The following is a 72,089-nucleotide window of genomic DNA, read 5'->3' as shown; positions in this document are numbered from 1 at the left end:
CTTAACTTTTAAGCTTGTTTTTGTTTCTATAGCTACATTGAAAGATTTTAAAGTGCTCAAATATATCACGCTTTTCCTTCATGAAATATATCCATAGAAAATACAGTCATCAATAAATGTGACAAAGTATTTGTTGCCACTAAGAGATATATTTTATATATGTACAACATCAAGTATATTTTTGCTCACTTTGTCATGCGAAAAGGGTTGTCTTGCATGCTTACCAAACTGACATGTTTCACACACTTTATGAATTTCTACAACTCTTAAAGAAGGTAACCATGTAACCAATTCTTTGGACTGTATTAATTTCAATCTTTGTATATTTGTATGTTCTATACGTTTATGCCATATTTTAACGTCTGCAACTACTTTTTCTTTAGCATATATAGCATTATTCATTGTAGGAATTTCAATATCTAAAGTGAATATGCAGCCAACTCTACTTTCTTTTGTGACCAACTTGCGCTTGTCATTAAAGTTATCTACAAAATAACCATTTGCATTAAAATCGAACTTGCAACCCTTGCTCTATGATTTGGTTAACAAATGTTAAATTCTTTGTGATTGATGGCACATGTAATACATCTGTCAGACTCCTTGCTTGGCTGTTATGCAAGGACAAGGGAATCTTTTCAATGTGTAAAATTGGATGGTTTGAATCATCACATGTCTGCACATAAGCTGGATTTTGTAAGTCTTGTATCTCTCCAAACCATTCAGTATGATTGGTCATATGATAATATATATTTGAATCAACATACCATACATTATCATGTGCCCCCTTTTATGTAATAATATTCATCATATATTGCATAATAAATAGATGCTTATTTTTATCTTTATTTTGTTATGAAGACAATGCATAGTTTCCTTGCTATAATTTACCATTGTGGATATCATCATTCTTAGCATAACAATGGGTTGTAATATGACCTATTTTGTGACAATAATGGTAAATAGTAGAGCAGAATTTTCAGAATCTCTGTTATATAATCCATCTCTTCCTTTAGAGCTCCATTTACCTTTAAAATTTCTCTTGAAATCTGCATTTCACCAAATTGTTGATTTAATCTATTTTGCTGGTCATTACTAGCACGTCTCATACCACGGCCTCTTGAAGAGGATCTACCATGTTTCCTTTTCAAACTTGAGAAAAATGCTTGAATCAATTCACTATTTCGTTCAGATGGGTCACCATGTATATTAATCTCTTCGGTAATCATGAGAGACTAACTCATTAAATTTTGGAAATGGCTTTTGTGTGTGTGTGTATATATATATATATATATATATATATATATATATGTATATATATGTATATATATATATGTATATATATGTATATATATGTATATATATATATGTATATATATGTATATATATATATGTATATATATGTATATATATATATATATAAGTGACGAATGATTTTCAAGCCTTCTCATTATTAATACTACCCAAAGTAGATGAAACTAAATCATCATCATCAGGTATTGTATCAATTGCTACTAAAGCATCTGCAAATGCTCCTCACCTTCAAAACATACTCATTGATAGATATTTTTCATTTCTTTGGAGATAGCTAATACATCACCTTTTTATCTTTTGCATTTCATTTTTTCTGCCTTTAATTGATCTCTTAGTTGAAGGGATACTCAACTCTGGTTTCTTTTCTTTACTTGAAACAAACTCATAAAGGCATTTTCAAATGAGGAAGTTTATTACATGAAACTTCCATGAAGGGTAGTTGTTCTTGTCGAGCTTCTCAATGATAGGATTTTCAATGTTTTTTGCCATAATCATAAAAATGATATAAAATAGTAAGTCTTTTGCAACCTTTCATAACAAGTGCACAACAATACACTAAGAAACCTTTTTCAACAATACATATAATCTGCAACCTATTTGCAGTTAAATCTTATGTTTGCTTCCTTCCAAACACCTTAAAAATTTTAGATTTGAAATTTGCAACCTGTGTCCACTTTCGGTTGACATAGCCAAAGTTGCAACATACCTTGAAACTATTATCGGCAATCTTGCGGCTCTAAAACGGGCCTCGAAATGGCCTCAGATGTCCAAAAAAATAACAATCTCACAATGCGTCGCTCGCGCACCAAATCTCACAGTAATATGAGATTTTCACTCTACCTTGCTTTCGGTGCCTCCACAAGCACTATCCAAGAGAAAGAGTGGATAAATGGGAAAGCTTCTTACCCGTTGCTTTCTTGCTCAAACCTTGCTTATTCTCCTTCACTTCAGCCTTTAAAACTAGCCTCTCTCAGTGTGGCGCGGCTTTGATACCATGTTAAAAATCGTGTAGTGGGGGGACTTGCTTGAGCTGCAACGCCAAACACACATTGTACACATAAGAGAAAGCTAACTTAAGAACACAAGAAGAGAGATGGAGACCAAATAGATAAGATACAACATAAAGGAAAGTGGCCTAGTAAGTCAAATAGTACATAATTGACTATACTAATCGATTGACACTATATCTATGTCAGATGTAAGTAGGTGTAACAAACTAAATTAATAAGTGATAAGTCAGTGGCCATGTGAGGATCATAATGACCACCGACATGCTAAGTGTAGACGTACGGACCCATCTAGCTATGCGGTCCATCATTAATGTCCGCACATGTTGAGCTTTCCATCTCAATAGTGAATCTATATCTTTACATTAAGTCCACAAACTAAATATATCAAAAGAGTTACTCCATCATTCACTAATGTGGACAAGACCTTGGTTGAAGTGGAGAGTCACATCACTAATCACTTTAATGGACTCTCATTGCTCCTTGAGATTATGTCTTACTTGTGTTTATTTATGGTGTAACCTATTGACCTAGATGCCCTCACCAAGCTCAATTATAAGCCAAATTTCTATGACAACTAGGTATCAAACATAGTCATCGAACATAAACAAAACCATTCTTGATGTATATATCAATAAAATTATCATTCTTAACTTAATCAAAACTCAAAAAAGAAAAACATATACACACTATAATCGAGTTTCCAAGCTTAGAAGCTTACATTTTTTTCTGTAAGGGGAGGAGAGCTGAAAGCTATTCTCCAAATCTAGCAACTTCTCCACATAAGATAAATTGACCATCAACAAGATCCACATTAAAATTTTTTGTGATAAAGATAACTAGGTCAAAGAGGAGGTAATTCTAATGAATGTTTATCTTTTTGCATATGGCACTTAGCAAGCCCCTCTAACGCTACATGCACTCTTTCTGGTATTGATTAAATATCCTCTCAATGAAGATAAGCTAGTGTTCACCACAGAGTAGAGGCATGACTTGGAAGTAAGTATACATAAGATAAATTGACCATCAACAAGATCCACATTAAAATTTTTTGTGATAAAGATAATTAGGTCAAAGAGGAGGTAATTCTAATGAATGTTTATCTTTTTTCATATGGCACTTAGCAAGCCCCTCTAACGCTACATGCACCCTTTCTGGTATTGATTAAATATCCTCTCAATGAAGATAAGCTAGTGTTCACCACGCAGTAGAGGCATGACTTTGACTTGGAAGTAAGTAAATAGGGAGTGGGACTCCTCTGGTTCCAAATTTCAATGAATCTTTTAAAATAGGTGAACATGTACCATACCACTAGAGAGCTCATAGCTAGTTGTGGCATAGCCAACTACGTCCAAGCCACATCAACCAATGTTCACTTCATGACATGCTCAACTCTCATACAAAATTATAATCTAGATACCAATACTAGAAAATTTTCCTATGTCTTGAAGTTTGACCGTCAATTTGTGGAAAGAGAAGAAAACTTCAAACCTATCCCCATGCCAATGGAAGAAACACTAGCGGCGATAAAGGGTTGGAACAAGGAGATACAATAGAATGCAAAAAACATCCCAGGTTGCATAGAGATGGGATGATTTAGCGATAAATAGTAAAGGAGTCTTGTTGAAGCCTACCATCGATGAAGAAATCAAGGTGACAATGCATGTATTCCATCACCTTTTCACCTATAACACATCGTCACTATGTCAATATACTAACTCATTTTATAGTTATCAATGTGGGAATTCCTCTACAAAAAATTATCCCATTCCAATATGTGCCCTTGTCTTAGCCACTAAAGGATCACATTATAGAACACAACACTTAGGAAAGTAAAATAGGCAGAGAGAAGAGAGAGAATCCAAATTGCATTGATAGCCCGTTAGATTAGAAAGAAGAAGCAAAGCGAAGAAATAGAATTGTGCTCATGCATTAGGGGATTTGATGAGGGAGAAACAAAAGAGTACTATATGATTATCATAGTAGTTAAAAAGAGGTCGACTAAGGAATAAAAAAAAGATGGAAGCTAGGATAAAACAAAGCCAAAAAGAGTATGAGTGAGCAATAAGGGCCTCATCAAAGAAATAATGCTAAAAAAGAATTAGTTCATCTCATAGAGAGTGGCTAAGATTCTACTTTGATTCAATAACACTTGTGAATGACACATTAGGAAGCATAAGGATACAAATCAATGAGCTCACAAGGGCAAAAGAGACCATGACTATGAACTAGGAAAACATGTTGTGCCCTAAGAAATCATCAAAGAGTACACATTAACCTCCCATAAGAGGGCAAGGCACACTAGGTAGAGTAGGAGCTCTAGAGTAGTTGTGTGACGAACTTATGAGAGACAAAGTTGAAGCAATAGCAACCTAATAAAAACTCCCATAGGAGGGCAAGACACACTAGGTAGAGTAGGAGCTCTAGAGTAGTTGTGTGATGAACTTATGAGAGACAAAGTTGAAGCAATAGCAACCTAATAAAAACTCCCATAGGAGGGCAAGACACAATAGGTAGAGTAGGATCTCTAGAGTAGTAGTGTGACAAACTTATGAGAGACAAAGCTGAAGCAATAGAAACCTAATAAGAACTTTAGAAATGATTGGATGAGACCCAAGAAGCATATAAGAAATTTCATGTGGCGCCCAACCACTAGGTGTAGGAGCTCCAAACACAACTTAGGGAAAAAAAATTTTGAGCTTTAGGAAAAGGCTTTTGCACTTCAAGAAAGAGATGCAACACTCAATGTTAATAAGGAGGAAGAGATGAACAAGTTGTGCAAATATCTGCTCAAGAAAAACTATCAATTGCTAGAGGTCTTAGCCCAGGAAAAGGCCAAAACAAACTTGCATGAAAGACAACCCATTGATAAAGGTGCACAAAGTAGTGACATTCTTGAGATGTAAAGGATATGATGATTGAGACTGGAGTGAACAAGCATCAGATGTAACAAAGAAAGTGGTGGGAAAAGAGTAGGAGCTTACCTATCTCATTTAATGTACTATGTATATATACAACTACTAGCAATGAAATCAACAACTACAGTTCACTCTACTCTCTATATTGTCTCTATCTCTCATTGTGCACAATGTCTTCTCATCTACTTATCCTCTAGTTCTTACTTTCCCCCAAGATACCTGTGAACTTTGAGTGAGGTCTGAAAATTCTCTCCATCATTCAATTAAATGTGGCAGGTGCATTAGTCAAACCAAATGGCATGACTAAGAACTTGTATAGTCCAAACATTATACGAAAAGCTATCTTATGAACATCTTCAGGTGCTATTCGTATTTGGTGATAGATGCTCTTGAGATCAATGAGACTAAAGATACTAGCCCAATTCATGATGTACCTTTATTTTTCTAGAATGGAAGGTGCATCATATAACCCTTTTCACATCTCTCTCTTTCTAAATTCTACCTTTATTCTGTATCCTTGAGCTAGGAAATAACTTGTGACCATCCATATTACTTTGATACCTAGGCCTAGTGGACCTAGCCTTCTGACCTTGGAATATTGACCTTGAAGAGTGTCTAAGGCTAGATGGCCTATTGTTCTTCTAACTTTGCTATGCAATACATGAAGATTTTACATCAATACCTTGAAATTTTATGTTACTAGAATACCATAGCTTGGAAATACAAGGTTAGTTGGTATAGGCTATGTGAGTGACAATTGCTAATCTAGATAGGACACAACTTAGTGATGTGGAGTATCATGTCAAGTGTGACAAGAGTATTCAACTAGTAGGATCCTAATTTAGAGATAGGGACTATGAGATGATAAATAATGTTGTAAATGGTGAGGGGTTTTTTGCATTGCTATTTTCGTATGATTGAACAAAGATGTTCATTATTGTGAACCCTACAAATGGTGAAGGGTTGTTTTAATTGTTATTTTCATATGATTGTACAAAGAGAGGTGTGATGCCAATTGTATGTACATTCTTGTAATATCCAAGCTGATTCTTGCAAGGTACTTTGTTTAGTTATACATGCTTCTTATTTTCATAGCAAAAGCCTTAGACATAGGACTAATTACTAGATACTTGTAGAAAAAGAGAGATTCTATACATGCCAATTACTGGTAAGACTTGAGTTACTGTAGCCTAGTCCAAGTTTAGTGACAATAAAAGAACACTCTTATATATATGTAAGGAGATGTACTAGGAGTACATATTAGATATATATGAGGTGCTATATGCATTTGCCATCGAGTTAACCTTGTAAAATTTGGTAGGTATTAGAAGGCCCGAGCTCCATTAAGACACTTGACTAAGGCTTTCCATAGCTTTTGGTAGGATGTGAATGCTAGCAAGGGTGTAGAGAAATAACCAGAAATAGAGTAATCCTCCATAAGAGTAGGCAACAATGTTGGGGAAAAGGCCAATGGTTAATAACTAGGTGGGCACCCCTTGTATAAGTACACAATGTGCAGTCATATATAAGTGAAGATAAAAAAGAATAAAGATGCAATTCATTTGTACCTACTAAACTCTCTCTCTCTCTCTCTCTCTCTCTCTCTCTCTCTCTCTCTCTCTCTCTCTCTCTCTCTCTCTCAAGAGCTCTGACCTCACATCCCACTATTGGTTTCCTCTCAAATTAGAGCTATGCTTGTTGGACATGTATTTTGGAGGCTGTTTTGCTTGAGATAAACAAGTGGAAAATTGCATGAAAATTTTATGAAATATAACTCTACATTGAAAATTGCTTGGGTATTTCTTTTACTATTGATTGGCCATTGTAGCGAGCACTAGATTTTGTAGTATGTTAGTATTCTTGGTCTCATAGTTAACAATATATTGGTTGCTTGTTGTTTAATACACATTGCAGTGACTATGGTTTCCTCTTTAACTTCAAAAAATGCATTGTCCAATATTGAAAATCTTGGTAGTACAAACTTTTTGTATTGGAAAGGGCATATTTATAATGTATTGGTTCGAATTGGAGGAGCTTAAGGGGGTGGATCCGAGTGTAGTGACCCATAATATACCCATGACACCAAACGCAACACCGGTCAAGCAGCGACCATACTCGATAAATCCAAAACATGCTCATGCGGTCAAAGAAGAGATTGACAAGATGATAAAAGCAGGATTCATTTACGAAATCGAGCACACGGACTGGGTGTCACCCATAGTCATAGTGATGAAGAAGAACAGAAAGTCAAAGGCCAATATGAGTAGCTTTCCATACGAATGATTCAGAAAGAGCAGGGACATTACTATGTATTTGTTGATGGACACATTTCAAGCATGTATATGGAGGTTCAAAAGCCTTGAGTCTATGAGAGAAACCCACGTGCCTATGATCCTGGAGGGTGTGCTTGGTGTGGTGCCAAGGTTGTGTGGATGACTCTGATTTTGATTTATAATCCATGTGGATGCTTGCTTCTATGAATGATCAGAGAAAAACTAGCTATTTAGGTGTTTGATATGGGTGGTTGCATAGTTGGCAGATCTTGAGGATGTGTAGATTCGGAGGGGGTGGATGTCATGTGGATTAGCATCCTCCATGTTAAAGCTCTAGATGTAGCTATGTTTTGGCAATTTTAAGATGATGTGGTGGATGTCGTAACACCACGTGTTCAAACTTGAAAAACTTGGGTTGTGAAGTTTAAGTATGGTGGCATCACTCTTGTGTCTTTTGCAAGATCTTTCCATTTGCTTGTGCTAGACTTCCATTAGCTAAATAAGCGAAGATAGAAAGTGATATGATGTGGGGTATGAGGAGATAAGAGAAAATATGATGATTATCTGGTGAAGGGGTAGCTGCATGATAGGATGTGATAAGAAGAAGATGTTCTTGGAAAGAAGAAAGAGACTCACACTAATCTCAAAGTGCTTGAATGTCTTGCACACTAATATTAGCGATAGGAAGGCTAAGGAAAAGTGTAAATCTCATATGTTCTGTAAACCTTCATGGGAAGGAACCAAAAAGGAGTTAAACAAAAAGCCTGGAGCTTTTTGGGCATGCATGGAAAGAGCCGCCATATGAGAGGAGAAAAAGATGGAGCTTTTGGCTATAATGGGGGGGAATAGAGATAATGAATGGCTAAAAAATATTGTAAAATTGATTTATAATAAAGTCACTTAAACAAGAAGGATTTCGCTTCAAAGAACTTATGCCCAATATCTCTATGCTCTCTATTAATCATTGTAAAAAATTCTCCTCCACTCGTCAAGCCATGCAACCTTTTCCTAATGCCTCATACCGAAATGGTCCTGGGCGATTTCACGTCCAACGGCCCATCTGCTAGAAGTGCCATGAGACTCGAGATTGTTGCTCTCACAAAAGGGGTAAAGGAAAGTCACCCCCTTTTAAGGAGAAAGCTTACTGTGTGGAGGAGGATTCCCTGGATGAAGAGGAGAAAGACTCAGATTACTCTGAGAATTATGATGAAAAGGACGAGGAGGTTCTTCTTGCCTACATGGCCTTGATCTATCCATTCAGCCGCCATCCTATATCTTGTCAGAGCCTCAATGTTATCTTCTAGGGTATGTTAGCCTAAAGCACCTAGAAATGAGTTATTTTAAGGTTAATATTGAACTTTTTGCGATGGGAGCCATGGATCAATTAGATTGTATTGCATGTGAGGTTCTCTGCTAAAACTAAGGAGTTGTGTGATTGACCAAGAGTGAGAGTTCTCCTGAAAGTGAAATGTCGAGAGAGAAGTCGAGTTACATGCCATTTGCCTAGAGTTATTTGTTGTGTGTTGAGATAGTTCACAAGATCGGGCAAGGTGTATGCTCCAATGTTTTCCTAGCTTAGTGGACTGGTAGTTGAATCAATCTAGTAGCATACTTGCAATACACTAGTAGTTGATAGTTGTGGTAGTGGGAGACAAAAGACAATAATATGTAAGAGACAATGCAATTACATGTCAAACTCAATGTGCAACCACAATCAATTGAAGAAAAATCAAAGCATTTACAAAACCAATGCCAAAACAAAGAAAACAGACATGAGGTGCTCATGCAATGAGTATTACTAACATGCTTTCAATAAAAATCCTTTTTGTTGGGCAAGTCATGTGTACTATTTATCCAAACCTCCTTAATGATGACACTTTTTATACATGACTATTGCTTGCACAAATGTAGTGGCAACATTGTCTCCTTGTGTTGCAATCAAGATCTAGCTGGATAGAGGCTCCTTTGATGGATACGAAGAAGTAATGATAGAACTATTATGTTTTATTTCTTCATATGGCTTGCATAATTCATCAATATCATAATACTTGTCTATCTCAAAAACAATTTGTTCAAGCTTTTTGATTTCTTCATTGCCTTGAGAGTGTTTGTGCAATCCACCTACCAAAAGAATTTCCCCAACACTAGAAATCTTGGGTCAATCACATTGAATTTGTAAGCCTCTCAATCCTGGAAGAGAGAGAGAGAGAGAGAGAGAGAGAGAGAGAGAGAGAGAGAGAGAGAGAGAGAGAGAGAGAGAGAGAGAGAGAGAGAGAGAGAGAGAGAGAGAGAGAGAGAGAGAGAGAGAGAGAGAGAGAGAGAGAGAGAGAGAGAGAGAGAGAGAGAGAGAGATCATTGAGTGCTAGCTCATGGAGTGTAATAGCCACAACAAACATCATGGGTAATCACTTGGCTAAAGGTACAATAGATTGATGTTTTCAGTTTATTTCAATCTAAATATACTTTTCCTTTCTAGACTAAGGTTAAGCATGAAGGTACCAACTTGCTAGCAATGTCCAAGAGATACATATCAACTCTACCTATTCATGCATATATCCTTTGATCTTCTAGCACCATCACCTCTCTTATGAGCCAATTTAGTTTGTTTACCAAAAAGATCATTTTCACAAAACCTAAGAACCAAAGAGTTCAAACATGCAAGATAATCAAAACAACACAAAGCTTTCATTCTAATAATTACCATGTGCCCCCAAATGATGATGCCATTAAAAAATGTATCTTGTTTACTGACAACTACAATATGGTCTTTAATTTTAGAAGTATTCAAAGGATATAAATTACCAAAATCATATCCTTCAGAAACAATGAGAGACTCTTTTCAAAATTTCCATGTATGATCTCCAAAGATCACACTCTCTAGTACCAAAGATCAATCTCGAACCATGGTCATCAAGCTATCTAGTACTAATAACATTCTTAGTCAAGTCTAGAACAAACCGTACATTCTGCAAGATAAAAGAAGATTGACTCAGCAGTGACAAATACCCCCTATACCAACAATGCCACATACACAATTACTACCAAGATGGATGCATCCTCATCTCCCAATACCATAAAAATGAATCACTCTCTATGAGAGTGACATGGATTGATACTCTTGAGTCCAAATCTAATTTTGAGACATGCCACAATCCATGGCAACCAAGAATGCATCATCAAAAGAGGAAAACATATGACACATCTCTATCATCACTATCACATGTATTAACCTCTTCCATATTTACCTTAGACTTCTCTTCCCTTTTGCAATAATCCTCATTATTATTTTATCCATTTTTCTTATTCTTTCACTTTTAGCAATCCTTCTTTATATGCTCCTTCTTATTACAAAAGAAGCATTACATATTCTTCTTGCTACAAGACTTACTTCTTGACTTGCCTCTAGCATGAGAGTTTCCCTTAGCATTTGGCCTTCCTCTCACAATGAATATCCTTCTTGCTACGAGACTTACTCCTTAAGTTTCCTCTCTCATGAAAATTCCCATTGGCATTTGACCTTCCTCTCACAATGAGTGCACTAAAGTTCTTTGAACATGCATTATTCTTTTTATTCACCTCATTGGTAAACAAACTACTCTCAATATTAGTGCTCATAAGAGCACTTACATATATTGATTCTTGAATTGCTAATAACTATTCTAAAAGTATACTAGTTCTCAGGTAAGGTGACCAATAAGAAATTTGATCTTCTGTATTGTCAACTCATTCAAAATGGTATTAAAATCATTGAGATTGTTTGGCATAGAAGTGCCCTTCTCCATGCAGAGATCAATGAGTTTTTACGATCAATAAACTTGAACTTTCTTTCTCATACAAGTCACATAGCTTCTTCCATACACCAAATGCACCACCTTCCATGTCATTAATAATAAAATAGATGGATTTAGAGGGCATTAGCATGATGGTAGAGCATGCAAGCTCATCCATCTTATCTTACGCATCTCATTTCATGTCCTTTGGATTTACATATTACAAATAATTGGCCCCATTCATGTGCTAGGTTCACCTCCTTGACCTTGGCTGGTCCCTCGATGGGTTCACTCGTTTGCCCTTGTTGGCGTTTGGCACCCATCAGGATTACTACCCTGTCACTCTTGTTGAACTTCGTAAATCTCCTCGGGAGATCCTGCGGCTTTCTTTGCTCCTCCATTTGTGTGTCCCTAGGTTGTTTTGCCCTATCTTCAACCGTCTGTGCCTCAGGTGGACGGGTAAGTCCCCCTTGGTGCGTCTGGTCGAGGTATCTCCGGGTCACTATCTGAGCTCACTTTCGACTCGGAACCGAACTCATCGTTTTTTCTAGAAGAGGTTGTTTCTCTTGGTGATCATAGCTCAGAGGGTGACTCTGTTCTAAGCACTGGTGTCGTACCTAGTCAGGTTAAGCCTGCTCGTTCGAAATCTATGGCTCCTGTGTGTTCCAACCATGCACGGTCACATTCCATGTACATGACCCCTCGTTCCATCCTAAAGGCACCCTTTTTCTGTGGCCTGGAGTCCACTCGTATCTGTTCTATTTCTCGTCCCTTAGTGTTGTATTCCGCTGTGTCTATTTTGTCCTTACTTTCGTCACTGAAGGAATGACAGTCTTCGTACTCGTCCGTGGAATCATCTTCGTCTGACTACTCATCGTCCGCTAGGTTTTGGCACAACTCTTGTCTTTGGTCAGAGACAAGGGCCTGTACGTGAGATTTAAGTCATGCACCCTGGTCCATTGCCACCTAGGTCCATCTAGCAGATCTTGGAGTGGCTTGAAGTTTGCTGCTAGATTACCAGCTAGCGTGCCAGTCAAATACTCCAAAATCTCTTGGAGTTCCTTCTTGTTAATTGGCACTTGGAATGTGACAAGCTTAGGTCGCCCACAAAGGGTTCTTGCCATCATGCAGATTGGTGTGGAGGGCGTGCCTGTTGTCTTGCCAAGTGTCTGGATGGCTTGTTTGTATGCCTCATGATCTGAGAATGGCACGTCGATCATAGCAAGGACATGCATCTAGTCTCGCTCATCCTCCAGGAATGGGATATACTTGGTCAAGGGCCCATAGGTCTTCTTGACTTGAGTGTTACCCTTAAGCATTGCGGAGATAGCATTCAAGTCAACTAGTGAGGTTTTCCACGTGTCCATCTCTATCCTCACAGCTTCCATTCTATTGCCCAGGAAGATTAAGCCGTTACCCCAATCCTCGATGAATTTGGCATTGCGCATCCAAGGTCGGCCTAATAGGATGTCGTAGTCCACTCCCTTCATGATTATAAATTCGACTGAGAACTGGACACCTACGATCTTCACAGGCCAATTTTTAAGTACCCCGAATGTTTTCACTTTCATACCGTTTGCTAGTGTGACATTGAACCTGGCGATCTCCACACGCGGGTTTCCCCACATCTAAAGCATTTTGTGGCTCAGTACACTAACCTCTGCTCTTGTGTCTACAATCCCCTTTCGATTTGTGTCGCCCAGGGCTAAGATAGGTAGGACCGCATGCGTCTCGGTGCCTTCCGAGAAAGCATTAACGTGCAAGGACTTAGGCATACTCATGCCATCTGTCCCATTGGGGATGTTCGGTGTCGAGAATCTTGATGGGGAGGCCACATCTATCCCATTGCGTGTCATGACCCGAGCATAGACAAATCAAGGCGGCATATCGTTGCCAGGTCCGAGCAACCTTGATGCAGCCTCGATCGGGAAGAAGAGTCATAGACGGAGAAAGAAGAAACTCGAAGCTTAGATCACGCTAAAAACCAGGACTGCCATCACTCTGCCTGCTGGAAAGAAGGTTACTGACACGGAGGCAGAAACCTTAGCCCTTAAGATGACCGAAAAGGGAAGTGCTAGGGTAGGGGAGTACCCGCATCCTAAGCGCCAACTAGAGGCTATTGAGAAAGTGAAGAAATGGGTAAGAGAGGCCCAAGTTTGTTATACCTACCTACAAACAGCTAGCATAGTTATAGCACGAGTCAATTAGTATAGTCAATTATACATTGTTTGACTTAGTAGGCTACTTTCCTTTATGTCGTATATTATATATGCTTTGTGTATATTGTATTGTGTTTTTTTAGAAGAATAAGAAACAAGCAAGAAAATGTTTTGGCCTCCATCTCTCTTCTTGTATTCTTGAGTGAGCTTCCTCTTGTGTGTATGGTGCATGTTTGGTGCAACACCTCAAGCAAGTCTCCCCCACCATGCAATTTGTGGTAGAACATGGTAACCAGGGCACTTGAACAGCATGCGAAAAGAGATGGATAATTAAAAGCTCTATACTACCATTTAAGCAAAGCTTTTGGACATCTGAGCTTAGCTAAAGCTCATTATAGTAAACAAGGACTGTTATGACAAGTTTGAGATGAATTTAGCAATAAATTACAATAGCCTAGTCATCCATCTTTGGTAGGGATTTGGAAAGAATGATCAAAATCTTGAATTTAGGAAAAAGAAACACTAAAAGAAAAAAACCAAACACATCTAAAATCGGGTTGAACATCTATGGACTGTTATAAAAGGGCAAGAGCACCCACTACACAGATCTTGGGAAAAATACTTTAGAGTAGATTAAAGAGAGTTTGGTCAAGCTAAGAGATTAACCACAGTTGAGTTACCTCTTGCCCAAAGAGGTAACTCATTGTAACATGAATTATCTAGGTACTTGATTTTTTCTCATTATATACTATTCTTACATAATACGAAGAGTTTATTAGCATCACTTTGGTCACTTCCTTCCTATCTTGTCCAACTAATCCCCAATGGATCGTAGCTAAACACATTACTCCTCAACATTTTTTGGTGAATCCAATGTGAAAAGCTATAGAATTTCAACAAGATAGGGGATATTGAGCATGAAGCAGAACCTATTAGGAATAGAAAGTGCATCTACAATATTGCAAACATCCATATGACACATGAAATCCATGACTGCATGCAAATGTATGAAAGCATAAAGCATGATGAAGCTATTTCAAGAGCGCTTCAAGCAATCATTACTAAAATGAAGAGGTTTGACAGAAAAAATATTTCAAAATTCCTTCAAGTTTATAAAGAGAAGCTAGAATTTGTGAATGTAGTAGTCAATGAGATGTCATACTACTTTGGCAAAGTAGTTACTTATGAACTATGGAATCAAATCTAGACTTTATATGGAGCCCATGGTAGGATATGGACAAACTTCAAGAAGGCCTTAAAAGACAAATTTCTCCTAGAAGATTTAGAGCGTAACAAAGGGCTCTTTCTTGGAATGGGTTATGAAGAGCAAAAAGGTTTTATCTATTGTGAGCTATAAGGGGAACCTGAGCAAAACTATGATAAGCTTAGTGCAAGCAAGCAGTTGCTTCTGCTTGTTGAGAAAGTTTTATTCTTCCTACAAGCTGCAAATCCTCCACTCAAGGAAAAACTTGAGGAGTTCCTAGAATACAATTCAATGAAAAATGGATTGAAGGCTAATTGGGCTGATGTCCAAGAAGCTGCCTTGAAGCTTGTGAAGAGGCAATGTAGACGTGAGCAATTGATGATGGCATAGCCTATGGTTCCTCCTTTGCAATTAGTAAATCCTATCCCAATGTAGGCAGCTAATTTCATCATGACCCTATGTTGGGAATCTCTAATAACTACCTCGATGCTCCCTTTCTTATTGGGACCCCTAGGTACTCCATCAAAATACAATGTATAGGTCCATAAAAGGGTTTACACTACAACTAGACATTCGTAACTATTTGTAACTATGATAATTGAAGTTTTATATATTTAGAGGGTGAACCAAAGACTCCATCCCACTTTCTTCATTGAAACCTATAGGGATACTTGTCAGCATACTCAAGCAATGATGGCAAAAAACCTTAATTTTCCAAACAAACATATTCTCTTCTTCCTCAATCACCTTATATCCTTTGCTTCACTAAACAAGTCTTTTCTGACAATATCTTTGTTCCAAGTATGGATGCTCTAAATAGGGGATTAACTGCCCCATCAACCGGTTTAACTTCTCTTGTAGGTTTCAAATCATCACAACATAAACCTACAAGGCCATTCATCTCATTAGTATACTTGTAGATAATAAGACATAATCTTGTTAAGATTAATCTTATTCTTAAATTCTACCTCTTATAAATTTGCTAATAATGTGATGACTTATTTTTACTATTCTAACTATTCTGCAGGGACCATCCCACTTAGGCTCTAATTTTTTAGAAAAAAGGCTCCCTATGTGTATCATGGTGTAGGATGAGTTGTCCTTTTTTAAAGCAATACTTCTTTGTTTTCATGTCATGAAGCTGTTTCATATGACACTTGACTACCTCTTGATGTAATAAACTTTGAATTTTAAGGTCATTGAGATGTGCTAAGTTTATAAAGCGTTCAAAAAGTGCAGCTTCATCCCCCAGAGAATGGTTGATCACGAATCTTATTGTAGGTTTACTCAATCTCAAGGGATAATACACATTCCTCTCCATAGACTAATTTGAACAAGGTGTGGGTAGTAACTCGTTTAAAGGTCGTGTTATACGCCCATACAGCCAAGTATAATTTCCTATCTCAATCTCATTTCTTTTCTAAAATGACCTTTAATAGGATTCCCACAATATATTATTGGCACTTTCAACTTTCCCATTCGCATGTGGATTGTAAGGTGTCATTTTATTATGCTTAATCTGCCAGGTCTCAATCAACCTTATTCAAGAAATGAGTTCCATGGCCTGACACCAACTCTTTTGGCAAACCAAACCGAGAGACTTTATGTTCAAGAAGGAAGCTAGTAATCTCTGGCATCATCCTTCCTCATCGCTCATGCTTCTTACCATTTCGTAAAATAGTCAATCATTACTATGATATCTCTTCTATGTAGAGAACAATGGGATGATTGGACCTATAAAGGCAATGCCCTACTTCTCAAATGGTAATAAAGCCACAATAGGAGTCAGTAAGCATTTCCAATTCACTTTACTATCATGTCTTTGGCACATATGGCATCTTTTTACTTATGCAAATGCGTCTTGGAATATGAATGGCCACCAATAATTGACTCGTAAGGGTCAAAGGACCCTCCATAAACGAAGTCATGACACTCTTCCAAGATGAATGGAACTTCAGTAGGCATAATGCATCAATGATAAATATCATCGACCCCTTCCTGATATAGAGTTCCTATAATTAAGGCAAACTTTAAGGTGGCTTGCTGTTTTTTTTTCTTAGCCTTAAACAAAGAGGCTCCAGTCTCTCTTGTGGATGGATAATGCGTTATTATAGCATACCAAGATGGAATGGAGGCCATATCTATTTTAAACAGACCCTCAAGGTCACTAACTTTAGCCAATACTTCTTTTAGTTCCTCGAAGTCTACAAGATATTCTATGATACCTTGCAATCTTGATGGCTTACTCTTAATCTCGCAATCAAATTCTTGTAAAGTGATTAACCACTTTGCTAAGCGATCGAAGAGCTATAACTTGTTCAATAATAACCTTAGCCCTTCTACCTTTGTATAAAATATTACCTTCTCGTATAAAATATAATGCCTAAATTTCTTCGTGGCAAAGATCATCCCAAGGCACAATTATATATATATATATAAAACTAATTTTAGACACATCTAATTTGCGATTGGTGAATGCAATCGAGTGCTACCATTTCTCATCCCATATTCGAGCTAAGCAGCAATTTATACCATACATTCTAGCTATCAAAAACACATAGAACACCTTACCTCTTTTAGGTGCTTTAGCCAATTTCTACTTCACATCCTCGAAGGACATTTTGCACATATCACTCCAAACAAACAAATAGTTGAAGAATAGTAGATTTGTCAATTGGCAACATCCTCTTAGCTAGTGCATTAATGAATCGTCAATAATATTTGACTCATGATAGGAAACTACACACCTTCCTTGGGATTTTGCAGTGGACTCATAGTAACAATGACTTTAATATTTTTTAGATCATTGGTAATTTTAGTTGAACTAATGGCATGGCCCAATAGTAATTCGTAGGGCACTTCAAAGGTATATTTCCTTGGATTTAAAGCAATGCAAAACTCCTGCAATTCTCAAAACATTTTCTAAAAATTATTAATTGTTTATCCCTAGTGGTTGATACCCCCATATCATCAATGAAAACTTTCAACTCTTATGGGAAAATGTCATCGAAGATTTTGTCAACCATGTGTTACCAAGAACCCGGTACATTACATAATCCAAAAGGCCATGACATGATATGCAAAGGTTCCAAACATGGTTACGAATGTCCTCTTTAACTTGTCTTCTACCAATCAAGTAATGATAGCCAAACTTAAGTTAGTTGGCCAGGCTCGATTATGGTGGAAGCAATGGTGCAAAGAAAAAGATAAAATTTAAAAGAGAGAGAGGGAGAGAAGAAAAAAAGGAAAATTAGGAGAAAGGGGAGAAGAAGAAAAGGGGACGGAGAGAGAGAGTGTGAATATAAACTTAAAGAGAGAATTATATATAAGGAAAAGATAAAATTTAAAAAAAGAGAGAGAATAAAAAATAGAGGAGTAAGAGAGAAGGAAAAGAGAGGAGAGAGAGAGAGAGAGAAAGAAAGAGAAGAAAAGGAGAGAGAGAGAGAGAGAGAGAGAGAGAGAGAGAGAGAGAGAGAGAGAGAGAGAGAGAGAGAGAGAGAGAGAGAAGAAAAATTTTAAAAAGAGAATGAAGAGAGAGAGAGAAGAAGAAGAAAAAAGAAAAAAAGAGGAGAGGGAGAGAAGGAAAAGAGAGGAGAGAGGGGGGAGAATAAAAGGAGAGAGAGAGAGAGAGAGAAAGCAGGGAGAGAAAAAAAGGAGAGAGAGAGAGAGAACAAGGAGAGAAAAAAAATAAAGTAAATTAGAAGGCAAAGAAAGAGAGAGAGAGAGAGAGAGAGAGAGAGAGAGAATTAGACATAGAGAATTTGGGGAGAAGAGAGAGAGAGAGAGAGAGAAAAGAGGAGAGAGAAAGATGAGAAATGGATCGTTGAGCGCGCGCGGAATGCTAGTGTAGGTCTAAGGAGACATAATGCTTTCAAAGAAGTGGTATAACAAGTTTTCTTTTTAATACCTAGTAAGTAAAAACTTAATAGGTTTTTTCCCTTATAATTTAGAGGTCCTTTTTTTTTTTGAACATTGGGATGGCAACTTCTTCTATCAAGTCGAAATCTGAAAAGATTAAATTTCAACCTCGTATTGGGATGGCAACTTCTCTCTATAATTCTCTCTTAGTTAGACTAAACTTTTCAATTTAAACTTTTTTAATTAAAATTTTTAGAAGTTTTTTTTTAAATTTAAAAATTTTTGAACATAGTTTTTCACACACTTTGAGAAGGAGATAGAATAAAAGTGAGAGAGATAAGAAGAAGAAGAAAAAGGATAAAAAGAAGAAGACTGAGAGAGAAGGGGGAGAAAGAGGAAAGGGAATAGTCTTTTTTTAATTAAACATTTTTCTTCTCCCCCTCCCCCCTCTCTCTCATGCGTAGGGCCTCTCTCTCTCTCTCTCTCTCTACTATATTCTTTTAGCTATAGGTTCGAAAAGCCCCAAACCTCCAAAGGGCTTCCTGAACCTACCTCATTTTCCAAACCTCCTTTCTTTAATCAAAACCCCCTCCCCTCCTCTCTTTCTTACGTGTAATATCTCATTTTCTCTTCCCCTTCCCTTTTTTCATTAAAGCCTTCCCTCCTCACCTCCCCTTTTTAAATTTAAACCCCCTTCCCTTTTTAATTCAATTCCTCCCCCCTCCCCCCTCTCTCTCATGTGTAGGGCCTAGGTTTCTCTCTCTCTCTCTCTCTCTCTCTCTCTCTCTCTCTCTCTCTCTCTCTCTCTCCTTTAATTAAATCAAACTTCTTTTTAAATCAAAAGTTTCTCTCTCTCTCTCTCTCAATTAAATTAAACTTTTTAAATTAAAAATTTTAAAAGCTTTTTTATTTAATTTTTCAAACATAGTTTTTCACACACTTTGAGAAGGAGATATAATAAAAGAGAGAGAGAGAGAGAGAGAGATAATAATAATAATAATAATAATAATAAGACAGAGAGAGAAGGGGGAGAAATAGGAAAGAGAATAGTCTTTTTTTAATTAAACATTTTTCTTCTCCCCCTCCCTCCTCTCTCTCATGCGTAGGGTCTAGGTTTTCTCTCTCTCTCTCTCTCTGATTAAAATTTTTAATGTAAACTTTTTGTTTAATTAAAATAAATAAATAAATATATATACAAATAGCAAAAAAGAAAGAAGAGGAGAGGGAGGGAGAGAGAGAGGGGGGAACAGAGAGAAAGAGAATTATAGAGAGAGGAAATATAAAATTTAAGAGAGAGAAGAAAAGAAAAAAGGAAAAGAGATGAGAGAGGGGGAGAGAGACACAGAGAAGAAAATGAGAGAGAAAATAATAAGAGAGAATTTGAACACAGTGAGAGAATTATAGAGGGATGAAAGATAAAATTTGAAAGAAAGAAAGAGAATTATAGAGAGAGAAAATATTTAACTTGTCTTCTACCAATCTTTGAACACACTTTAGGAAATTGACATCCATAGTGATTTGTCAATATTATTTACTAATCATGTCGTTCTAATGTTTCATCATGTTCTTAACTTCCTCAATAATATTTGATGCAGGGAATTTGTAACTAGTGGCATTAAGAGTCACCTCCATATTAGGTTTTGCAATCTGTAAAGGGGTTAGCAGCTACACAGACCCTTGATTTATGGTGGGACCTTGCTCACTGCTCAGAGACATCATGGCTCTTGGTTGGCTCTAATGTGGATAATTGAAGCAACCGTTGATTTAAAGTCCCTTAACTTTGATCCATGATATTATTAGGTGGTGCAAGTACTAAGTTATATCTTGTTAGTACTGCATTTGGCACCATCCTAGTCATTCAGAAGGCTTGCCCTCTTGCTACATAGGCAGTCGAAATTCTTGACTTGACTCTCTCTGTTGCTGTTATAGCTGCATTTAGATAATTTTAGTGCAATTTTACTTGACTATAGTTGGATTGTGAAATCCAACCCTCTTAAGAAGAATTGCAACTGAGTAGTAGAGGGGGTAAAGACTTCGCATAGCTTCTAGACATACACTTTTACACTCTCATTGAATTCTTTCCAAGTCTCATTTAAGACATGTAGCCAATATTGGCTCCCCTATTCAGGGGAGAATTCCCTACAAAACAGTGTATTATGCTTACATAGTAGGAATTGTCGTAAGTCAATAGTATCATTAGGCTACATTTCCCTTCAAAGTCATGGTAAAGAATATCAAATGATGTGCTTCCTCATCGACTTGACAGTTAAACATGAGTTTTTGGAATTCTTTGATATGTTATTCTGTATCTGTTGGACTTCCACTAAAGATAGGCAACGGATATCCTAAAGCAAGTAGAGTCATCGTGTCTGCTAAAATTTGTATTTCTTGAGGGGATATTAAGGGTGGTTGTGCCATCCCTAAGGATATAGAAATAGGAATAAGGACAACTATGGTGCTGCTAATGGCACCACTAGATGGTTGTGTTGATCCATCACTTCGACTGGTCCTAGAAGGAGTTGACCGATCAGCTTTGGGTGTTAAAGGTAAACTATCACTTTTGCATATACTAGGACTGCTCTTACTATGAGGGGCTATAAGCTGCCTAACTTTAAGGGATATTGGACTAGTATGGTCCAAGGAGTATTTGTGAGAAATTTTTACATGTTTTCATAGATGTTCTTCACATTTCTCTCATTGAATTCGAGAAATCTCTAGCATGTGCTCATGTTCTTGCCTTAATAGCTCTTTCTCCACTTCTTTTGAGCAAAGAGTAATACACTCAAGAATCCAGTCTTAGAATCTTATAGGAATCCTAAAGACTCCCGAAAAATACACCACTTGTCAAGACCTAAAACAAGCCTAATACCAGCTATGACGACTCTAGCCAAGGCTCCTAAACATGCCAAATGACCCCGCACAACCTCATGGCCAAGAGTGTCCGGGTACTATAAATGATTCTTCTAACTATAACATTTGTACATATAAATTTGGATTGTAGTCCAACTAATTACCCCTCCTAACTCCAAGCAAAGGAATTTTCCACACATAGCTGACTATCTCATCTCAAATCACATACATAAAGGGCACCCCCTAGCTAACTCTTATGGCCCCTATATATACGACTCTCCTACACCTTAGGGATTGGCCCTAGGTTTATCATTCCATGAAACTTTTCATAACCTCACATAATCCTTTCCCCAAGAATAAATATGCTAACCTATGGCTAAGGATCATCTTTCACTTCACATGGATCAATGGGTTTTTCGAATCAATTGCTATGCATCCAAGAAGTTTATTTCAATACCATGCTTTTATGCTCTTTCCATGTAAGGTGGAATGCTCTAAAGTGTATAAACAAAATAAAAATAGTATCATGTTCCATGTGCATAACCATATCTTTCATGCTTTTCACCCGGTAGGTATTATAATGATGTAGAAGGTAGCACCGAGAAAACCCATGCTACTATCTGTCTTACACTAAAAAAATCAACCTATATGCATATGAAAAAGATAAAAAAACCAACACATTTAATCTCACTTTTCCATTCTCACCATCCCCTATCTACAAATTTTACAAGCATTGTCATATTCTCCAATATATATTGAAATGGGAAAAATCGCATAGGAATACACCTTAACACACAATATGAGGCCACGCTAAAGCAATCTTCATGCCATGGAACCTATACAAATGTTGCACAAACATATATTTATTATTCCATAACATTGAAATCCATTTTAATTATTATTATAGAAAGTACTCCAATCAAGTTTTTTTAAAATCTAATTTTTACTCAACAAGAATGTTTTATATGCACATACACCATTCATTTCTTGCCATTTTAAAATAAAATCAAACTTTCTACAAGATACTCCATAAATTTGCTTTATTTTTTATTATTTTAGGATCTCTTAGCATTCTGACGCTTCACACATGTGCTAACAACCACCTTCACACTCATTCACTCCATTGCTTACATCATATCACATTGTGACACCCCTTTTCCCTCTCCCTCTCACTCCGTATGAATACCCACTATGAAGATACATGAGGAGAGAGAAAGAGTAGATTTCAATTTTCTACATAGTATGTCATTTTACGCAATTTAAGCAACGATCGAAAGTGAAGAAATTTAGGAATCCATGGCCAAGAGTGCTCCTTGCCAATTGAAAATCAGGATTTCATGGGAAGTGAGGGAGAACTAAAAACAATGCTCCCCTTTTTCCCCTAATTGTGATGAAATTTCAAGCTTTTTAGCTTCTAAAGCACTAATTAACAAATATTTGATTCATCTCTTGCACGTTCACATTGCCAACAAGGTGGTTTTGTTAAAATTAGAGGGGCAAATGAGCTCAGATTATTCGAGATTTGAAGGTACAATCACGTTCTTGACATTGTTTCTGTTACTGACTTAGCCTCTTGGATGCTATTTTTGGCCTCTTGATCAAGTAGCTACTTTGTAACACTAAAGTTGTGTCTCTTTAAATGGGCAGTCTAACGAACTCCAATTGATAAACAAACATTTCCAACTCATTTTGGACCACCCACTTTTACTTAGAAAACTCTAGGACCTCTTCATTTTTATCGCAAATGCTTCATATTCTACTTCAATTTTGGTGCCTACTCACATCTCTCATATGGCTATCACTTGAAAGAAGGGTTGGTATGGAAGCATTCCAAGAAGAGAGGAGGAATGCCCTTGAGAGTTGTTAGAGATAGGTCTACCCAACTATAGATTATGAAGGAGTTTCATGAGAGCTTATGGGCTGGACACAAAGGTAGGTAGGCAACATAGGAGAAGATTAAAGACTGGTACTAGTGAAAAGGCATGTACAAGGATATTTCTCAATTTGTTGAGACATGTAAAGGCTCCCAGATGTATTCCACAATACCACACATCGGGACGAGCCGCATCGTACATATCCACTATGTATGCACTACAAGTGGGTAGTTAATCTGGTTATTATGCCAGTGGGTCTTTGGCAAATGTGATATATTATCTTAGCTAAGAAAGACCTTATGAATCAAGTTAAAGGGAGAGCATTAAGAGCTAAAGCTACCAATGTCATATGCAAGTTTCTACTTGAGGAGATTTTCTGCAGCTATGGATGCATTAGAAACATTACTACAAATCAAGGTGAGTTAGATGCTAACGAGGCTAGTAAATTCTTCTCTAAACATGGTATCAAGCTGGCCTTGACTTCTGCATACAATTTGAAAGGTAATGGTAAGAGTGAGAGAGGACATCCACCCATAGTGAAGGCATTAGCAAAAGCTTGTGGTGGAAAGATCGGAGAATGGCCAAGGATATTACCTTTTCCATTGTGGACTAATCGTACAACTCACAATGTCACTACAATATACATATATGCAGAGCTTATATATGTTCAGAAACTAGTAATGCCTACAGAGACTTGGACTTGACTTGGAGTGTTTTGCCTTGGCAGGAGGATTTATCGAGAGAGAAGCTCTTAGCTCTTTGTATTTGACAACTAGAGAGAAGACCAAAGGATGTACAAAAGGCATTTGAAAGATTGAAGACAACTAGATTGAGAAATAAAGACAGGTTGGATAGTAGTCATAGACTATGGCCTAGAGGTATGGAAGAAGGAGAATGGGTGTTGGTGTATGATAGCAACTTGGAAAATCAACCTAGTACCATCCGTAAGATGGTGAAGAGATGGTTTGGATCCTATGTGGTGAAGTGCATTAACGATAATGCAACCTTTTTTTAGCACAGAGCTTGATAAGCATTCTTGAAGGTGCCCATTGCAACTAAGAGGATAAAGATTTTCAAGAGAAGAGATGAAGAAGCCTATGTAGTTGAATAATTTCTAGAGCATGAGCAATAAGAGGATAGTGATGCAACAAAAGAATGAGAGAGCAATAAGGATGCAAAGGATAGATTTGATGCAGAAGAGGAAGAATTTGAGTTGTTAGTAGATCTCGAAGGAGATGAGGATGGGTAAATTTTGGCATGTCTAGAGTATGTGCAAGTTCAAAGGGGATGGATGTCATGGCGCTTTGTGTCCACCTATGAAGAACCCCAAAGGAACATTATGTAGTGTGATTTTAGCATATATGCCCTTCAACATCTTGTTTGTATTTAATTCCCCATGTGTTTTCATGTAAACCTGTAGTTTAGGCATTTCCCTTCTTGTACAATGCGGTTGAATTATTCCCCATTCCTATAAAGGGAGAAGCCCTTAGTGGAAGCATGCGAGCAAAAGCAAGAGCTATAGTGAAAGAAGCAAGAGAGAAAGAGCAAGAGACACAGGATGTTAGAAGAGGCCAGAATAGCATTTCATTCATGGAGCTTTGTTCTAAGGCTCTATAACTCATGTATGAAATGATTTGTTCTCACTAATGCTCCTCTTGACATAAAATGTCATATATAGCTTGTTCATGCTGTGCCTTTGTTGAAAGCAAAAGGTCTTGCTCCACTAGCAATGATTCTTTGCCCTCTCTTGTAGAGTAGTTATCTTTGAATTCGAGCACATTGGTGAAACTTTTCCTATCTCTCCTTTAGCAAGAGATGTCTAAGACTTTAATGCAACAATAGCAATTATAGATGCAAGTCCATTCGTCCTTCTCCAATTAGAAATTTTGTGGCCAAGTTTGCCTAACAAAAGCCTAATATTCTTCAATACCTTACCTTCAAATTGGACCTAAGAAATTGTATGCTCTTGTAGTTTCTTCCTTACCAAAGGCATTCACCCAATATTCTTCAAGACATTACCTTTGAATTGGACCTAGGAAATTGTAAACTCTTTTTGTTTTTCCCTTGCTAAAGGTATTCACCAGTAAATAATGCATTTGGAAAATTTTGTGGGTATTTTCCCATTCCTAGAGGTGCCACGGTATACTTTCTTATAAAGTAATCAACATTCATCCACATATCATTATTTAAGTATATTGAGAAACAATCTTGGGCTATGTTTATACCCTACATTGAAGATTGTCAACCAATCACTATCTTCAATTAAAGATAGATCATAGGGGAGCTTGCCATTCATGCTCAAACCATACTCAACATGCAATTCCTCTATAGAGAGGCAAAACCTTGTAAAATGAGGGTACTCAAGATCTTGCTTTGCAAATGAATATAATTCTACATATTTCTTAGGGCCTTATGTTGGGATTGGTTGGGAGGGAGAGAAAAAGAGCTCTAGAGCTTTGTTGAATGGATAGAAGAATGAACACAAAATACCACTTTTAAATCGCCCCACATACATAGACACACATGCATGCATACATGTGTGTGCGCATGTGCGTGCGCGCGCACGCACGCACGCACACACACACACACACACACGAAGAGAGAGTTGCATGAGAGAGAGAGAGAGAGAGCTTACTTGAAGGAAACAACAACAAATAGATTGGCATGATCAGGAAAGTAGAATAGATAAAGAGTAACTTGTGCTCCAAACTAGAAGGAAAGAGATGGAGACAAGTGGTATTTTTGCTAGTCATGACTTGAACAACTATTTCTTTGGAAAGATTGAGGCTCAAAATTAAAATTTATGTATAATAATATTTTATTTCTCTCTTTTTTACCAATTCATCTTTGTTTTGGACCATGCATAGCACTTTTCCAAAAACCACCAAAATAGTAGAGTTTTGGTATCACCTAACCATGCTTTCACCTAGCAACCCACACCCTTCCTAATTCTATTATTAAAGCTCTTCTTTCCTAGCAAGTAGCAATTGAGCTTAAAGGGGGGGAGGGACTTGTGTTACTTTGCATGGAGTGACGAGCTCACATGTAAGCATACGTAGAACATGATTACATTGCTAAATATACTAATAGGATCTAACTTAGGCTTGTGTGCTAACAACGATAGACTATCACTTATATAGATCATATCTAGAAGCATGCATGTTATGCCAAGTAGATGTGGTGGTACAATCCATTTAGATATGAGCAACACCAAAAAATTATGGTCCTTCACCCAATCTTTTCCAATCAATCATAGGTGTGGATCCATGTGACATGTCCTAGGGTTGGATTGTTATAGTCTAGTGCCCAAATACGAGAGTGCCTTCACCTACTATATGATCTCTAAGTATTGTCGAATAAGTTTCCTTTCTAGCTAACTGCATGCACTAAAATTTTGTTGATACCCATTCAATCCACTTGCATCATAATTGCTATCATGTGCTCGACCCCTTCATTCCATAAGAATGTTGGTTATAGGTTTTTCTTGACCAATAAGATGGTCTCCCCTTTCCCATATGTTGCAAGGTTACATAAGGCTATCTAAACATTCATCGTCATGGTGAAAGACTTCCTAGCTAATCTTAACTTATTGGAGTACCACCACTTCTCTACATTTTTTGACTAAGTAAAAGCAAAATGCCTTCATGCTTTTGCACACATCCCCCTAATGTACCACATCACCAACTTCAACTTCCTTGTGACAGCACCTATTACAAAGTGTCTCTCTTCATCCTCCTCATCAAGCATTGTGAATATTATTTGTTCAACAAGTAGTTTGTGGGCAAGTTTCTTGAGTGAGACATTTTGTTGAGCATTTTTGTTGCCCTTATCTTCCTTAGCATTTTTCTTATCAACCTTGGCTCTCTTTGCCAAGCTCTTAATTCACCTTGCCCCTAATAACTTGCACCTACATATCCTTCTACAACTAATATTTTATGGGCTATCCAAAACAAGAGATACTATTAACCCCACTATCCATCTTAGCACCCTTCCTTGAACTAGGTGTCACTTCTTCTTTGGGTTCTCTGACTAGAATTTTTTCACCTTCTCAACCTTTGGATCACCGCCTTCATCTTTCTTTTGACCCTCTTAGGACAGTCATGGGAAAGTGTCTAGTCCCCTTACATATGCAACATCTTGCATATTCACTTGATCATTACTGACAACGCTCATGTAGTTGACCTCCTTGAATACTTGATGCACTCTACTTATCACCTTATATGTACTACTTTTGAAATGAAGTTGACGATTGGCAAGGTATTGTTTTCTTTACTTGGATTAGCATTTCCTTCTTTACTTTGAAGTGCCATTGAATTGGGGCATGTATATTTTTAGTATTGGCCTATGCATATCTCATTGTTTTGACCAAGTTTCTCATGGGGTTTATGATATGAGCCAGGACACAACTAGGTCTTGAGACTTGGATGAGTCCCAAAAGTAAAGTCAAACGGAGGCAAGGAAGCACTACTTGACCTATGGAAGCTCTTGGCCCCACTAAATAGATTTTTTTTCAAGACTTCACCAAGTCCTTGTAGTCCCTCCATTTTTAGAGCGACTGCAAGGACACCCGTAAGTTCCACTAGATGGTAGCTTGTGAATATCTCTCTCTCTCTCTCTCACACACACACACACACACACATCCACTTTTATAACGTTTATTATTTTTTAAAATTATTTTTTGCATAAGTATACTTTTGCAACATGGTGCAAGCTTTCCACGATTGGTCCCCTCCAAGCCAAGTTTACAAACTTAGGTGTGGTGATGCTCTATGTATACCCTCTATATCACATGCGTTCAATGCGTATTTATAAATACCCTTTATTTGTAAATTTCTCCTGAATAAAATACACCTCTTTTCTATGTAGAGAATAAGAAGAAGAGATTCCTAAGAATCAGATGGCGAACTAAGTTTTGTTTGTCATACCTTTGAAAATACTTTTCTTAAATTGGTATTGTAATTCTTTTTATTGCTTGAAAAACTTTGACATGCCTTTGAAAATACTTCTTTTAAATATCACGATTGTAACTTTATATGGTTCGAAAATCCTTATGTTTGTTTTATTGAAAGAAAAAGGGTTTATATGGTTTGAAAATTCTTTTTAAATATTAGAGTTTGACTTGGAGAGGTCACTCATAAAATAAATTTTCAAAAATTATTTTTATATAGAAAAGGGTGCCATATAAAGGGGTTATTTACAACCAGTTGGTAGAATTGCGACAGGTGCATTACAACGGGTTGTGATATGGATTCTTCCCAGCTGTTTGCGCACATCCGGTGTGGCACCTGCCATCCTTGGGGATGGTGTCCGGGTGAAATCCCTTAATAATCTATATCCAGTCAGCCAGAAAACACATTAACAAAGAAAGGCACGAAGGATATGCCGAGTCCTGACTCCTGACGCTGCTAGCTAGCTTTTCCAAATTTCCCCAGATTGTATAGGCTGAGGGCTCTAGACCCATCCAGATTCCAGACTCTGGACACTGGACTGAGGCTGCGGGGTTTTTGAGTCTTCCAAGAAGAAAAAGCCAACCTGGTTGGCAAATTTTGTGAATAGCAGGAATGCACTAATAAAGTAAGTGTATTGATGCCCAAACCGGCGGATGATGTGATCGACGGCCCTACTTGGACGTTTGTGATGAGTGAGTACAGCAGCCAGCAGCAGGCCCCGGTGCAGAAGATTCAAGAGAGCCTCACATTTACTGCGGCCGGGTCGGTGGGTGAAGAATGCATATATTTTTCCACGCTCCACCACTCATGAACAGGCCTTATTACTTTCTTCTATTTTTTTTTCTCCTTTCGCCTTTTCACGAACCCCAAAAAAGAGCTTTTGCTTTTTCATGCCTTTTTCTCTTCGCGAGCTTTTTGCGGACGATGCCTGCTTATGTTCGATTCTCTTTGTTTGCGACTACACTAGAAATTGTTTACCCCCCTTCCGGCTATTTACTACTGTAAATTTATATAATTGTCAGTTTCTGGCTCTTTAAAAAAGAGCGAATCGCGATACCTTGCGTTCTGTTATACCGGCTCCCTCCCTTGGGGGGAAGGCGTGAGTTGCTCTCTCTCGAGAGTCGAGTCTCTCTCTCTCTCGCACCCACGCACACATATTAGACGAACTGTAAGTTTCTTGTGAACAGTGAGAACTCTGAGAAGGGTACAAGCGCATTAAAACTGAAAGGGAAAGAAAGCCTGCTATGTCGACAGCTGGGCAGAAAGAGAAGCCGGGGTTGTGAGTTGGAACTTGTAGAGCAGAGCAGACTCCACAGAGAGAGAGAGAGAGAGAGAGAGAGAGAGAGAGAGAGAGAACAAGGAGAAAAGGAAAGGAGAAATGACTGCTCGCCAATGAGGAATCGGCATCATGGAACGACAGGGAGAGAAAGCCACTTCGCAGCTTCCCATTCCCTGAGGGCTGTGCTTCTCTCTGATTGGCTCCGAAGAACTTGGCTTGCAAACATGCAGCAAGGAGAGCTCTCTCTCTCTCTCTCTCTCCAAAACTAGAGTGATAATGATGAGGTTAATTTGAGAGAGAAAAAGAGCTGCAAGGAAGAAAGATGAAAGTGCAGTGCGACGTTTGCCAGTCCGCCCCGGCCTCTCTCGTCTGCTGCGCCGATGAAGCTGCCCTTTGCGCCGCCTGCGACGCTCGCGTCCACGCCGCCAACAAGCTCGCCAGCAAGCATCAGCGTGTGCCTTTCGTCCCTCATCATCGGGCCGCTGCAACAGTAAACATCCACGTGGCCACCTCTGACTGCAACGACAATCGTCATTCTCATGCAGACGGCACTTCACCGTCCCCCACCTTATGCGATGTCTGCCAGGTGTGTCTCTCTCTCTCTCTCTCTCTCCGTTCATCTGGCTATAGAGTCTGTCTCTTTGTGCTACCCTCGATGAGCTCGCTGTGATTTTGTGTAACCCTACCTCACTCCTCTTCAACTTCCAAGATCCCCCACCTTGTGCGATGATGCTTGCACGCTTCTTTGGGTTAACCTACGTTCCTTAACCACGCAACCAAGAACACACTAAGGGCCAAGCCACGCGCGACTCCCAATGGGCAAGCGTAGTATCCCCATGCAAGCTTGAAGTTTTTTGGAGCACGTAGCTAATGCACCTTCTTGGAGGCACCAGTAGGTGAGAGAAAGCCACATAGAGAAAGTTAATGGAGTACCCCTGGTACTTTGCCAACCAGGCCGAGTCTGCAATTGCTAGAGTGGAAGCTAAAATCTCCCATCCACTGATGCAATGAGCTTCAACTTCATTGGCTCCTACAGGTCAAATCAACCTACACATATCATAACTCTAACTCTTCTTTACGTTAACATCCATTACCGCAAACACTGCTCCCTTTTTTAAGCTAGAGTGCAAAACATTTATCATGTGAACCATGTCAACAAAATATACAACTTCCAAAGGAAATAACATAAGTCTTCAAATCATATACATAGCTCCCAAGGAGAATACTATCCTCAAAACTAAAAGAGCTGCCAACAAGGCCAACCATCAAAACTATCATACACAACAACTCGCTTGCACCACTCTCATGAGAATTTTAGTTGATGATCTAAAGGTGTTTAGTTTGAGACACTTCATCAATGCTTTTGAATGCACCAAACATTGAAACAAAGTAGAAAAGGCACTATAGCCAGAGTTAGCCTTGCCAAAAAGCACTTCATTCTTGATTGTTTAGGTTTCTCTTAAGATTGAAGCTCCAATAACATGGCCAAACTTTTAGCTCTTCACTGTTGAACTTATCTTGGTCACTGAATAGGGCTTGCTTAACACCAAAATTGCAAGCTAATTAATTAGCAATCTCCATAGCCTTGTGCACTTTGGACCACACTGGTTTTGACATCAGAGCACATCCAAAAACAAGTGCACGGCATCCTCTTTCCTTCGCTTCCATATAGGCACAAAGGTGAGACCATCTCTCGACCATCTTAAACTGCAACTTCAATTTCACATGCATCTTCTTCATCAAGATTCTCCATAGTAGTAAATCTTATCTTAGCAAGGAGGTGTAGATCACCATTTCCTCATTGCCCTCCTTTTCCATCAAAGGAAAGTTTCTCTCCAAGAAGATAGAGACATTCAATGTCCATTCAAATTCATCCTCAATTAAGTTTGATTATGCTTTGAACTTGGCCAATGGTTTGACCTTGTGATTAGCCCAAAAGGACAATTTAAGGATTTGCATCACAGATGATCAAGGAGGTAGGCCAACTATCTTGCACATTCTCAAGGACAGAAAACATCCAATGATCCACCAGCATTAACTTACTTCTTGACATCATTGTCTAGCTGGTAGGGTTTCTCTATCACAATCACTTTGTGGATGGCATAAAAACCTAGGTATTAGAGTAGGGTCATGTGTGGACTTGCCAAACCTATTAGAAGTCAAATAAGTTAAGAGTTTGTCCAATGTGGCATGCCCTTTTTCTTTCTTAGTTACTAAGATTATAGCCACCTTTACTTTGAAAGTCAAGTAGAGACTGTGTGTGCGGCACAACCCTTACATATACTGGCATTTCTATTGAATTTTTTAGGGTGAGATATTGTAAAACACAACCTAGATGGAGAAAGTTAGCACTATGAGGTCGCAATTCTAGCGAGGTGTTCTAAAATTCTATGACATGTTTGTGGTGAAGAGGAAGGACTGCATTGCTGTAGAGAATAGAAGACATTACTCACAGATAGAGACGATGCTCAGAATAATGTTTTTAATTATGATGGTAGAGAGAGGTATACATTGAGCACAGCATGCATGTGAAGAGACACATGCAACCGTTCAGAGTAGGACAGTTTATACGGGACATGTATACACACTTGACCATTAATTCTAACACCCCCTTAATGGGAAAAGTGTGAAGAAGTGTTATTATGCATTGACAAACCAGATGCACCCCATTTCCCTTCAAGAGGATCATGATGCTTCACTCCCTAAAACTATATACTATAAATTTTTACAAACATGAGATAGAATACAAGTTTTAAATGCTAGTTGGTTTATTTTAGATTCTGACAACTGGATGGAATATTTGCACGTAATGCAAGTTTTAAATGCTGGTCACTCATGGATTGATGATTTGCAGGAGAAAGCGAGCTTCTTGTTCCTGTGTGTGGAGGACCGATCTGTTTTGTGCAGGGACTGCGATGTGTCCATACATTCGGCCAATGCATTGGTTAGCAAACACACCAGGCTACTGCTCACGGGCATCCGGGTTGCGTTAGAAGCAATCACTTGCACGTCATCCCATCAATCAGATGCGGCCTTGATGCCGTCCCCTCGGTCAGATCAGACCCGCAAGGCCGCAGCAGCTACTTCTAATCCTCGCGGCGATGATCGTCATCCTCATGACCACACCCCCGAACATCATCATCCTTCCAGCAATAATGCATCAGCTTTGATAGAAAATATGCCATCAATACTCAAGACCAACGCAAGACAGGTGCAGAATAATACTATCAAGCCCTCAGTAAAATCCGTTTTTTGGCGCAGGCCTTGTGATCGCAATACTAATCAGATGCTTACGACCCCCACTATCAATGGCAAGCTTAAATTACCGATGACTGTTGCATCAGACGCAGCTACCTGCAACATTAAGTCGAGTTTATATCCTAGACCTACTGTTAAGAGACCTTGCAACAATATCCTCCCATGGCAACGACAATCTAAGAAGCTTGAGGACGGCCTTAATCTGACACCAATTACACAGGCAAAATCGTCGCCATCGCTCCTAAGGTTCAAACCTCCTGGACTGTCCATTCAGCGCCTGTCTTTGGGCAGCGTATCATTCGTAGCTCCAGTTCTAACTACAGTTGCAGCCGCAGCTGCGATGGCGGCAGAAGCTGCATCAATGACAGATGATAACCATGATGACGATCATGTAGAGCATAACCATCATCGATATGATGAGCATCTGTTACTGTCCAACGATGATGACATACATCATGTTGACCAGAATTGTCAGAGCACTACTAGCGGTGAGACCATCACAGACCTTCTGAGCCAAGGTATAATGCCAGCTGCTAACAGTAATTCTTGGAAAATGGACGATTTTCTTGAAGATGATTGGGACATTGATGATATTATGGGGGCAAGATCATTGAGGGAGGCTGCCTGATGAGCAATAGTATCAGAGATTTATCGCATTTAGGTTTCAACATTGCACCGGAAATAAACCTGCAGGCCATGAGTCCCGCAGCTTGAAGTGCTAGGAGGTCCTCCAAAGGCACCCCAACTACCACAGAAGATAGGTTTCGACGTGGGGGCCCTCTCCTAAAATTGACATCGTGTCCGCTGATGGCGAATGCTTCAATGTTTCAACTTGTCTCTCAAAAGCTGTTTGATCATGTATACCATGCCTCGCCTCAGTTGCAAATCCTATACAAAAGAAACATCGGAAATAACAAGTGAAGTGAAAGCTTTATGATCAATCGTTGAATTTGGAAGTGGAAGAATGCAATCATGGTGGTATGTCTAACAATGAGAGAGAGAGAGAGAGAGAGAGAGAGAGAGAGAGAGAGCAAACGTGAATGAATTGCACAATGTGTGGACTTGTGGGTTGTCTTATGGCATCTTGGAGCTTCCCAAGCTTAGCTTGAGGCTTGCCATTTCTTGGATGAGGTCCCTTGGCTTGTGTAATAGAGGTTGGCTGCTCATTACAAATGGTGGACTTCTCCCTGTGTATGATGCTGGTTGAATAACCCCAACATTTCTTTCATTCAACAAGTCATTAACCCTAATGTCTTTGTTGAATATTTCAACCAGCATGTTTCTTTATAGACTTGAATTATTGGCTAGGGCCTTGTAAAATTCATCGTTTTTAATCTTGTTTATAAACATTGTGGATGCAACTCTTGCATCCTCACAGTCATTCAATATCGAAACTTATGAGCAGTTTGAACCATCACGTAATGATGAAGTTCTTAAGCTTCAATGTTTAATGATCTCTTCTACTCATTTCTTAAATTGAAATATTAAATTAGATCTAAAGGGATTTTGAAGGTCTCTTAGATTTCTTTTCTTAAAAAATTTCTATATTTTCTCTAGTTGGACTTGAATATACTTAGCAATCCAAGCATATTCGAGTATATAATAATGTAGAATAAAGTGTTTGTATGTATATGAGTAATTTTAATAATAACTTTAAAATACTGAAATAAAGAAACTAAGGTAAGAGTTTTAATTTGAAACGTTAGGGTTAAAAAAGAACCTTTATTTAAAACCCTAGATATATAAAAGTGATAACTCCAAACTCATTTTCACTTTCATTCTCTACTTCCTTATACTTGTGCTTTCATTCCTTCTCTCTTTGAGTGCCATGGCTACCACTCTCGCCTTCGCTGCATGGATTAGCTCCACACACTATGCACACATAGGAGACTATATATTCTCTAGATTTTGCATGAGCTTGAGTCCAAAGAGCTTGCTTTCCATCGTAGACCCTAGCTCTAGTATAGTGGCATCGTTTTGTGATGCGGAAAACCCTCTCACTTTCTCTATTTTGAACCCTACTCTTAGGTTCTATAACCCATCATTGAGGTAATGTAAAACCTTAAAGTTTTCAGCTTCAAATTGTTGATGTCTTTGAACCATGCTATATTCAAGTTCTTTGAAATTAAACTCAAGAAGCTTCAATATTTCGATGACTCTAACACATCATGCAATGTAAGTAGTTAAATATTCCATAGGTTTATTGGTAGCTATCACTATCCTCATGGCAACTGCCCCTATTCTACTAGTAGCTGCCTCTATCCTTGTAGTAGCTACACCTATCCTCGTGTTAGCTATCTCTATCTTGCAGGTAGCTACCTCTACCCTAAATGTTACCTTCTAGTAGCTACCTCTATTCTACTAGTAGCTAGAGAGTATTACATGTAATGAGGTCATTGTTCTAGATAGTACTGATGCACAAACATTATCATCTTTAATGCTATTCAATGATCAAAATCTTGAAAAAGTATCAAGCCAAGTATGCCCTATAAGTTTTCCATTAAGCTTTAAAGTATAACTATCTTTTATCCATGACGATGAGAGGACTTGAAGTGGTAGTTACTAGTGTGAGACTGGTAGCTAACGGTTCTTGACTTGGTAGCTAGGCCGTAACTATTAGTCTCGGTGGTAGCTCCTAGTCTAGGGATCCACAATTGCCGATTTTTGGTGCTCGCTATCAACTCATCCTCCCATGGCCAAAGAATCCCACTCCACCCCATTTTTTTGGGGTGTCTTCCTCACCATGACATGATGCCCTCTCCTCCATGTAGTGATGGCATACACCTAACCATGACATGATGTCCCTTGCCCCCTTCCTGACCATGACACGATAACCTCTCCATGCAGTGATGGGATGTCCTCTCCTCCATGTAGTGACGTGATGCACTCTCTGCCCCCTTCAAAAAATTTGGCCCTTCTTCTTCTAAATCCAAAAAAACCCACTCCCCTCGAACCACCACACCGTTGTGCGATGTGTTACCAGACTTAGTCTAGGGTCCCACATTCCCATTTTCTGGTCCTAGACTAATAGCTACCAATCTAGGGTCCCATAGTTTCCATTACCAGACTAATAGTTAGTTGTTCGTAGCTATTAGTCCTAGACTAGTAGCAACTACTAGACTAGGGGGTTTGACAATTGCCATTTTTTGAGACTAGTAGATACCACCCTACCACTACTAACTAGTGGATTGTTGGTAGCTACCAACCCCAACCTAGTAGATATACCAATTTAGGGAGCTCCTCGACTTACTTCGCTATCAATCTAGGGTTCCCATAGCTACCATTTTCTTGGATTAATACCCACTAGTCTACCATTACCATAATGATAGCTATTAGGGCCAAAGAGAGTTTGTCATATGTGGAAGAATATGGTATTTTTTGTCTCCTCTTTTAAATTGGAGATAGTAGAGTCCATTCTATGATTCTCTTCTTCTTTTTAGACAAAATCTCCAAATTTTGACATGTCCCAAGGTCCTTATTTACTTACAAAATCTAACAAAAGACGTGACAAAGATGGGAAAAGTACTAATGACTTTTTTGAAAGCTGGAAGATCTTTCAACATTTTTTTTGTGCTCAATATATTTTCATTAGCCTTCTTCATGTTCCTTTTTAGTTATTCATCTTTCTCTAGGAGTTCATTCTTTTCATGGCGTCCACAAGGTGCCCTTCTGGTTTAGTAAACTCTTACACTCGGGGAAAGACAAAAATTGGGAGCCCAAAAACTTTAGCATACACTATTGCATTATCATACTACCATTTTACAAGGGATCTCACAAGATGAAAAGAAGAAAAAAAGAGGATATAAAACATCACTTGAAGGGTGGTATCATTGTCTTCAAAATTATGCCTAAAGAGTGGTTTATCAGAGTGCAATATGTTTACATGGCCAAGGATATGCACGTGCCTTGAAATGGATGTGTTTCCTAGCAAACACATTATAAGTCTTTAGTTTATATATATATACATATAATATTTTTATCATTTAAGCAAGTACTAATAATGGATTCTTGATTGTAGATATGCTTTTGTCAACAAGTATTGAGTGAAAACCTATGAAAAGCCTTAGTGAAACTTTCCATGTGATTCATAAGGTATTCCCAAACATTATTTATGTTGATCACATTATGGGTTTCTTAGTGAAGGTAGGATTTTTATATATTATATATAGTATATGGTTCCCTCTAGAACATATGGACATATTGAAAATTTTCCATAGCCAGGTCTTTCATCTCTAAAATGGGAGATTCCTGATAAAGCAACAATGCAAAGTTTTAAATTCAAAATATCTTAGGATATTTAAAAGTCTGTAATGGCCAAAAGGATTTCAAGAAGAATAGGCCACTCATGGTTTGTGTCCTTACATATCTTTGTGGCTTACTTCGAAATAGCACATTTACAAAGGAAAAACGTGTCTTGGCTAAGTAGACGTTTTTTGGAAGAGGATTTAGACAACATTATAGAAAGACTTGGAAAATTTGGAGAGTATGACCACAAGGGCGATATCATGAGGTATATTGCATGTCCTAATCCTTGGCATTGTCTTACAACATCTCTCGACAAACTCTTACTTTGGGCTTTGATTACAAGAGATACAAACTTAGATTGGGTATTTGGGCTCCCTTGGATTTTGATATAGATTGCATGCCTTTCAAACTGAAGGTGCAAGTTATACCACATCAAGAAGCAAAGGAGGTAAATGTTACTTCCAATTGGAGTCTAAAGGATGTAAGGGATACTTGGAGTTGCTAGACAATACATCCCTTGGATATAAGTTCAAAGTCAATTATACAACAATTGGGAAAAGAGCCAAACACTCTTTCTCTTATATGAGTTATTCACCTCCCTCACAATTGTAAGTATCCAACCATAAATATAAAAACTTTGCAAGATCCCATCTTATTGTGAGTGACATTGTTCAAAAGATATTGTTTAATACAAATTTATAAGCCATTGTGAAGCAAGTTTTATGACTTAATTTCATTTTATATAGGATAGAATTAGCATTTCATTACATCACGAGTTAAAAATTTGTAGTGTAAATATACAAGGAGACAAAATAATAAGGCATCCTCCCAAGTTTTTATTTGGTTCTCTATTTCTCTTATCTTTGGTACCTTCTCATTCTTTGGCACTGTAGCTTCTTCGTCACTTATCTCATAGGGAGAGGCCTTTTTCTTTGGACACTAGAAGAATTTGACTTTGACATGTACTCTCTTCTCTTTAGGCTTAAGAGGAGATTGATCAAACTTCATAGAAGAAAGTGCTGGCATTCCTTTCTTTTTGGAGTTCATGATAGTGATCTTTATAGTTAACTTACCCTTCCCATTTCCCTTGCCCTTTTTTATTGCCACTACCTTAGCCTTTTAAGGATTTTGTGGAGTAGAGAAGTCGGGATCCACTAGTGTGATTATCCTATCCAAAATCAACCCAATGCATCGCTCCCTTATCCAACACCATATATGAATTAGGATAATCTCAAAATTATAGGAATAAATGTAATAAGTTAGTGGATTGATAAGGGTCCCTAAAAAAATGAACAATATCAAGGAGACTTGCATTCACTCCATCTATCTTCGGTAACTTCAAATCTATTACCATGCAAACATTTAAAATCACTCTCCATCCACAAGTATATACATTACTTTACAATGGTACTTCTTGTTTGAGAAAGTTTTAAGGTTTTTAAGAATCAATGATATCCTCATATGTGGTGTCTAAGAAGGTAGTCATAATTTTGTCAACACTGCAAATGGAAACTTGTAACTTAAAAAAACAAACAACTCAAATAAGCCATTGACAAAAAGCAAGCAACTTTCCATTTAATGTACATTTTTGCTTGGCCATGAACACCACTTAGAGTATAGAGAGGACTCCACCAAGCTCAAAGGGTTGATCATGAGTGAATGGAGGTGTTGTTACCTGGCTTTGAGTAGCAAGAGAAGGCATAGTCTTTGCATTGGATTACTTTAACTACATAGCTGTAGATTGAACAAAGCCATGTGTGAGAGGGATCTCAAGAGAAACAACCTTTGGAACTTCTGATGGCCCAATCTCCATTGTTCTTCCTATCTATACAGATGTACTTGGGCTGATTTGGGCTTTGCACTCCCTAAGTATACACCTCTTTGTGTCAAGTCTTGCCAGTGTTGTGTACACTTTGCCCTATTAAATAGAGGCTGTGCCGGCTTACTAATGGATTCATTTGACATGCTTGGGTGTTTGCACGGTGTCCGTATGACTGTCGCATGTTGATTTATTCTCGCTTGATGCTGGATATGCTTTGACAGTCAGTGGTGGGTGGCTGACTTGGTGCATTGATTTTGCCTACAATTTGCTCTCATTATACCTTGTTGTAATTTATTACAACAAGCAGTTATTCATGGACTCACTTGGAATTTTCATGTTGAATCATCCTGATTTTATGTACTTTTGATTGTACTTGGTGGGCATATCATTAGCTATTAGTTCGTGGTCATTTTGCCTTGGTTTTGTTGGTATTTTGGTTGTTTACAAACAGAAAATAGCAAGCAGTTTTGAACTGTCTGCACCATTTTGGACTACGAAATGGCATCTTCTTCCACTGACAGTGCTGGCAGGTATTGTTGCAGAAATCTCAGATAAAGCCACTAAGGATGCATGGCGAGTAGTCTAGAACTATGACTGATGACGAATGGGATGAGCTTGATGACTTATGCAAGTCCACCCTCATCTTGTCTCTCACTGAACAAGTGCATTACAATGTGGTTGAGGAAGCATAGAGTGCTTGGCAACTTTGGAATAAAATTAAGAACCTCTATGACAAGAAAAGTCTAGCAAGTTAGATGTATTGGATGAAGCAGCTTATGGACCTACACATGAAGGAGAATATGAAAATGTCTACTCATTTGAGCTAGTTCAATGCTATTCTCAAGAACTTGACTTCGCAGGGCATTCCCTTCAATGATGAGGTTACTCCATTGTTTTTGCTTGGGACTCTAAGTAAGTCATGGGATGTATTTTGCACTACTGTATGTGCTCCTGCTACTATTTTGAACTTGCCTGATGTAGAGAGTGCTCTTCTGCAGTAAGAGATTAATCATAAGAACTTGGATGCCTCTCATGTGTCAAATGCTTTGACTGTTAGAGGCAGAGATGGTACTGGAAAGAATGACCATGGAAATGGCTGTGGCGGAGACTCATACAAGTCTAGGTCTAAGTCATGTGGTAAGTCGCCCAGCAAGTCTTGTGGGAAAAATGCTAACGTGATATGTCATTGTTGTGGCAAGAAGGATCATATATGCCCACAATGTCATGAGTTGTGTGCAATGAGAAGTGCAAAGAGAAGGGAAAAGACAAAGTACAAGAAAATTCCTCTGATCGTAGCATGCTACCTATGAAATCTAGTGTGAAAATCAAGGAGATAAATGTGAGAGCGGAATTTTGGTGCCGAAAAGTGCTTAAAAATAGCTAAAAATTATGATTATCAAGGGAAAAATATTCATCGTCAAAGGCGGCGGCTCGATCTAGGACGATTTTAAGCACCAAAGTGCTTTAAAGGTGCCCGAGCGACACTTGTTGATTTTTCATAATTTTTCAGACAGTCGTGCGGGTTGACACGAGCTATGGCCAATGCGGGATGCCAAGCCGGACGCCCAAGATTTTTTAGAGCTCAATTCCGAGTCCGGACGAGGAAATGACCAAGATGAGAGCCTAATAGTACGAGGATTTCCTCGGTGCTAGGTTCGTGCAACGCTGCGTAAGAACGGTAGTTGAAAATCATTGAAAGGATGTTTTCCACATGTGCACAATATTGATGAGCACTTGGCATCCACAACATGCATAAATCATGGAAATATTTAAAGGTATCAGAAATCCTGGATGCACAGCAATTGCTTTCATTAGGACCTTGACCCACGTTGAGTGAGAGACAGGATACCCTAAGCCATAGGCTAGTCGTGGGGTCTAAGGGAAAGAGAAGTAAGGACAATGGTACATTCCTATATACGATTAGATGGTACCTAGAGTGGATTTTGTGCGATATGTTTATATGTTGAGCGACGCATCGAGGGGCCAATCCCCAAGGTGTAGGAGAGTCACAGAGGGGTGGCGGCACTCAGCCGTTGGAGGACCCCCTATGTCTGTGCTTCGTGCCCTTAGGCAATGTGTAAGGGACTCCCTCTGAGGAGTAGTAGGTGAGAGAAGAGTGGACTACAAACGACGTAATACAAACGCAAGACATTTAGGAAGGCAATGTATGTGTCATCAACGCTCCTAGCCGCGAGGCCGTGGGGTTGTTGAGTGCGTGAGATAGAGGTCCGGCTAGTGCACGAGCCAGTGCCGGCCCGTTCTAGGTTCCATCAGTGGTGCGTTTGCCGGGAGCCGCTTAAAAGTGGCGGTCCTCGAATCCTGGTTGTCTAGGGACCAACTAGCAGTTTATGCCAAAGGATACTGTGATTGATCCGTTATTTATTGATAAGCATCGTTTAGCAGAAATCCAAAAGCAAGAGAGAGACGAGAGAGCCAGGCGACGTGCTGAAATCTTTTGGAGATATTTCCCTAAGCGTAGCGGTGCTGAACCCTTACGAGGGAGTGGATCTAGTGGTCTTGGGGCCACAAGCAGTAAGTCAGGAGAAGGTGGAAGCTCTAGTTCTCCCCTTTCTTCCATAAGCCAGTCTATATCAAGTGCGGGAGGTGTAACCCCACCGTCCCTTATTCCTAGTGCAAATCCAATCCTCGTCATGGCGCAGCCTATTGCAATTCCAGCAGGAACGACAGATTTGCCAGCTCTAGGTTACCCGCTACCCATTTTTAATGGGCTAGTTGAGGAAGATGCGGAACTCCACATTAGGGAGTTTCAAAAGCTGATGTTTAACTGTCGCATCCAAGAAGAAGGACATTTAATGATGTTCTTCAATATGACTTTCAAAGGAAGAGCCGCTATATGGTATCACGGTTTAGAAGCTGGAACCATATTAAATATTGATTTATTTTATGGAGATTTTCGAAGGGAGTTTGCCCTTGAAAGGGGTGGGCAATATTGGTTGCATGTACTCAACGTGACCCGCCAAGAACCACACGAGGATATTCGTGCTTATGCGAAGAAAATAAAAGAGGTTTTCCGTAAGTTGGACACCTCTATTCCTATCCCCGCAGCTACCCAATTGCAATATTTCCTACATGGTTTGGACTTTAATATCCAATTGCACTTGAGTAGTGTCCCCTTGGAGGATATAGATACTGCCATTACACGAGCACAAGAGGTGGAATCCCGACTACAAGCAGCCTATGCTTCTCGAGGCAATTCGAATATGGGTTTAGTATTGGGAAACAATATAGCGATGGCCAATGGCAGTAGTGGCCAAGGGATAGCGATGGCTAATCCTAATGGGAGAGGGAACATGATGCAGAATGTGCCTTTATTACCAGCTCCCCCTAGCATGTCGATGCCTACGGGCAGTCAAATGGCTCCAAATGGTGGAGGCCAGGTGGTCAATTCTAATATTATGCCTGTGGCTCAACAACCAGTGCCTAATCGAATAGTTAGGCCGATGGAACGACATGGTAATGACCAAGGCTATGAGTCGAGCGCTTCTAATATTCTTGGCAAGGTTAAGGACATGATGAAGCATTATACCGACATGATTATGGAGCAGTATCGACAAATAGCCGTTGATATCAACTTCCTTAAAAAACAATAAAATCTGATAGGAAGTAGATACCCAGATGAGGGTGCACCTTCGAGGTTTAGTTGCAAATGGTGTGGTGGGCAACACTATCCAAGAAATTGCCCAAATGTTAAGTGCGACATCTGTGGAAAATCCGGCCATTTAGCAGCTACTTGCTGGAGTAAGATCGGTTCCCTCCAACGAGGTAGTCGGCAACCAGGGCCTGTTAATCATCGTGCCCAAGGAAATAATTCCCAGCGAGAAGAGGGCCTAAACAAATACTCCAACGACCAAAGACTACAGTAGAGGAGCTACCTAGTGGTAGTGGGGTTAGTTTGATTGAGGCTGTACGCGTTAATGATGCTGAAACCTCTAATCTGGGAGCTGTTCTTACAAGAGGTCAAAAGGGTAGAGAAGCCGACAAGGATAAGCCTGTCGACGAAAACCCTAAACAAGGCGACAAAGGAACGCAAGTTTTGGATCCTGCCATGGAAGGGGGACCTTTGAAGCCCGTAGAAAGTAAAGCCGATAAGGAACCACCAAAGAAGAAGGTGAAAGTTAAAAACGAGGCAATAAAGCCGGTTCAACGACCTAAAGAGCAGATGGTTTGGCATGAAAAGCGAGCTCTATCGAACTATCATGAATTCGATTTGGCGAGCTCTCTCTGCGAAGTCAAGCCGGATGTGAATCTTTTACAGCTTATTAAGCTTTCCCCAGGAGTACGCAAGGAATTTAGAAAGATCCTACGTACCGGGTATATCGTAGAACCTTTGGGTATTGCGCGAGTTGGCGATGACTGGTTCGAGCATGTTGAGAAGCATTGCCCAAGGGTTGTAGCCTATGTCGATGGGATATTAGTAGATTATGCCATTGTCGACACGGGATCATATGTTAACATTATGAGTTCTGAACTGATGGAAAGGTTAGGTCTTGCGATCCAGAAAGATACCTCCACAATCCTCAGAATGGCAGATGATAGCTTGAGGCAGCCGGAAGGCTGCATTACTAAGGTCCATGTCACTGTTGCAAATGTAGAATGCCTGTTGGACTTTAGGGTGATTCGTTTTGCAGGCCGGCCAAGTTACCAAGTATTACTTGGACGACCTTGGATCTTGCAAGCGGATTGCCAAGTAGATATACCCGCCGGTCGACTGATATTCGGCAGAGGTGCCCAGCGTGTGGTGGTTGATGCTTATCCTGAGTCCCTGCAGAGTGAGAGAGCTCCTCTATCTTCTATAGAATTGGAGACATTAGAGGATTTATCTGCCAGTGAGACATCATCGAGTGATGAGTCCAAAGAGGGATCCACCACGGAAGACATCTATCAGATCACTTTGAACGAGCCGATAGAGGGCCAAGATCGTATAAGAGATGCAGATGTTATTGAGCTAGACCTTGGTACGCCTGATGATTCACGGCCAATCAAATTAGGTTCTATGCTTAGCACAGCAGAAAGGAAGGACTATGTGGCCTTGATTCAGGAATTTCATGATATCTTTGCCTGGAGTTATGATGAGCTGAGAGGCATTTCTCCTAGTCTTGCTGTTCATACAATTCCGTTGAAAGAGGGCAGTCGTCCTGTACGGTAGAAAGTAAGGCGTATGCCTTTTGAACCGAGGGACGGGCTGTTTGAAGAGTTACAGAAGCTTCGGAAAGCGGGTTTGATTTTTCCTGTGCAACACACAGAATGGTGTTCGCCAGTTGTGATCAGAAAGAAGAAGAATAATCAAATCCAATTATGTGTAGACTTTAGGGAGCTGAATAAGCAGACAGTTAAAGACTACTACCCGTTGCCATTTATTGACCAAATTTTGGATCAATTAGCGGGTAGGGAGATATATTCGTTTATGGATTGCTTTGCAGGATATAACCAGATGGCAATTGTAGAGGAGGACAAGTTGAAAACAACTTTTATTACTGTATTTGGTACTTTTGCGTACCACGTGATGGCCTTTGGTTTATGCAATGCGCCTGGTTCGTGGCAACGAACAGCAGATAAGACATTCGGTGACATATCCCCTGAAGAGTTGAAGGTGTTTATTGATGACTTAGGGGCCGCCACCGTGAGAGGAAGGCAGTTGATCATTTTAAGAAATGCTTTGAGCGCTGTAGACAATTCTGCATCGCCCTAAACCCACAGAAGTGTGTTTTTGGAGTACCTTATGGGCTATTGTTGGGTCATGTGGTCAGTTCGGTAGGAATTGCGATAGACCCCAAGAAGGTCAAAGTTATAGTTGCCATGGGTCTACCACGCACTCCGAAGGAAGTTCATAGCTTTCTGTCTTCGGTTGGTTATTACCGTAGATTCATAAACGCCTTGGCAGAAAGAACGTTGCCGCTTACAAATTTATTGTCCTTTAGCTGTTTGTTTGTATGGGGTGACCCTTGTAAGGTAGCATTCGAGGATGTGAAACAAGAGCTAGCAAGAGCTCTCGTTTTAAAAGCACCTAAAAGAGGCGAGGTGTTCTATATATTCTCAGCAGCCACCATGTATAGTATCTGTTTAGCCCAAATTTGGAAAGAAAAGTGGTACCACCCGATTGCTTTTGCTAGCCGGAAGTTGGGGGTATCTGAAATTAATTATACCTACATAGAGAAGTTGTGTCTAGCGATGGTCTTTGGGACCAAGAAATTTAGGCATTATATTCTCTATGAGAAAGTCGTGCTTTATACGAAGGCGGAAGGGCTTCGACTATTGATGAATAAGCTACAGCCGCCTGATCGTCTAGCGAAGTGGTTAATCACTTTGCAGGAATTTGATTATGAAATCAGGAGTAAGCCACCAAGGTTGCAAGGCATTGTGGAATGTCTTGTGGACTTTGGGGAGCCGAAAGAATCTGTGGCTGAAGGTAGTGACATGGAGTTGTTATTTAAAATAGATACAGCATCTATTCCCTCCTGGTATGCTGCAATAACACATTATTTATCGACGGGAGAGACTGGATCCGAATTATCTAAAGCTGAGAGAAGGAAAATTAAGCAGCAAGCATTAAAGTTTGCTTTGATCGTAGGTACATTATATCGGCAAGGGGTTGATGACATCTATCACCGATGTGTGATGCCTGACGAGGTGCCATTCATTTTGGAAGAGTGCCATGATTCCGCTTGCGGAGGCCATTTTGCAGGACGGCTTACAGCACAAAAGGCTTTAAGAGCAGGTTATTGGTGGCCGACCATCTTCCAGGATGCGTTTGCATATGTTAAGAGATGCGATATTTGTCAACGACATGATAGTCAAGAGAATAGGAAACAACCACTCACCCCTATTGTGGTGATACTTCCATTTGAGAAGTGGGGAATAGACTTTGTGGATCCTATTACTCTGTCGTCGACTGCGCAAAAGAGGTACATTATTGTAGCAACTGACTACTTCACAAAGTGGTCAGAAGCACGTGCAACAAGGAAAGATGATGCTAAAGAAGCTGCTAGTTTCCTTTTAGAGCAGATAATATGCCGTTTTGGTCTGCCGAAATAATTAGTGTCGGACCGCGAAACCCATTTCCTGAATAAGGTGATCAAAGGCTTGACATAGACTTGGCAAATCAAGCATAACAAGACAACCCCATATAACCTGCAAGCCAATGGGCAAGTTGAAAGCACCAACAATCAGCTTGTGGGCATCCTGTCCAAGATTGTGTCGAAAAAGAAACGGGATTGGGATAAAAAGTTATACGTGGCAGTGTGGGCCTATAATACGACCTTCAAACGAGCCACTGGCCATACTCCGTTCAAGTTAGTATATGGGGAGGAGTGTGTCTTGCCTTTAGAGATTGAGCTGCCGACTATTCGGTTTGCCATCAATCATTCTTTGAGTGATGAAGACGCACTTTTTGAGCGCTTGACGACACTGGCACATTTAGATGAGCTTAAGCTATAGAGCTTATTGCACCAAGAAGTGTCGAAGCGCTGAATGAAGCAGTTACATGACCTCAAAGCCAAGAAATACACCTTCAAGAAAGGATAGCTTGTTCTGTATTATGATGCACGACGTGAATTATTTCCAGGCAAGCTAGAGCCCAAATGGGACGGGCCCTATAGGATCGTTAGAATATGAAAGAATAAATCCACAGTTTTGTTAGCTGACCTTGAGGGGGTAGAATTTAAAAATAATGTTAATCTTAATAAGATTAAACCTTATTATTTCTGATTGCACTAATACCATGACTACCTTGCTGGTCTGGGAGAGATCGATCAAATATCTGCAAGGACATTGTGATAGACGTTGATGGGTCGTCTAATCCCTTATTTAGAACATCCGTATTTAGAATAGTGGTATTATTAGGGAAAGCTCATTTGGTGGAGCAAAGGATACAAGGTGATTGAGCAAGAAGGCGGGACATTTATTTGGGAGATCAAGGTCTTCTGCCATCACTGCCTACAAATTTTGACGAGCATCCCTGTTGAATTCAATGAGGATGGAGGAATGGAGTCTACAGTCCACTCGTTGAATATGCTGAATTTTGATTACCATAATTACGAGTAGAGTTCCAGATGGCGGGATATGTAAACCCTTTATGGACGTACACCTCGTACTTTGATGGGGCGTCCAGGGGTGCATGTAAAAAAGAAAGTGTAGGAGTTGTCATCCGAGACCCCCGACGACGCATTGTCATGAAGTTAGCTACTTATATCGGGGTGAATTTTACCAATAATATGGCAGAATACAAAGCCCTAATTATGGGTTTGAATATTGCAAAGAAGGGTGGTATCCGCCAGTCATTGGTGAAAGGGGACTCTCAGTTGGTTTTAAATCAATTCAATGGGACGTACATGGCACGAAACCCCATCCTTTGCATGTACCATCATACTGCCATAGCCCTGCTAGACGAATTTGATAGAGTGTCTTTTCAGCTGATTCCATGAAATTGGAATCAGTTTACCGATTCATTGGCTAATTTTGCGTATGAAGAAGACCTCTTCTTTAATTGTGGCCCTTGTCCCGATATATCTATTGATGGTGAGACAGGACCTGGTCGTTTGTGGGGTATGCTTTTTGAAAATGCCCTCTTTGGTAGACGATGGTTGATCTGGGTGATGCAGAGGGTAGGTGAGACTCATCTGCCTTTATTATCTTGGACCCACAGACTTATTAGACGACATGTGATGCGAACACCTCTTGCGATATACGCAGGAGGGATGGGTCATAATTTAATGCACCTAGTTTAGGGCTACGAGCCTCTGTTCCCCTGGGAATGGTATGCTTTGATGTCTATCATAGTTGTTTCCAGGAGGATGCTATGCGTAGTAGTGTTTTATTTCATTAGGCCAAGAGGGCCAATTCAGTTTTGTAGTGAAGTGGTTTATTTCATTAGGCCAAGAGGGCCATTTCCTTGTCTAGTGCGGGTGCGTTTAATTGGGTTTTTGTTTTAAGTGTTGTGCTGGACAGATTTCGTGATTCGTGGAATTTGGTGGAGCCTAGAGGAGCCTTTGCTGCGATGAAAGCTTCTTGTGGCCAATCCAGGTGATACCTCTCCTTTACAAGTACCTTTCTTTCCTGTTATATGTGTATTTGTACTTGTCGAGGGGATACATTTTTGTTGGGGACCGGCAACCAAGGCATGAAGCCCCATGTTTAGGCTAAGTATGTTTGAGGGAGGTCGGAGTAGTCATTGCCTCCTGTCAAGACATTGTCAGGCATCGAAAGATCTGTTTTAGAAGGAAGTCCTAGTGGCCCTGTTCTGCTAGCCTGCTAGGCAGCCATTCTAGGAGTTCTTGTTAGTAGTGAGACAGTTAGAGAAGCCTGCCAGAAGATGATAATGATGATGCCAAGAAACCCTGTACATCCTAAAAGATGAATATAAATACGAAGGTGTGTAAAAAGGGGTTCTAACCCCTATCAAAGAAAAGAAAAGAAATGAAAATGTATAGGCAGTTGATCATCGCCTTGCGAAGGCCTGGTAGGTTCCTGGGGACGAGTCAGACCCAGGGCCGGTATCTTGTCTTCCTAGGGGTGGCTTCTTGCTGGGAAAAAAAATGACAAAACAAGGAAGGTTGGAGCGAAAATAAAAGTGAGCGTTAGAAAAGGATTAAGTGTCACCTTGCGAGGGCTTGGTAGGTTCTTGGGTGCCGAGACAGGTCCTGAGGCCAATGCCCTGTTCTCCTTGGGTCACTACGCTCAGCTCCCTCCTTTTTACATGCCCAAGTATGTTACTAAAGGAAAAACCCTAAAAGAAGACATGTACTGAAAGAAAATACTCCTTGATCAGGCTATAGGAGTCCTCGCCATGTAGGAGCTCCTAGTAGTGTTGTCTTTAGTTGGTAAATAGTTCAGACTCCCACTTAGGTTACCTTTTTGATAGGGTTTTTAGTTTGGCTGTGTTGGAGCAGTTGGTCAGTGACTTGCTTCGGATCTTCTATTAGATGATGCTAGGCCTACTCCTTGTGGATGTCATGCCTTGGTTTGACCAGGGGTAAGGGGAGCATTGTGCTGAGTTTTATTATATATTTGTTTTGTATCAGTTTGATGCTTCTTTGGTTGTTTATGTGCAGATATGTTCGTGGATTCGACGGGCTGAGTCGCCCTATCCCGTGGTCGCCAATGAGAGCATGATGGACCTAAAAACGGGCCGGCACTGGCTCATGCACTAGCCGGACCTCGTCACTATGCGCAAGACAACCCCCTCGGCCTCGCGGCCAGGAGCGTCTATCAAAATCTCTGCCTTCCTAAACATTGCGTTTGTAATACGTTGTAGTCCAACTGATCCTAACCCAATATTGCTCCTCAGAGGGAGTCCCTTTCACATAGCCAAAAGGCTCGAAACACATACACATGGGGTTCCTCCTACGGCTGAATGCCGTCAACCCTCTGCAACTCTCCTACACCTTGGGGATTGGCCCCTCGATGCGTCGCTCAACATTTAAACATTTCGCACAAACGTCACTCAAGGTACCAAATAAACGTATCCAGGAATGTACCATTGTCCTTACTTAATTTCCCCTTTAGGATCCCACGACTAGCCTACATCATAGGAACCTCACACTCTCAACGGTGGGTCACAGGCCTACTGAAAACAATTGCTATGCGTATCCAGGAGCTAACTCTGATACTTTTAATTTCCTCTAAATGATCATGCAAAGAGGTGGATGCCTAGTGCTCAAACATTTTAAAAACCACCAGCGTGCAAGTGCAAAACATCTCTTTCATGCTTTTCTTTCTAACCGCTTTGTGCTTCGCTGCAACACCTAGCACCGAAGTGATCTTCGTGCTACTAGGTTTTAATTTTTATCATTATTATTCCGTCCTAGTTGCAATGCATATAAAATCAGCAAATTATTTCTCATGCTCAGCGGCATTTAACCATTTTTTCCACAACTCTACCCTTCCCCGTTGATAATGCATCATTATATTCATTTCTTTCAGGGTTTTCTTGTCATTTTATGTGGAGAAAGGAAGGAAACACACACTAAAACATATAAACAAGGCTGAACTGAAGCATAACTTCATGCCCCAGCCTTGCTATACATCAACAAACATAAATCCTATTTTTCTATATTTTTCGTAGCCCCAAATGTATTTTTCCCCTATTTTTCATGGTGTTTTTTATCATTTTTCCCCATTTTCTTCATTTTCTTGTATTTTTTAAATTGCTGAAAATGAAAACCAGTTTGTGGGCTGTGGCCCTTAGTTCATTTGCAACAAAATTGAAAGATTAGTTGATGTGTATCGACGGTTTTCCCCATTTATACGCCCAAAACCCTTGTTTTTCCCCATTTTTCATGGTTTTCGGGTTTCTTGACATTATTTCGAGCCATGAAATGCATGTTTTTCATAATTTCTGGTTATAAACAGTAAGAACTCAGAAGAATCAGCAGCATAGTCAAATCTTAGTCCATATGAACGGCATTCCATCAATCAAAAGCATAAAACACTAAATTTTCTTTGTAATTTTTTGGTTTACCGCTTAAACGCGTGTTTCGGGTTTTGTGTCCATGGCTGTAGATTTGGAAAACAGCAACACTTCATGTCCAGCAACATCACAAATCACCATTCTCAGCCCGTGTAGCAATCCGGTCCATGCCGGACAAGCCTCCATCATTCTTTCTTCATTGCTCCTTCCCACACATGAACTGCCTCTTAGAAGAGAGAGAGGGAGGAGAGAGAAAGACTAGAATCAGAAATTTCAAACCAGGCCATCATTCCACGGGCGAAGGGCGGCGATAGAGTCCACAGACAGAGGGGAATGAAGCCCCATAATCCATTGGGGGGGTTGTTTGCAGCAGCCATGATGCCTCTCATCCATTCATGGCGCATTTTTCGGGCGCCATCTTCTTCCACGTTTTTTCATGCCTCTTCATTCTCTCTCCACGTTTTTTGCTTCATAAGGTGCATAAATTTTTTGGGGGGGTCCAAACTCAAAAGGCATGCTCAAATTTGGCCTCCCAAGTGTCCACCTTTTCATATCTTGACCGTTTCCTTGGCCATTTCCCTGTCCGGACTCCGAATTGAGCTCTAAAAAATCCTGGGCGTCCGGCTTAGCATCCCGCATTGGCCAGTAGCTTGTGTCAACCCGCATGACTGTCTGAAAAATTATGAAAAATCACCAAGTGTCGCTCGGGCGCCTTTAAAGCACTTTGGCGCTTAAAATCGTCCTAGATCGAGCCGCCGCCTTTGACGGTGGATATTTTTCCCTTGATATTCATAATTTTTAGCTATTTTTAAGCACTTGCCGTCTCCTAAATTCCGCTCTCATTGGCGACCACGGGATAGGGCGACTCAGCCCGTCGAATCCACGAACATATCTGCACATAAACAACCAAAGAAGCATCAAACTGATACAAAACAATTATCATCATAAAACTCAGCACAATGCTCCCCCTACCCCTGGACAGAACCAAGGCATGACATCCACAAGGAGTAGGCCTAGCATCATCTAATAGAAGATCCGAAGTGAGTCACTAACCAGCTGCTCCAACACAGCCAAACTAAAAAAAACTGCCAAAGAGGTTGCCCTAAGTGGTAGTCTGAACTACTGACCAACTAAAGACAACACAACTAGGAGCTCCTACAAGGCGAGGACTCCTATAGCCTGAGCAAAGGATATTTTCTTTCAGTATATCTCTTCTTTGAGGGTTTTGATTGGATGAACATACTTGGGCATGTAAAAAGGAGGGAGCTGAGCGTAGTGACCCAAGGAGAACAGGGCATCGGTCTCAGGACCTGTCTCGGCACCCAAGAACCTACCAGGCCCTCGCAAGGCGACACTTAATCCTTTTCTAACGCTCACTTTTATTTTCGCTCCAACCTTCCTGGTTTTGATATTATTTTTCCAGCAAGAAGCCACCCCTAGGAAGACAAGGTATCGACCCCGGGTCTGACTCATCCCCAGGAACCTACCAGGCCTTCGCAAGGCAATGATCAACTGCTTATATATTTTCATTTCTTTTCTCCTCTTCTTTGATAGGGGTTAGAACCCCTTTTTACACACCTTCGCATTTATATTCATCTTTTAGGATATTCAGGATTTCTTGACATCATCATTATTATCTTCTAGCAGGCTTCCCTAACTGCCTCACTACTAACAAGAACTCCTAGAACGGCTGCCTAGCAGGCTAGCAGAACAGAGCCACTAGGACTTCCTTCTAAAACAGATCTTTCAATGTCTAACAATGTCTTTACAGGAGGCAATGACTACTCCGACCTCCCTCAAACATACTTAGCCTAAACCTGGGACTTCATGCCTTGGTCGCCGGTCCCCAACAGAAAGTATCCCCTCAACAAGTACAAATACACATATAACAGGAAAGAAAGGTACTCGTAAAGGAGAAATATCACCTGGATTGGCCCAAAAAGAAGCTTCCATCGCAGCAAAGGCTCCTCCAGGCTCCACCAAATTCCACGAACCACGAAACCTGTCCAGCACAACACTCAACAAAAACCCAATTAAACGCACCCGCACTAGACAGGAAAATGGCCCTCTTGGCCTAATGAAATCAGACATGACTTTGCTACAAAACTAAATCGGCCCTCTTGGCCTAATGAAATAAACCAATACTATGTAGAACATCCACCTAGAAACAACCATGATAGACATCAAAGCATACTATTCCCAGGGGAACAGGGCTTGTAGCCCTAAACTAGGTGCATTAAATTATGACCTATCCCTCCTGCGCACATCGCAAGAGGTGTACGCATCACATGTCGTCGAATCAGTCTGTGGGTCTGAGATAATAAAGGTAGATGAGTCTCGCTTACCCTCTGCATCACCCAAATCAACCATCGTCTGCCAAAGAGGGCATGTTCAGAAAGCATACCCCACAAACGACCAGGTCCTGTCTCACCATCAATAGATATATCGGGACAAGGGCCACAATTAAAGAAGAGGTCCTCTTCATACGCAAGATTAGCCAATGAATCGGCAAACTGGTTCCAATTTCGTGGAATCAGCTGAAAAGCCACTCGATCGAATTCGTCTAGCAGGGCTATGGCAGTATGATGGTACATACAAAGGATCGGGTTCCGCACCATGTACGTCCCATTGAGTTGATTTAAAACCAACTGAGAGTCCCCTTTCACCAACAACTGGCGGATACCACCCTTCTTTGCAATATTCAAACCCATAATCAGGGCTTTGTATTTTGCCATATTATTGGTAAAATTCGCCCCGAGATAAGCAGCTAACTTCATGACAATGCGTCGTCGGGGGTCTCGGATGACAACTCCTACACTTCCTTTTTTGCATGCACCCCTAGACGCCCCATCAAAGTACAAGGTGTACGTCCATAAAGGGTTTACATATCCTGCCATCCTGGACTCTACGCGTAATTATGGTAATCGAAATTCAGCATATTCAACGGGTGGACTGTAGGCTCCATCCCTCCATCATCATTGAATTCAACAGGGATACTCGTCAAAATTCGTAGGCAGTGATGGCAGAAGACCTTGATTTCCCAAATAAATGTCCCGCCTTCTTGCTCAATCACCTTGTATCCTTTGTTCCACCAAATGAGCTTTCCGTGATGATATCTCTGTTCCAAATATGGGTGTTCTAAATAAGGGATCAGACGACCCATCAACCTCTATCACGATTTCCTTGCAGATGTTTGATCAATCTTGCCTAGACCTGCAAGGCAGTTATAGCATTAGTACAATCAGAAGTAATAAGGTTTAATCTTATTAAGATTAACCTTATTTTTAAATTCTATCCCCTCAAGGTCAGCTAACAATACGGTAGATTTATTCTTTCCTATCCTAACGATCTTATAGGGCCCATCCCATTTGGGTTCTAGCTTGCCTGGGAATAATTCACGTCGTGCGTCATAATACAGAACAAGCTGTCCTTTCTTGAAGGTGTATTTCTTGGCTTTGAGGTTGTGTAGCTTCTTCATTCGGCGCTTCGCCACTTCTTGGTGCAATAAGCTCTGCAACTTAAGCTCGTCTAAATGGGCCAATGTTGTCAAGCGCTCAAAAAGAGCGTCTTCATCGCTCAAAGAATGATTGATGGCGAACCGAATAGTCGGCAGCTCAATCTCTAAAGGCAAGACACACTCCTCCCCATATACTAACTTGAACGGGGTATGGCCAGTGGCTCGTTTGAAGGTCGTATTATAGGCCCACACTGCCACGTATAACTTTTTATCCCAATCCCGTTTCTTTTCCGACACAGTTTTGGACAGGATGCCCACAAGCTGCTTATTGGTACTTTCAACTTGCCCATTGGCTTGCGGGTTATATGGGGTTGTCTTGTTGTGCTTGATGTTCCACAACTCTGTCAAACCTTTGATCACCTTATTCAGGAAATGGGTTCCGCGGTCCGACACTAATTCTTTCGGCGGACCAAACCGGCATATTATCTGCTCTAAAAGGAAACTAGCAGTTTCTTTAGCATCATCTTTCCTTGTTGCACGTGCTTCTGACCACTTTGTGAAGTAGTCAGTTGCTACAATGATGTACCTCTTTTGCGTAGTCGATGACGGAGTAATAGGACCCACAAAGTCTATTCCCCACTTCTCAAATGGAAGTATCGCCATAATAGGGGTGAGTGGTCGTTTCCTATTCTCTCGACTATCATGTCGTTGGCAAATATCGCATCGCTTAACATACGCAAACGCATCCTGGAAGATGGCAGGCCACCAATAACCTGCTCTTAAAGCCTTTTGTGCTGTAAGCCGTCCAGCAAAATGGCCACCACAAGCAGAATCATGGCACTCTTCCAAAATGAATGGCACCTCCTCAGGCGTCACACATCGGCGATAGATATCATCAACCCCTTGCCGATATAATGTACCTGCGATCAAGGCAAACTTTAACGCTTGCTGCTTAATTTTCCTTTTCTCAGCCTTAGATAGTTCGGATCCCGCCTCTCCCGTTGATAAATAATGCGTTATTGCAGCATACCAGGAGGGAATAGATGCCGTATCTATTTTAAATAACATCTCCATGTCACTACCTTCAGCCACAGATTCTTTCGGCTCCCCAAAGTCCACTAGACATTCCACGATGCCTTGCAACCTTGGTGGCTTACTCTTGATTTCATAATCAAATTCCTGCAAAGTGATCAACCACTTCGCTAAACGATCAGGCGGCTGTAACTTATTCATCAATAGTCGAAGTCCCTCTGCCTTCGTATAAAGCACGACTTTTTCATAGAGAATGTAATGCCTGAACTTCTTGGTCCCAAAGACCATCGCTAGACACAGCTTCTCCATGTAGGTGTAATTGATTTCGGATACCCCCAGCTTCCGACTAGCAAAAGCAATCGGGTGGTACCACTTCTCTTCCCAAATTTGGGCTAAACAGCAGCTGATACTATACATGGTGGCTGCTGAAAATATATAGAACACCTCACCTCTTTTAGGTGCTTTTAAAACGGGCGCTCTTGCTAGCTCTTGTTTCACATCCTCGAATGCTACCTTACAAGGGTCACCCCATACAAACGAACAGCTAAAGGACAATAAATTTGTAAGTGGCAACGTTCTTTCTGCTAAGGCGTTAATGAATCTACGATAGTAACCAACCGAAGACAGAAAGCTATGAACTTCTTTCGGAGTGCGTGGTGGACCCATGGCAACTATAACTTTCACCTTCTCGGGGTCTGTCGCAATTCCTACCGAACTGACCACATGGCCTAGCAATAGCCCATAAGGTACTCCAAAAGCACACTTCCGTGGGTTTAGGGCGATGCAAAATTGTCTACAGCACTCAAAGCATTTTCTCAAAATGATCAACTGCCTTTCTCTCACGGTGGCGGCCCCTAAGTCATCAATAAACACCCTCAACTCTTCAGGGGATATGTCACCGAATGTCTTATCGGCTGTTCGTTGCCACGAACCAGGCGCATTGCATAAACCAAAAGCCATCACGTGGTAAGCAAAAGTGCCAAATACAGTGATAAAAGTTGTTTTCAACTTGTCCTCTTCTGCAATTGCCATTTGGTTGTATCCTGCAAAGCAATCCATAAACGAATATATCTCCCTACCCGCTAATTGATCCAAAATCTTGTCAATAAATGGTAATGGGTAGTAGTCCTTAACTGTCTGTTTATTCAGCTCCCTAAAGTCTACACATAAACGGATCTGATTATTCTTCTTCTTTCTAATCACAACTGGCGAACACCATTCCGTGTGTTGCACAGGAAAAATCAAACCCGCTTTTCGAAGCTTCTCTAACTCTTCAAACAGCCCGTCCCTCAATTCGAAAGGCATACGCCTTACTTTCTGCCGTACAGGACAACTGCCCTCTTTCAACGGAATTGTATGAACAGCAAGACTGGGAGGGATGCCTCTCAACTCATCATAACTCCAGGCAAAGATATCACGGAATTCCTGGATCAAGGCCACATAGTCCTCCCTTTCTGCTGAGCTGAGCATAGAGCCTAATTTGATTGGCCGCGAATCATCAAGCGTACCAAGGTCTAGCTCGATAACATCTGCATCTCTTATACGATCTTGGGCCTCTATCGGCTCATTCAAAGTGATCTGATAGATGTCCTCCGTGGTGGATCCCTCTTTGGACTCATCACTCGATGATGTCTCACTGCCAGATAAATCTTCTAATGTCTCCAATTCTGTAGAAGATAGAGGAGCTCTTTCACTCTGCGGGGACTCAGGATAAGCATCAATCACCACACGCTGGGCACCTCTGCCGAATATCAATCGACCGGCAGGTATATCCACTTGGCAATCCGCTTGCAAGATCCAAGGTCGTCCAAGTAATACTTGGTAACTTGGCCGCCCTGCAAAACGAATCACCCTAAAATCCAACATGCATTCTACATTTGCAACAGTGACGTGGACCTTAGTAATGCAGCCTTCCGGCTGTCTCAAACTGTCATCTGCCATTCTGAGAATTGTGGAGGTATCTTTCTGAATCGCAAGACCCAACCTTTCCATCAGTTCAGAACTCATAATGTTAACAGATGATCCCGTGTCGACAATGGCATAATCTACTAATATCCCATCGACATAGGCTGCAACCCTTGGGCAATGCTTCTCAGCATGCTCAAACCAGTCATCACCAACTCGCGCAATACCCAAAGGTTCTACGATATACCCGGTACGTAGGATCTTTCTAAATTCCTTGCGTACTCCTGGGGAAAGCTTAATAAGCTGCAAAAGGTTCACATCCGGCTTGACTTCGCAAAGAGAGCCCGCCAAATTGAATTCATGATAGTTCGAAAGAGCTCGCTTTTCACGCCAAATCATCCGCTCTTTAGGTCGCTGAGCTGGCTTTATTGCCTCTTTCTTAACTTTCACCTTCTTCTTTGGTGCTTCCTTATCGGCTTTACTCTCTACGGGCTTCAAAGGTCCCACTTCTAGGGCAGGATCCAAAACTTGCGTTCCTTTGTCGCCTTGTTTAGGGTTTCCGTCGACAGGCTTATCCATGTCGGCTTCTCTACCCTTTTTACCTCTTGTAAGGACAGCTCGTAGATTAGAGGTTTTAGCATCATTAACGCGTACAGCCTCAATCAAACTAACCCCACTACCACTTGGTAGCTCCTCCACTGTAGTCTTTGGTCGTTGAAGTATTTGTTTAGGCCCATTTTCTGGCTGGGAATCATTTCCTTGGCCATGATGATTGACAGGCCCTGGTTGCCAACTTCCTCGCTGGAGGGAACTAATCTTACTCCAGCAAGTAGCTGCTAAATGGCCAGATTTTCCACAAATGTCGCACTTAACATTTGGGCAATTTCTTGGATAGTGCTGCCCACCACACCATTTGCAACTAAACCTCGAAGGTGCACCCTCCTCCGGGTATCTACTTCCTATCAAATTTTGTTGTTTTTTAAGGAAGTTGACATCAACAGCTATTTGTCGATACTGCTCCGTAATCATGTCGGTATAATGCTTCATCATGTCCTTAACCTCGCCAAGAACATTGGAAGAACTCGACTCATAGCCTTGGTCATTTCCATGTCGTTCAATCGGCCTAACAATTCGATTAGGCACAGGCTGTTGAGCTGCAGACATGGTGTTGGAATTGACCGCCTGGCCTCCACCACTTGGAGCCATTTGGCTGCCCGTAGGCATCGACATGCTAGGGGGAGCGGGTAATAAAGGGACACTCGGCATCATGTTCCCTCTCCCATTAGGGTTAGCCATCGCTATCCCTTGGCCACTACTGCCATTGGCTATTGCCATATTGTTTCCCAATACTAAACCCATGTTCGAATTGCCTCTAGAAGCATAGGCTGCTTGTAGTCGGGATTCCACCTCTTGTGCTCGTGTAATGGCAGTATCTATATCCCCCAAGGGAACACTACTCAACTGCAATTGGATATTAAAGTCCAAACCATGTAGGAAATATTGCAATTGGGCAGCTGCGGGGATAGGAATAGAGGTGTCCAACTTACGGAAGACCTCTTTTATCTTCTTCGCATAAGCACGAATATCCTCGTGTGGATCTTGGCGGGTCACGTTGAGTACACGCAACCAATATTGCCCACCCCTTTCAGGGGCAAACTCCCTTCGAAAAGCTCCATAAAATGCATCAATGTTCAATATGGTTCCGGCTTCTAAACCATGATACCATATAGCAGCTCTTCCTTTGAGAGTCATGTTGAAGAACATCATTAAATGCCCTTCTTCTTGAATGCGACAGTTAAACATCAGCTTTTGAAACTCCCTAATGTGGAGTTCCGCATCTTCCTCAACTAGCCCATTAAAAATGGGTAGCGGGTAACCTAGAGCCGGCAAATCCGTCGTTCCTGCTGGAATTGCAATAGGCTGCGCCATGACGGGGATTGGATTTGCACTAGGAATAGGGAACGGTGGGGTTACACCTCCCGCAATTGACGTGGATTGGCTTATGGCAGGAAGGGGAGCACTAGAGCTTCCACCTTCTCCTAACTTATTGCTTGGGGTCCTAAGACCACTAGATCCACTCCCTCGTAAGGGTTCAGCACCGCTACGCTTAGGGGAATATCTCCTAAAAATTTCAGCACGTCGCCTAGCTCTTTCGTCTCTTTCCTGCTTTTGGATTTCTGCTAGACGATGCTTATCAATAAATAACGGATCGATCTCAGTATCCTTTGGCATAAACTGCTAGTTGGTCCCTAGAAAACCAGGATTCGAGAACCGCCACTTTTAAGCAGCTCCCGGCAGACGCACCACTGATGGACCTAAAAACGGGCCGGCACTGGCTCATGCACTAGCCGGACCTCGTCACTATGCGCAAGACAACCCCCTCGGCCTCGCGGCCAGGAGCGTCTATCAAAATATCTGCCTTCCTAAACATTGCGTTTGTAATACGTTGTAGTCCAACTGATCCTAACCCAATATTGCTCCTCAGAGGGAGTCCCTTTCACATAGCCAAAAGGCTCGAAACACATACACATGGGGTTCCTCCTACGGCTGAATGTCGTCAACCCTCTGCAACTCTCCTACACCTTGGGGATTGGCCCCTCGATGCGTCGCTCAACATTTAAACATTTCGCACAAACGTCACTCAAGGTACCAAATAAACGTATCCAGGAATGTACCATTGTCCTTACTTAATTTCCCCTTTAGGATCCCACGACTAGCCTACAGCATAGGAACCTCACACTCTCAACGGTGGGTCACAGGCCTACTGAAAACAATTGCTATGCGTATCCAGGAGCTAACTCTGATACTTTTAATTTCCTCTAAATGATCATGCAAAGAGGTGGATGCCTAGTGCTCAAACATTTTAAAAACCACCAGCGTGCAAGTGCAAAACATCTCTTTCATGCTTTTCTTTCTAACCGCTTTGTGCTTCGCTGCAACACCTAGCACCGAAGTGATCTTCGTGCTACTAGGTTTTAATTTTTATGATTATTATTCCGTCCTAGTTGCAATGCATATAAAATCAACAAATTATTCCTCATGCTCAGCGGCATTTAACCATTTTTTCCACAACTCTACCCTTCCCCGTTGATAATGCATCATTATATTCATTTCTTTCAGGGTTTTCTTGTCATTTTATGTGGAGAAAGGAAGGAAACACACACTAAAACATATAAACAAGGCTGAACTGAAGCATAACTTCATGCCCCAGCCTTGCTATACATCAACAAACATAAATCCTATTTTTCTATATTTTTCGTAGCCCCAAATGTATTTTTCCCCTATTTTTCATGGTGTTTTTTATCATTTTTCCCCATTTTCTTCATTTTCTTGTATTTTTTAAATTGCTGAAAATGAAAACCAGTTTGTGGGCTGTGGCCCTTAGTTCATTTGCAACAAAATTGAAAGATTAGTTGATGTGTATCGACGGTTTTCCCCATTTATACGCCCAAAACCCTTGTTTTTCCCCATTTTTCATGGTTTTCGGGTTTCTTGACATTATTTCGAGCCATGAAATGCATGTTTTTCATAATTTCTGGTTATAAACAGTAAGAACTCAGAAGAATCAGCAGCATAGTCAAATCTTAGTCCATATGAACGGCATTCCATCAATCAAAAGCATAAAACACTAAATTTTCTTTGTAATTTTTTGGTTTACCGCTTAAACGCGTGTTTCGGGTTTTGTGTCCATGGCTGTAGATTTGGAAAACAGCAACACTTCATGTCCAGCAACATCACAAATCACCATTCTCAGCCCGTGTAGCAATCCGGTCCATGCCGGACAAGCCTCCATCATTCTTTCTTCATTGCTCCTTCCCACACATGAACTGCCTCTTAGAAGAGAGAGAGGGAGGAGAGAGAAAGACTAGAATCAGAAATTTCAAACCAGGCCATCATTCCACGGGCGAAGGGCGGCGATAGAGTCCACAGACAGAGGGGAATGAAGCCCCATAATCCATTGGGGGGGTTGTTTGCAGCAGCCATGATGCCTCTCATCCATTCATGGCGCATTTTTCGGGCGCCATCTTCTTCCACGTTTTTTCATGCCTCTTCATTCTCTCTCCACGTTTTTTGCTTCATAAGGTGCATAAATTTTTTGGGGGGGGGTCCAAACTCAAAAGGCATGCTCAAATTTGGCCTCCCAAGTGTCCACCTTTTCATATCTTGACCGTTTCCTTGGCCATTTCCCTGTCCGGACTCCGAATTGAGCTCTAAAAAATCCTGGGCGTCCGGCTTAGCATCCCGCATTGGCCAGTAGCTTGTGTCAACCCGCATGACTGTCTGAAAAATTATGAAAAATCACCAAGTGTCGCTCGGGCGCCTTTAAAGCACTTTGGCGCTTAAAATCGTCCTAGATCGAGCCGCTGCCTTTGACGGTGGATATTTTTCCCTTGATATTCATAATTTTTAGCTATATTTAAGCACTTGCCGTCTCCTAAATTCCGCTCTCAGAGCAGAATTTTGGTACCAGAAAGTGCTTAAAAATAGCTAAAAATTATGATTATCAAGGGAAAAATATTCACCGCCAAAGGCGGCAGCTCGATCTAGGACGATTTTAAGCACCAAAGTGCTTTAAAGGTGCCCGAGCGACACTTGTTGATTTTTCATAATTTTTCAGACAGTCGTGCGGGTTGACACGAGCTACTGGCCAATGCGGGATGCCAAGCCGGACGCCCAGGATTTTTCAGAGCTCAATTCCGAGTCCGGACGGGAAAATGGCCAAGATGAGAGCCTAGTAGCACGAGGGTTTCCTCGGTGCTAGGTTCGTGCAACGCCGCATAAGAATGGTAGTTGAAAATCATTGAAAGGATGCTTTCCACATGTGCACAAGATTGATTTCATAATTATTTGAGCACTTGGCATCCACAACATGCATAAATCATGGAAATATTTAAAGGTATCATAAATCCTAGATGCACAGCAATTGCTTTCATTAGGACCTTGACCCACGTTGAGTGAGAGACAGGATACCCTAAGCCATAGGCTAGTCGTGGGGTCTAAGGGAAAGAGAAGTAAGGACAATGGTACATTCCTATATACGATTAGATGGTACCTTGAGTGGATTTTGTGCGAAATGTTTATATGTTGAGCGACGCATCGAGGGGCCAATCCCCAAGGTGTAGGAGAGTCGCAGAGGGGTGGCGGCACTCAGCCGTTGGAGGACCCCCTATGTCTGTGCTTTGTGCCCTTAGGCAATGTGTAAGGGACTCCCTCTGAGGAGTAGTGGGTGAGAGAAGAGTGGACTACAAACGACGTAATACAAACGCAAGACATTTAGGAAGGCAATGTATGTGTCATCAACACTCCTGGCCGCGAGGCCGTGGGGTTGTTGAGCACGTGAGATAGAGGTCCGCGGCTAGTGCATGAGCCAGTGCCGGCCCATTCTAGGTTCCATCAAAATGTCATGCAGAGCCTGATGACTTCGATGGGGAGTACATACTTGTTGCTAGTTTTTGTGATGCTACTTCGTTTGCCGAGGTTCACTCTATATATGCACAGTGTTGGCTTTTGGACTTTGGTGCTTCATTTCATATTAAACCATGTCATGAGTGGTTTCACTCTACCGCACTCTCTGGTTCAATTCGCTTGGATGATGATAGGTCACTTGCTATTGTTGGCATTAGGGATGTACGACTATAGTTCTCTACTGGTAGTACTTTTCTATTACATGATGCATGTCATGTACCTACACTTACACGCAGTCTTCTGTTCTGCAAGGTAGCTTGATGATACTAGGTTTCATGTTTCATTTGGCAATTCTGCTTGGAAGATCACTTGTGGTAAATTGGTACTTGCTAGAGGTGCCAAGGCTGGCAGCCTCTATCCACTTGTAGTTGATGGGTCCTCTGTTGACCATGTTTTATCAGTCAGTTCCATCCCACATGTATCTCTTTGGCATGCTCATTTGGGCCATATATCCTTGAAGGGAATGAAAATGTTTTCTGGTTTGTAGTACTTACCACCCCTTGACTATGCATGTTTTGATGCATGTGAGCATTGTCTTTCTGGCAGACAAACTAGGAATACACATAAGAAGCCTAGTAGAACATGCATGAGTAAGCCCTTGGCATTGGTACATTCGGATGTCTGTGGGCCCATGCCATGTCATTCTATGGGTGGTGCAAAGTATTTTGTGACATTCATTGATAATTTTTTGCGTAAAGTCTGGGCTTACCGCATTAAGCTTAAGTTAGATGTCTTGGCTCTGTTTCAAAGATGGCTTGCATTGGTTAAGAACCAGACTGGGCATAGGCTAAAATGCTTTAGTACTGACAATGGGGGAGAATATGTATCATGTGCTTTTGAGTAGCTATGTGATGAGAGGGGTATTAAGTGTCAGTTGACCCCCCTATACCCCACCCTAGAATGGCTTGGCTGAGCGGATGAATAGAACCATCCAAGAGAGTGTACACAATATGCTTAGCCATGTAGGCCTACCACAGAGCTTTTGGGATGAGGCAGCCAATATAGCTGTGCATGTTATAAATAGATCACCTTCTAGTGGTTTGGATTTTCAGGTTGCAGAGGAGGTATGGACTGGGAATCCTCCGTCTTATGCGCATCTACGTGTCTTTGGATGTGAGGCATTCTGCCATGTGCCCAAAGACAAGCGTACTAAGCTAGATCCTAAGAGTGTCAAACACATTTTCCTTGGCTATGGAGATGTAGGTGAGATGGGTTTCCACCTCTGGGATCCGCATGTGAGAAAAGTCATCTGCAGCCATGATGTAGTCTTCCATGAAGATAAGATGCATAGGCAACCTGAGAAGGTGGTAGAGATACACAAGGTTTTATTCTAGGAGGAGCCACGTGCTCATGCCCAATCATTTGGACAGTCTGTAATGCATTAGCAGTTGGTACAAATGGCTAGGGTGTTGGATATGATACTAGATATGCAGTAGAGCTCGTAGTGAGATGGTCTACTAGAGCTAGACATCCACATGTTTGATTTGATCCCTTGATACATTCTGTCTTGGTTACAGATGCAGGAGAGCCTCTCACCTATGATGAGTCTATGCACATGGGTGATAGTCACTCCTGGGAGAGGGCTATGCAGTTTGAGATGGACTCCCTGCATAAGAATATGACTTTGGATTTGGTTGCACTACATAACGACAAGAAGGCTTTGCCATGCAAATGGGTATACAAGCTGTAAAGTACCCCTGGAAACCCCAAGCCAGCTTACAAGGTAAGACTTGTTGCTAAGGGTTTTAAGTAGAAGCATGGAGTTGAATTTAATGAAGTCTTTTCTCCTGTGGTCAAGATGACCACCCTACGCTTGGTTTTAGCCTTAGTCGCACAGCTTGACTTGGATATATATCAAATGGATGTCAAGACTGCATTCTTGCATGGGGATTTGCATGATTTGAGATTTACATGTATTAGATTTGCATGATGAGATTTAGATGGATGTCAAGCCTTAGTCCTCTGATCGGAGCATGCTACCTACAAAATTCAGTGTGAAAATATAGGAAATTAATGTCATGCAGATTGATGACTCCGATGGGGAGTATATACTTGCAGATAGTTCTTGTGATGCTACGTCGTTGATCGAGGTTCACTCTATATATGCACAGTGCTGGCTTTTAGATTTTGGTGCTTCATTTCATGTTACACCATGCCGTGAATGCTTTCACTCCTACCACACCGTCTCTGGTTTAGTTCGCTTGGGTGATGACCGGTCACTTGCTATTGTTGGCATTGGGGATGTACGACTGCAGTTCTCTACTGGCAATAATTTTTTGTTACAAGATATACGTCATGTACCTGCACTTACACGCAATCTTATGTCTGCAAGACAACTTGATTATGTTGGATTTCATGTTTCATTTGGGGATTCTGCCTGGAAGATCACCCGTGGCAGACTTGTGCTTGCTAGAGGTGCCAAAGCTGGTAGCCTCTATCCTCTTGTAGTTGTTGGGTCCTCTATTGACCACATTTTATCAGTGGGTTTCATCCCACATGTGTCTCTTTGGAATGCCTGTTTGGGCCATATGTCCTTGAAGGGAATGAAAATACTTTCTAGTTTGTAGTATTTACCACCCCTTGACTATGCATGTTTTGATTCATGTGAGCATTGTCTTTCTGGCAGACAAACTAGGAATACACATAAGAAGTCTGGTAAGACATGCATGAGTGAGCCCCTGGCATTGGTACATTTGGATGTCTGTGAGCCCATGCCCTGTCCATTTATGGGTGGTGCAAAGCATTTTGTGACGTTCATTGATGATTTTTCATGTAAAGTCTAGGCTTAACCCATTAAGCTTAAGTCAGATGTCTTAGCTATGTTTCAAAGATAACTTGCATTAGTTGAGAACCAGACTGGGCATAGGTTGAAATGCCTTAGGACTAACAATGGGGGAGAATATGTGTCACGTGCCTTTGAGCATCTATGTGACGAGAGGGGTATTAAATGCCACTTGACCATCCCCTATATCCCACCCTAGAATGGTTTGGTTGAGCAAATGAATAGAACCATTCAAGAGTGTGTACACAGTATGCTTAGCCATGCAGGCCTATTGCAGAGCTTTTAGGATGAGGCAGTTAGTACAACTATGCATGTCATAAATAGATCACCTTCCAGTGGTTTGGATTTCCAGGTTGCAGAGGACGTATGGACTGGGAAACCTCCATCTTACGTGCATCTATGTATCTTTGGATGGGAGGCATTCTGCCATGTGCCTAAGGACAAGTGGACTAAGTTGGATCCTGAGAGTGTCAAATGCATTTTCCTTGGCTATGGAAGTGCAGGTGAGATGGGTTACCATCTTTGGGATCTGCAGGCACGCAAAGTCATCCATATCTATGATGTAGTCTTCCATGAAGACAAGATGCATATGCAACCTGAGAAGGTGGTAGAGATACACATGGTTATATTCTAGGATGAGCCACGTGCTCCTGCACAACCAATTGGACAGCTTGTAGCAATAGCTGGTACACATGGCCAGGGTGTTGGATAGGATGCTAGACATGCAGCAGAGCGCCTGCAATGAGACGGTCTACTAGAGCTAGATGTCCACCTGATAGATTAAAGCCCTCGATGCATTATGTCTTGCTTATAGATGCAGGAGAGCCTCTCACCTATGATGAGGCTATGCGTAGGGGTGACAGTCACTCCTTGGGAGAGGGCTATGGAGTCTGAGAGAGATGGACTCCCTCCATAAGAATATGACTTTGGATTTGGTTGCACTGCATAAAGACAAGAAGGCTTTTCCATGAAAATGGGTGTACAAGCTAAAAAGTACCCCTGGACACCCCTTGGACACCCCAAGCTAGCTTAAAGGTAAGACTTGTTGCTAAGGGTTTTAAGTAGGAGCATGGAGTTGACTTTGATGAAGTCTTTTCTCCTATGGTCAAGATGACCACCCTATGCTTGGTTTTGGCCTTAGTCACGTAGCTTGACTTAGTGGAGCCCCGAAAGGAACACCAAGGAAAAGGGAATTCTCTTGCAAGAAAATCTATCTTGTAACATCAACAAGCTTGTTTATCATGTTTCATATGATCACAATGAAGAAAAGAACACCAGGCACAACAAATCTTCATGCAGCATCATGTAAATCTCCCACGGTTTTAATAGAATCAACCATATTCTTCAATATCTTCACAAAATCCATCAATATCACAAAGAAAGCAAAGAATTACACCATCTTTGAATGGAAATACATCACATAGTATTCATCTTCAATATCTTCATAGTCTTCTCTCTCAATCTCTCATATACAATCACTCTGTTTGAGTAGAATTGGCTATCTCTGACTCTCTCACACACACTCCATCAATAATACATCATATCCTCTCTACAATCTCTCAAAATTACTCTCAATAATCCTTCTTAGGTCGTGGATACCCCTTCCAAGAGGTATGTCTGATATGAAAGGTCACCAGAGCCACTACAGTGTCTCTTCACAGCTCACTACTGTCACTTTACTCTAGTCTTCACTTGAGTCTTCAACAGCTACTTCTTCCACTTCTTTCAGCTCTTTTGCACTTGTATTCACCTCTTTCCAAGGCTAGAAAACTTTCCCCAAAGTCACACATACATTCCACAGAACAGTCTACAGAACAGTACCAGAACAGTTACAGTACAGAACAGAACAGAAACAGAACAGAACAGAAACAGAACAGAACAGAAACTCTACAGAAGACCTACAGAACGTTACAGAAGGTCATCAAAACCTCATAACTCATTCTCAAATCATTCCAAACTCTCACAAACCATTTAATAAGCTTTCACAATATCTCATTCTTCATCAATCAATACTCCATCCCTCCTTACAGAAGACAATCAGAACAAAACAGAGCAAAACAGAGCAAAACAGAAGGTATACAGAACCATTCAGAACCTATCAGAACATCACAAAACCACCAACAAACATCATAATCTTCCAAAACACAATCAATATCATCCAAAACACTCTCAATCCACTTCCAAATCAATCAATCATCCCTTAAAATCAACCATTCAGCTCTCAAAAACAACAAAAATCAGCCAAAAAACAAGTCATTTCAACACTCAACATATCCCCACACTTAATAAGGAAGCGTCCTCGCGACCCAGGAAAAAGGTAATACAAGTTCAAGGAAAAGCTTCACTTTGATCTTCAATATTTTTTCAAAAAGAATCCATCCACCACGACCCCAACTTATAACCTGTTTCTGATATAAAAATACAAAGAAAGGAAAACTCTTTTTACATATTAACACCTCTTATCAAACTAAAAATCACCACAAATTTGTAAAGGATATAAGAGTTTGCTTCTTCTTCTTCTGCATCAGCTTCAACTCTCCAACCACGACCCCATCTCGACAAATTTCCAAAATATAGCTCGTACACAAGATCCAATACGTGCGTTTGACATACATAAACTCACAACACTAATACACAACACAACCATCTGAATGACTTCTTCAAAAAGAAGAGTTTGGCATTAAAAAGCTTGCAGTATACATTGGAAAGGCATCAATGAAGATGATCCCTCTTAAAAGATTGATGTTGTCTGAATCGATCCATAGATAAGGATTCATCTACAAAGTTTTTAGGAGGATTTTGGAAAAATTGGAGACAGCACATCCTTTCCAATAGGACCAAGTATCTGCTAGGCAAACAGAGGGCATGAAAATACAGTATCTCCAACTGTTGAGAATCAATGCTAACATTGACATTCATGCACAACTTTGGGATAGGCTTTGAATCAGTATGAGAGTGCCTATGCATATACGCCAGGTACCAAGCAAAGTGAGCAGTTAATCTCACTGAGGGATCTGCAGACTGTGAATATTGTTGGGCAAAATGAACATAGTTTTGATAAGCTTGACTTGAAACTGTCCATTCCCCTGGAATTACTGGCCAATTAATCTGCGGTCCTGTAAGGCAATCATCCGAACTCCATCCCCTTCTTCTGGAAATCTGAGTATCAAAACCGTCACAGTCACTAACCAACTGAGGTGGTTGAGATATGGAAGTGCTAGGAGAGGGTAATGGAATAAGAGAAAGTGGATGTAGGGAAGGATAAGAAAAATCATAAAAGGAAGAAAAGGTTAAAGAAGGAGTGGCAGAAATTTGTAAGGAATCACTAAGGAACGGTGTTAACTGATAAATAGGAAATGTGGAGGGTACATTTATGAGGGGTGAAGGACAGGGTGGAGAAGGGGAGAATACCCTATCCTCAATAAAGGAACAGTAAGTGAAAATAGGAATTTGAGGGAAATTGGAAGGTTGGAAAAGAAGTGGTAAAATTACTGTGGAATGAGTTTGACAAAGGGAAAAATATATAGCATAACGGTGAGCCAATTGTTGATAATAAAGGAGGGTAGGAACAGAAGGTCCTAAAAGAGATCGTCTCTGATAGGCATCAAAGAAAGTAGCATCAAATGGATTATGTTTGGAAAGATAAGTTAAGAGATCCATCCTCAGTTGGTTAGTACTCTGTACAAAGGTAGGAGCTGTGTTTTGTCTTTGATTGAGGACCACCGAATCAATCATAGGATGCCACGAATTATCCTGACAATCAGCTACTTTGGCGGAATAATTCTGAAACATATCAGCTATGCGCAACTCCAAATGATTGACATATAGAACAGCCTGTAAGACCACATCCCCAACATACCATGCCATATCTACCTCATCTGGAATTAACAAATCTCCTCGGAGATACATGTATGACATCAGCATGGTGTCTGGCGTGACAGAATCTTCAAAGAGCATTCTGACTACCTCTGTCAACAACTCAGCAGACCAAGCCCCACTCCAGCCATCCTCTGGAAAAGGTAAATCCATCGTGGAAAGCTTCATATAGAAGACCAGCTTCTGTAAATGGTAGTGGACAAAGAAAGAATGGTCAGGTAAGACATATTCCTGAAACTGCTCAAAGGTAGACCATAACAAGTCCATTCGGGACTGCAATCTTTCCACTTTGTCTTGGAATAAAGGGCACAAAGTAGCCTGTCTCTGTAATGCAGCCAAGTCCTGTTGTGAAAGAGAAGGAATGAATGGAACAGGAGGGCTTGGAGGAACAGAGCGGGACTTCGCAAGCTGATCCTGCAACTGCTGGATTTGGGAGGCTTGGTTGGACACTGTGTCATTAGCCATTTGTAAAGCTGAAAGCTTGTCATCTAATTGAACTTGGAATTCTTTCGCTTCGTTGGACATCCTCTCCTTCTCTGCTGAAAGGCTAGTAACCTGTGACTGAGCCTCGAATAACTGGGTCGTCAATGAAGAAATCTCATCACTTTGAGTGGCAACCAGTTGGGTTTGCTGTTCCATTTGCTTAAATAGATCTGCAAGGGTATCCTTAGCAGATGCTAACTCAGATGTTGCCTTATGCAACTGGTCTTTGGACTGCATGAGCTCCTCATAGAAAGATGCGTACAGCTGTTGAACACAGGCTGTCACTGACAACTCAATGGAACTTTGAATATCCTTGCAGAGGAAAGGAATGGCATCTCCTGAAACGAGACTGTTCAGGGAAGGAACGGAGATATCCAAGGATCCTTCTCTATGTGCCCTGAATAGGTTATTGCAAGTGAGAAACCCAGGGAGGTCACTGCCAGAAGTAGCAGGGATAGGCACTGAGGGAAGTACAGCAGGGGCTTTATCCGCTACCCTCTTCAAGCGTTTGCGCTGTATGACCAGGGGAGGCGGAGAATCATCATCCTCAATGTCAATAGGTGCTGACTCTTCTGAAGGTGGAGGAGGAGGTACTGGATCTGATGGAGGAGGCGGAGGTACAGTCTTCTGTAAACCTGAATAGGTCAAGAAGGCAGACAAATAGGATCCGTAGGTAACATTGGTAACAGTACCCCTCGTGACTTTAACAAAATGCTGATCCATCTTAGTAAGGAGGTATGTGCTCCAATCAATGGCAACTCCTTTTAGCACCATCCTGGAAGCTGTGAAAAGCTCTTTGGACAAATAGTGTGACGGCGTTTTGGCAGGCATGAACCTGTCCTGAAGGAACTGGCACATCGTCTTCCAGACAGGATCAGTGATCATCGAAAACGAAACTCCTGAAGAGTTTATCACTTTCTTAACATCAAGGACTTCCCTTGTCTGCTTCTGCAACAGTTTGAGAATCTCTTCAGTAGAGAAGAGCTGACGAGTGGTCACAAAAGGTTCTCCTTTGAAGGGTAAAGACAGAGCCTTCCCTAAGCCTCGAGACGTCAATGTCATAGACATGCCTTGGACTACTCCTGTCTTCTTGCTGTAAGAGGCCAGGAACTCATCACAGACGGACGGATCTTCTGGAAGTAATGGAAAGGGAGTGGCCACAAAAGCAGCAAGCCCTGCCTTCGTGAGGGGCTCAAAAGTAAGTAGGGATGAGTAATCCCTACTAACTAGTGGAACGTACTGGATAGGGGGAGGAGCATGAGAAGGCGCCATTCAGATGGTTACACACACACCACAAACACAGACAATCAAAGAGAATGCCTGCAAAGCAACAGACAAAAAACGAAGGATAAGAGAATTACCAATAAAACGTGACTCGACCTACTAACCCCAAGCAAACCACATCCTAGAAAAAATTTGACATGACCCTGAGACAAATGCGACCGAAAGCTTCATGCGATGCATCAAACAAACACCCTGAACCCCGTATCAGGCAATAAAAGAAAAAAAACTACATACCGTACCCGTAACCGTAACAAAGGCATGAAACCAAAACCATACCATATCCGACACATATCAATACTACATCTGTGATAGAACCAAGACTGGACCATGAAAAATAACACTAATGATTGCGGATACCCATCCCACGAAACGCTTCATTAAAAAAGGGATTAAGTGCAGTGAGGGGGGATTTAATTTAGTGAAGGGTTGATTTTAATCAATTATTAAAAATGGGTGAATTTTTATTAGGTGATAAACCTTAATAAGAAAAAGGCGGTTCCTTATTACAAATTTAATTACCAATTATTAGGTTAAACGGTGCTTTTATACGATTCCCGGACTTCGATTCCCGACTGGGTCTCTAAATGCAATTCATTAATTATAATTAAAGTGATGTGGAGCGCTTTTTTGCCAGCGCGTGCTCATGTGACGGCTGGTTGATTTTAATTTTAAAATTTTAGAGTGCCTCTGTAGCGCACGTAGCGCGTGCTAAGTGAACGGCTGGTTTATTTTAATTTTTTAAAAAATATGTGTGTTTAGCGCGAATGCGCGTGCCATGGTGTGTGAATTAAAGAATTGATTTTAACAATTAATTGTGATTAAGGGGGAAAAATAAATAAATAAATAACAGAAAATAAATACCTGGCAGGGTGTGTATGAAATGCAGGAATGCGCACGGAAGAGTCCCAGGAAAGGAAAAGCAAAAAGCACTGATGAAACAACAATGAACACCTTAGCAGATGTGTTAAGGTGAGTGATGTTGGGTTTTTATTTTTATTTTTTTTATTTTATTTTTAGTTGCAATTTTTTTATGTTGGAATAAATGGAAAATGAGCAAGGGAGGTGAGGGAAATTTTTTAGAATGTTTTTATAAATTTTTAGAATTTTTTATAATTTTTAAAATGATTTTTCTATATTTTTTTTGGCAATTTATGGGTAATTTAGGAAAGATGGATTTTTCGGAAATTATAGGAAAGGCAATTCCTAGCAGACAAAGGTCCAAAAATTAACAAAAGACAGAAGGAATTTTTAGAAATTTGTTTGAAAATTTTTTTATGAAAAAATGAATGTTGTGATTAAGGAAGTCACATTGATCATATTAGTCACATTAGTCACTTAAGTCAAGCTAATCAGTTAAGTCTACACTACCTAAGTCAGTTAGGTTAATGTTTACCTAAGTCTAGTCAAGTTAGTTAACCTAAGTCTAGTTAAGTTAGTTAACCTAAGTCTAGTTAAGTTAGTTAACCTAAGTCTAGTTAAGTTAGTTAACCTAAGTCGAGTTAAGTTAGTTAACCTAAGTCTAGTTAAGTTAGTGGTTAACTTAGGTTAGTTAATTAATGTTTAACTTAGGTTAGTTTCTAACCTAAGGAGGAGGTGGGGTAG

The 72,089-nt window shown here is 40.7% G+C and overlaps 1 protein-coding gene across 1 annotated transcript; it reads left to right on the top strand.

The window, feature by feature from the left end:
- Window positions 1-29,519: 29,519 nt before the first annotated feature.
- Window positions 29,520-34,056, top strand: LOC148041006 (uncharacterized). Its single transcript, XM_087675528.1, has 2 exons — window positions 29,520-30,038; window positions 32,307-34,056. Exons 1-2 carry the CDS (start codon window positions 29,775-29,777, stop codon window positions 33,336-33,338), a joined length of 1,296 nt encoding a protein of 431 aa, XP_087531654.1. The 5' UTR covers window positions 29,520-29,774; the 3' UTR covers window positions 33,339-34,056.
- The last annotated feature ends 38,033 nt before the right edge of the window (window positions 34,057-72,089 follow it).

The sequence above is a fragment of the Lygodium microphyllum genome, chromosome 1, assembly GCF_053477565.2.
Source record: "Lygodium microphyllum isolate KBCC chromosome 1, Lygodium_microphyllum_v1.1.10, whole genome shotgun sequence".
NCBI classification, from domain to species: domain Eukaryota; kingdom Viridiplantae; phylum Streptophyta; class Polypodiopsida; order Schizaeales; family Lygodiaceae; genus Lygodium; species Lygodium microphyllum.
The sequence above is the reverse complement of the archived record's forward strand: the minus strand, read 5'-3'. Positions and strand labels throughout refer to the sequence as shown.

Excerpts from the sequence above, each read along its gene's own strand:
- LOC148041006 (XM_087675528.1), top strand. The coding sequence starts at position 29,775 with ATGAAAGTGCAGTGCGACGTTTGCCAGTCCGCCCCGGCCTCTCTCGTC. Across the intron at positions 30,039-32,306 it reads CCTTATGCGATGTCTGCCAG|GAGAAAGCGAGCTTCTTGTT; the intron begins GTGTGTCTCTCT and ends GATGATTTGCAG.